This window comes from Oncorhynchus clarkii, chromosome 5 (genome assembly GCF_045791955.1).
Source record: "Oncorhynchus clarkii lewisi isolate Uvic-CL-2024 chromosome 5, UVic_Ocla_1.0, whole genome shotgun sequence".
NCBI classification, from domain to species: Eukaryota; Metazoa; Chordata; class Actinopteri; order Salmoniformes; family Salmonidae; genus Oncorhynchus; species Oncorhynchus clarkii.
The window spans coordinates 20,374,372-20,446,460 of NC_092151.1; the positions used below are offsets into that span (position 1 = coordinate 20,374,372).

Here is a 72,089-nt window from a genome sequence, read left to right on the forward strand (position 1 = left end):
GTGTTCCCTTTATTTTTTTGAGCAGTGTATAATAAACACCATCAAAGAGTAAATAAAATATTTAATAATTGCATTTGATTTGCACAGCAGCATGTCCCAGTGGAAGGAGTTGACAGTTGATATTTTGCCAGTCCTACTCTGGTGGCATGTGTTTGATTAAATTCCACACTAACATTCGTACTGCCCTTATGCGTTTCCCCACACACCACCTGGAATTATTTGACATCTTTTGCAACACATCAACTGTGTGTGATCCATAAAGTATGGAACAATGCCCTCCAAGTCAAGCTTCCACAACAACAACAAAAAGGATGTAAAAAAGGAAGTACTCTGGAGAACCACGTCTGATCATGTGACTGGCACTGTGTGTGTGTGTGTGTGTGTGTGTGTGTGTGTCAAAACCGGTATTATGCTTATCAGCGTTTGGTCAGGAAGGAAGGCATGTGACAGAGGGAGCCATGCCAGCACTTGATCACCCCGCCAGACAGCGTAAGCCTGTTTTTGATGCTTAAATGCAGGACAGGGGCAGGCCGGATCACAGATTTCACAGGCCAGTCAGATGAGGGCTTGTGGTGGGCTACTAAGCCTTGTGCCATTTAACTCTCTTCATCACCCTAGATGTCCCATGTCCATGGATAAAGATGGGGTGAGGCTGTGAATATCAACAGTGAAGTATGGTTTGATTCATTAGTGATGGTTAGCTAAGGGGAGTAGGCCTACAATGGCCTAGTATGTTGCTGTTAGCAACATCAAGCTGACTGAATAAATGTCTGATGAGGTAACTACAGTGTCAATTTGTCAGAGCTTTAATGTGATCACATGAGAACCGTATTCATCACAGCCTTGATAAGCCTATACATTTCCCTGTTTGGCCTTGGGTTTGTTGGACCTCTAAAACTGACATTCAAATGTGTGGGTCTCTACATGCGCGTGTTTTATATGCCAAAAAAGTATGACATGAAACAGGAGTCAAGACAGGAATGTACTGAGTGTGGGAACCACTTGATCAACCATCTTCCCACCAAGGGTACACAGGGGTTCACATGTCCCTTCAGAGTCTCTGGCCATTGCAAAAACAAAACCATTCCTCAATACCCTAGGACAGTGGTTCCCAAACTGTGGGGTCCCCCCCAAATTTGTTGGATGTATTTATTTGGTGTTTGTTTTGGTTGTGTTTCAGATGATTTTGTGCCCAATAGAAATGAATGGTAAATAATGTAGTGTCATTTTGGAGTCATTTTTATTGTAAACAATAATATTAACTGTTTCTGAATACTTTACTTTAATGTGGATGTACCATGATTATGGATAATACTGATTGAATAGTGAATAATGATGAGTGAGAAAGTTAGACACACATATCATACCCCCACAACCAAAACAAACAGTCATAAGCTTGATGTAGTCATTGCATGCTAGGAATATGGGACCAAATACTTACTTCTTTTACTACTTTAATACACATTTATGTGAATTTGTCTCAATACTTGTGCTCCCCTAAAATGGGGGAACTATGTACAAAAAAGTGCTCTAATTTCTAAACTGTTCACCGAAGATGGATGAAAATAGTTACATTTTCACGTACACTATGATGATGCTGAAGATGAATATGAACTTGAAAATGTTAGAAATTTCACTTGAAGTTAATACAGTCTTAAGTTGCATGGACGCCCTGGAGCGAATGCCCAGTTAGTCATACCTGCAACATGCAGAAGCAGTCCATGTAGCTGAGTTAGAGAAAACGGTAGTCTCTTCCCACAATATCTCCAATGTGGATGACCATATATACATCCCAAATGGCACTCTATTCTCTATTTAGTGCACTACTTTTGACACAGGGCTCAGAAGTAATGCACTAAGTAGGGAATACGGTGCCATTTGGGACGTAGACTGGATATGGCAGGGTGAGACTTATGGAAGTGGTGGATGAAGAAGACCGGGGGATGAGATAAAGGAGGAAGAGAATACCTCTCTACTCTAGTCAAGCTTGATGTTAGTTATCTTATCTACCTCTGCCATAAATCCCTTACACTGTGGTGATTGTAACTATTACCAAAACAATGCCTGTCAGGTGTTTATACTATTAACACCTGCTAACAGGTAAACTGGTTTTGAAGGATGTGGACATTAGGAAGGACAAATTCCTTTTTGTTATCTTAAGGTGTTAATATGTTGACAGAATTTTTTAAATTATATATAAAATGTGTTAAATATGGGAAGGTCAAACAAGTTCCTTGTTAGATTCATTAGGAAGTGGTAATGGCCTCCTCCCAGGTTAGGAGGCTGTAACCTTTTTAAATGACGGAAATCTCGAACATTCAGAGGAAACTGAAAGCATCTTTACCTGTGAGGAAAGTTTGGTAGAGGTAGAAGGAGTTTTTAACAGTTCCCCAAATCCCAAAACCATTTGAACATCTTATTTGACCCTATTGGAAAAAATGTTTCTGCATAAATTGGAGTCTACTGCAATGAGGGTGTAATTAAATAGAGCAGATATAACACAGAAATGTTTCAAAACATCCAAATGACTGATGATTTGTATGACAAAAGACAACCCACCCTCTGAGACAAAGGGATGGTGCAAGTGATCTGTCTTGTGTCAGGAGGGATGTAGACACTGACGCCTGGTGACATGCAGGATGTTTAGGAAGTCCACACGTGGTTAAGCCTGGTCCACTCTCTCTGTCATCAGATAGACACATGAGTTCAGATACGTTGAAATTCAGACTGACAGGAGGTCATCATGAGATTAATTAAGAGGCCCAAAATCAGTTCAGGTCTGAGGTCAAGATCTTTAAAAACCAGTCAGTTCAAGCCAGGAGCTTTAGAAACTCAAATTATGGAAATTATTATATTAAAAATGGCATTCAGATGATATTATTCTCACCCACTAACAGGTGAGTTCTTTTCAAACCGTGTTGACATTGGGAAAGGATCTGTTAGCATCTGTTGAAGGTGTTTGAGTGCCTTTGTGATTAGGAGGGTTTACCTTTTTTATTGGTCATTTCTAGTATAGGCCACTATGCCTACCTTCCACCTTGGGTGAGAATAAATGAACAAACAAAAAAGTTTATAGACCAGTATGAACTTTCTTTTGTCATGCTCTACAGACGGAGAATATGAGTTTAGGTTGGTTAAAACTGTTGAAATGTCAGATGTTGCTGTGAATCATATTACCTGGAGATGGGTATAAAACTGGGTTTGAAGCTTAGAGCCTACATGCTGTTGCACACACTCAATCACATTCTGGCTATGTTTATACAGACAGCCCAATTCTGAGCTTTTTCCATTTATTGTTTTTTTGAACAATCAGATCAGCTCTTTCTACAAATTTGGGCAAAATATCAGAATTGGGATGCCTGTGTAGATGCAGTCTCTGTAATGTATCACCTGACTGGGAATACAGATATGCATCTGTTGGTCACAGATACCTTTAAAAAAAAGGTAGGAGCGTGGATCAGAAAACCAGTCAGTATCTGGTATGCCCACCATTTGCCTCACATTGTCCGACTCCTCTTCAATGGTTGTGGTTGTGTGGATATTGGCAGGAACTGGAAATGACTGTCATATATGTTGATCCAGGGCCTCCCAAACATGCACAATGGGTGTCATGTCTGGTGAGTGTGCAGGCCATGGAAGAACTGGGACATTTTCATTTCAGCTTCCAGGAATTGTGTACAGATCCTTGCGACATGGGGCCGTGCATTATCATGCTGAAACACAAGGTGATGGCGGTGGATGAATGTCACGACAATGGGCCTCAGGATCTCGTCACGGTATCTCTGTGCATTCAAATTGCCATTGCTAGAATGCAATTGTGTTCATTGGCCATAGCTTATGCCCGCCCATACCATAACCCATACCATGCTAAATTCTCTAAAATGAGATTGGAGGCAGCTTATGGTAGAGAAATGAACATTAAATTATCTGGCAACAGCTGGACATTACTGCAGTCAGCATACCAATTGCACGCTCCCTTCAAAACTTCAGACATCTGTGGCATTGTGTTGTGTGACAAAACTGCACATTTTAGAGGGGCCTTTTATTGTCCCCAGCACAAGGTGCACCTGTATAATGATCATGTTTATGCAGCTTCTTGTCAGTTGGATGGATTATCTTGGCAAAGGAGAAATGCTCACTAACAGGGATGTAAACAAATGTACAGTATGCAGACAATTTGAGAAATAAGCTTTTGTGCATATGTGTTTCTCACCAATTCCACCCCTGCCACACAGAAAGAGTCCTAAACTTCTAAATAATTCCTTTTTATAATTTAAAATGTGGTGTGTAGGTCAAATAAGTTGTCTTGAGGGTCCATTTGAATCAATTTAGGGAAAGTAGTAGTCAGTTGTACAACTGAAATGTGTGTTCTGCATTTTGCCTTAATCGACGGCACAGGGGAACAGTGGGTTAAATGCCTTGCTCAGGGGAAGAACGATATAATTTTACTTTGTCAGGTCAGGGATTCAATCCAATAACCACTGGCCCAACACCCTAACAACTAGGCTACCTGCTGCCCCAATAAGATAACCTTCACAGATTTACACCCTTCCACTGGTCTCTTTTGGTCCAGAGCATTTCACAACAATTTACACGTGTTGTTGTCCTTGTTCTTCTGTCTGTCCTCTGCCAGTCTTTGTCAGTCTGACTCAGAATTCACAACTGCAACAGAAAAGGTGACAGATTCATATGTTGGGCTTCATCTTCATTTTCTGACCTGGGACCTCATTTGCTAAATTTGCTTAGTTCTTATACAATTAGGTCTGAAAATGTGATTTTGCGTTAAATGTTGTGATTTACACACACACACACACACACCATCCCCAGCGTGTCGGGAGGCGTGGCTTGAACGATATAAACACAGCGGTTCCACTCTGAGAGCCCTCACTTAACTTCAAGACCGGCATTATCTAAATTTCTTTGGACTTTCAAATCATATTCTGGCGAGTGTCAAGGACCTTCAACACTTTCCATTCAGTTAAGGTGTAGGTGTATATTGGTTGACACTACATATTCTTGAATCTTGTCTAGAGCTGCAATAAACCAGACAGCGTTCCAAACAAAAGCCACTGAATGACTTGGCTATAGCCGACAGCCTACATGCATTGTTTTTATCTAGCTATAGCTTGATTTAGTACATTTTTATTGGTGCCCAGTTAAACTGTGTCTATAGCTATGAATAAATCTAAGCTAGCAATCGGACTTTTAGTCGTTGGCACTCTGACGGTAGTTTTTGGAACAGTTATAGTTTTCGTTGGACCAATCATTATCGACAACCAAATAGTCAAGGTAAGTGGAAATTCAATTAAAATATTGTTTTTACCTATAGGTTTTTAATAATTTAAAAACCTCTAACGCAACGCCATTAATATTTCTCCTGGTCAGTCAAGACTAACGTATAGCGAAGTGCCTATAATGAACCTGACGTACACATTGGTGATTGATTTAATTAATTAGTTATTAAAATGAGGTTGATCCAGCCGGAGACATTACATACATGTAACAAAACAAAAAAAGTCGAGCAAGACAGACTGATACATCACAAACTCAATGCAATTAAAAACAGTAGCCATTTACAGCAATTTACAACGATATCAATTAACAATTTTACTACAAGTTGAGTTTAATTGTTCATTTGGTTTTGAGGGAGATTTAAAAATATGTATTCACATTTTATTATTGAGCTGGAACAAAATTTAGCATTCCTTGATTTGATATTTTAATGATTAAAATGAAATATGTGCACGTTCGTGTCAAATAGGTTATATCTTCTCTTAGTTTTAACAAGCAGAAACGTAAAGCAAAATAGTATGCACAATATTGTAAGAAGGTATATAATCACGAAGGAACTAGCCAAACATCTCATTCCAAAATCATGGGCACTATATAGGGTTGGTGCCTCCTTTTGCTGCTATAACAGCCTCCACTCTTCTGGGAAGACTTTCAACTAAATGTTGGAGCATTGCTGTGGGGACTTGCTTCCATTCAGCCACGCGCATTAGTGAGGTCGGCCACTGATGTTTGGGGATTAGGTTTAGCTCGCAGTTGGCGTTCCAATGCGGTTGAGGTCAGGGCTCTGCAGGCCAGTCAAGTTCTTCCACACCAATCTCGACAAACCATTTCTATATGACTTTGCTTTGTGCACTGGGGCATTTTCATGCTGAAACAGGAAAAGACCTTCCCCAAACTGAACAGAATTGTCTAGAATGTCATTGTATGCTGTAGCTTTAAGTTTTCCTTTCACTGGACCTAAAGGGCCTAGCCTGAACCATGCCTATCCATGAGGCAGGTAGCATTCTCCTGGCATCCGCCTAACCCAAATTCGTCCGTCGTACTGCCAGATGGTGAAGCGTGATTAGTCACTCGAGAGAACGAGTTTCCACTGCTCCAGAGTCCAATGGCGTAGAGCTTTACATCACTCTAGCCGATGCTTGCCATTGCGCATGGTGATCTTCGGCTTGTGTGCGACTGCTTGGCCATGGAAACCCATTTCATTAAGCTCCTGATGAACAGTTCATGTGCTGACGTTGCTTCAAGAGGCAGTTTCTAACTCTGTAGTGAGTGTTGCAACCGAGGACAGACAATGTTTAAGCGCAACAGCACTCGGCAGTCCCGTTCTGTGAGCTTGTTTGGCCTACTGCTTCACGGCTGAGCCGTTGTTGCTCATAGACTTTTCCACTTGATAATAACACTTACATTTGACCTGGGCAGCTCTAGCAGAGCAGATATTTGACGAACTGACTTGTTGGAAAGGTGGCTTCCTATGACAGTCCCACATTGAAAGTCATTGAGCTCTTCAGTAAAGCCATTCTATTGCCAATGTTTGTCTATGCAGATTGCATGGCAGTGTGCTCTATTTTATATACCTGTCAGCAACTGGTGTGGCTGAAATATCCGAATCCACTAATTTGAAGGTGTTTGATTCCCACATGGGTCACACACTGAATATGGGCTTCTGTCAGTGAGCCCCTCCCACAGAGTATAGAATGAGCTGTCGTACTGCACGCTATGTATATTCATGTGTACATATGTTGTTTTGTATGGTAGTTAAATCATTGTCTTCTCCTCAGAACTTAGTGATAGACCCTAAGAATGAGATGTCCTACACCATGTGGAAGGATGTCCCTGTCCCCTTCTTCATGACTGTCTATTTCTTCAATGTCCTGAACCCTACTGAAGTCCTGGCTGGAGAGAAACCCATGGTGGAGCAGAGAGGACCTTATGTATACAGGTAGGCCTTCACACCTGACATCTTACCCCAGCTCTCTAACCCTTAACACTGACCTATTGCAGAACAGAGGGCCCTTCACCCCTGACCTCTAATCTCTTACCCTTAGGCCTACCTGTATCCCATGGTGGATTAGAATGTAAAGAAATAAGTTGATCAACATCTTAATCTGAACGATCTGTTGCATGAGCCTCATTGCTTTTAAACTTTTTGGGGGATGTAGCCTAAGCCTACTGGTTATATGAATTTTGGAGGATTCATTCCACAACTGTCCCAGAGTGTGTTGGGATAGGCTATTTCTTTCTCGCACAGAACACCAAGCTGACCAATAAAATAGGTGATCCTTTGTGCTATGGGGGATAGTAGATCGACGTAGGCTATTGATTTTTCTTTTTATTACTACTCCTGTTGGCTGAGGAAAAGTAAATGTTGACAGTTATTCTAACAGGCTGTGTGTGGGTTTCAAGTTCGGGGAAGTTAATTCTCACCACCTTTATAATAAAGCATTCCATGCATCCTTGCATTTACAGACTTCTGTAAGATGGCCTACTATCCCTCATTTTTATTTTTTTCCCCACCTTTATTTAACCATGTAGGCAAGTTGAGAACAAGTTCTTATTTACAACTGCGACCTGGCCAAGATAAAGCACAGCATTTCGACACATACAACAACAGAGTTACACATGGAATAAACAAACATACAGTAGAAAAAAGAAGCTAATCTATATACAGTGAGTGCAAATGAGGTAAGATAAGGGAGGTAAGGCAATAAATAGGTCATGGTGGCGAAGTAATTACAATATAGCAATTAAACACTTGTATGGTAGATGTGCAGAAGATGAATGTGCAAGTAGAGATACTGTGGTGCAAAGGTGCAAGATGCATAAATAAATACAGAATGGAGATGAGGTAGTTGGATGGGCTGTTGACAGATGGGCTATGTGCAGTGATCTGTGAGCTCCTCTGACAGCTGGTGCTTAAAGCTAGTGAGGATGATATGAGTGAGGCTATTTTATAAATGACATCACCGAAGTCGAGGATCGGTAGGATGGTCAGTTTTACGAGGGTATGTTTGGCAACATATGTGAAGGATGCTTTGTTGTGAAATAGGAAGCCGATTCTAGATTTACTTTTGGATTGGTGATGCTTAATGTCAGTCTGGAAGGAGGTTTACAGTCTAGCCAGAAACCTAGGTATTTGTAGTTGTCCACATATTCTAAGTCAGAACTGCCCAGAGTAATGATGCTGGCAGGTGGGGGCAGTGATCGGTTGAAGAGCATGCATTTAGTTTTACTTGCATTTAAGAGAAGTTGGAGGCCACGGGAAGAAAGTTGTGTAGCATTGAAGCTCGACTGGAGGTTAGTTAAGTATCCAGAGAAGGGCCAGAAGTATACAGAATGGTGTCGTCTGCTTAGAGGTGGATCAGAGAATCGCCAGCTGCAAGAGCCACATCATTGATGTATACAGAGAAGAGTCGGCCTGAGAATTGAACCCTGTGGCACCCCCTTAGACTGCCAGAGGTCCGCACAACAGGCCCTCCGATTTGACACACTGAACTCTATCAGAGAAGTAGTTGGTGAACCAGGCGAGGCAATCATTTGAGAAACCAAGGCTGTTGCGTCTGCCAATAAGAATGTGGTGAGTGACAGTCGAAAGCCTTGGCGATGAATACGGCTGCACAGTAATGTCTCTTATCGATGGCGGTTATGATATTGTTTAGAACCTTGAGTGTGGCTGAGGTGCACCCATGACCAGCTCTGAAACCAGATTGCATAGCGGAGAAGGTACGGTTGGATTCGAAATGGTCGGTAATCTGTTAACTTGGCTTTCAAAGATCTTAGAAAGGCAGGGTAGGATAGATATAGGTCTGTAACAGTTTGGGTCTAGAGTGTCCCCCTTCTGAAGAGGGGCATGACCGCGGCAGCTTTCCAATCTTTGGCGATCTCAGACGATACGAAAGAGATTGAACGGGCTACTGATAGGGGTTGCAACAATTTCGGCAGATCATTTTAGAAAGAAAGGATCCAGATTGTCTACCCCGGCTGATTTGTGGGGTCCAGATTTTGCAGCTCTTTCAGAACATCAGCTATCTGGATTTGGGTGAAGGAGAAATGGGGAGGCTTGGGGAGTTGCTCTGGGGAGTGCAGGGCTGTTGACCGGGGTAAGGGTAGCCAGGTGAAAAGCATGACCAGCTGTAGAGAAGTGCTTATTGGAATTGTCAATTATAGTGGATTTATTGGTTGTGACAGTGTTTCCTAGCCTCAGAGCAGTGGGCAGCGTTTAGTGTCCCAGAACTTTTTTGAGTTTGTGCTACAGAATGCAAATTTCTGCTTGGAAAAAAATAGCCTTAGCTTTCCTAACTGCCTGTGTATATTGGTTCCTAACTTCCCTGAAAAGTTGCATATCACGGGGGCTATTCGATACTAAGAACGCCACAGGATGTTTTTGTGCTGGTCAAGGGCAGTCAGGTCTGGAGAGAACCAAGGGCTATATCTGTTCCTGGTTATTTTTTGAATGGGGCATACTTATTTAAGATGGTGAGGAAGGCACTTTTAAAGAATGACCAGGCATCCTCCACTGACGGGATGAGGTCAATATCCTTCCAGGATACCTGGGCCAGGTCGATTAGAAAGGCCTGCTAATGTGATTGGATATTTAGGCTAACAATATACCTCAATTACTGTTCATGCAAAATACTGTTCAATGCAGTGAGGAGTGGCTTAGAGTAGGTAGGCTATAGGGGTTATCACAGGAAAATATAGTTTACTTAATTATGACTGAAGACATTATTACAGTTTTTAACAGGCAAGGGAAACCACACTGGCACAAGGCGATCAAAAATGATAAAGAACAGCTCTGGCAGCTTTACTGTAAGTTCTGCACACAGTCATTTTCTGATCCAACAAAAGCATCTGCAATATACATGTGACCCATGACACAACCAAAACAACTTACTGTATTTCTGTCAGGATGCAGTGTCCTGTCGATGGAATTCGAGCCTTGCTCTCTATATGTGATTACTGCATGGTTAAAACATTTTGCTGACTGCTCTGTGCAACGTATCCACCTCTATATCCAAGATACGGGGCGCACCTAGGAGGGTTGTTTTTCTTGGCTGAAGTATTGACATCAGTCAAATGCTTCTTCTGTTTTTGCTTACTGACGACATGCCCTCTGCTTGACAATTTCTTCCTGTTACCGGTCACGGCATTTAACATGTGTCCTTCTCGCAGAGAGAAGAACATACAAGTATAGAGGAAGGGATGAGCGGAGGGGTAGAGTGGGTGATGGCCTTGTCCCCTTTTTTAGGAGGGGGAACATTAGTGCTCCTGACACTGGGAGGGTCTTGATTGGTTTTACTCGCCTCTTGCCGACTCGCCTGCTTTTCTAAAATGTTAAAAGTAATCGAGGCAAGGAAATGTGGAAACATGCGTTTTGTATGAAATTAGACTCTACTTCTCAATCACGTGTTATGAGGCAAAGTATTCAGATGTAGCGAAAACAGTTCAGAAATTAACACTAACTTTATAAAGATTAATTTTACATAATAATTCTGACCTTTTGCTATGAGACTCAAATTGAGCTCAGGCGATATCCTATTTCCAATGATCATCCTTGGTCCTTCTACAACTTGATTGGAGTCCACCTGGGGTAAATTTAAATTGATTGGATATGATTTGTAAAGGCACATTCCTGTCTTTGAGGTCCCACAGTTGACCATGCATGTCAGAACAAAAACCAAGCCATGAGGTTGAAGGAATTGTCCGTAGAGCTCTGAGAAAGGATTGTCGGCACAGATCTGGGGAAGGGTACCCCAAAAAATTCTGCAGCACTGAAGGTCCCCAAGAACACAGTGGCCTCCATTCTTAAATGGAAGAAATTTGGAACCACCAAGACTCTTCCTAGAGCTGGCCGCTCGGCCAAACTGAGCAACGGTGAAAAGGGCCTTGGTCAGGGAGGTGACTCTGACAGAGCTTCAGAATTTCTCTATGGAGATGGGAGAACCTTTCAGAAGGACAATCATCTCTGCACCACTCCACCAATCAGGCCTTTATGGTAGTGGCCAGACGGAAGCCACTCCTCAGTAAAAGCCACACGAGAGCCCGCTTGGAGTTTGCCAAAAGGCACCTAAAGGACTCTCAGACCATGAAACAAGATTCTCTGGTCTGATGAAACCAAGATTGAACTCTTTGGCCTGAATGCCAAGCGTCATGTCTGGAGGAAACAACATGGTACCATCCCTGCGGTGAAGCATGGTGGTGGCAGCATCATGCTATGGGGATGTTTTTCAGCGGCTGGGACTGGGAGACTAGTCAGGATAAAGGGAAAGATGAATGGAGCAAAGTACAGAGGTCCTTGATGAAACCCTGCTCCAGAGTGCTCAGGACCTCAGACTGGGGTGAAGATTCACCTTCTAACAGGACCACAACATTAAGCACACAGCCAAAACCATGCAGGAGTGGCTTCGGGATAAGTCTCTGAATGCCCTTGTGTGGCCCAGCCAGAGCCCGGACCCCAATCGAATGTCTCTGGCAAGACCTGAAGATAGCTGTGCAGCGACACTCCCCATCCAACATGACAGAGCATAAGAGAATCTGCAGAGAAGAATTTGAGAAACTCCCCAAATACAGGTGTGCCATGCTTGTAGCGTCATACCGAAGAAGACTCTATCTGTGATCGCTGACAAAGGTTCTTCAACATAGTACTGAGTAAAGGATCTGAATATGTTTGTAGATATTTCTTGTTTTTGTATACATTTGCAAAAATGTCAACCTGTTTTTGCTTTGTCATGTGTTATTGTGTGCAGATTGAAGTGGAAAAAATATTTTAGAATAAGGCTGTAACAAAATGTGGAAAGTCGAGGGTTCTGAATACTTTCAGAATGCGCTGTACATGGGTGGAATCCCAAAATAACTAAAGTTATAAACAAAATTAGCTAGTTGTGCAATACATTTTATAAGTAAAAGGATAAGGAGCATATTGTTTTCAAATGTGTGCGTGCTCTTCTCCAAGAAAGCACCACACCCCTTTTTTGAATCGGCTGTTATCTGCCGGGAGGATAGTCTTGTGCTTCCTCTGCTGAAGGGCCATTTTATGCATCTGGAATTTGTTATTTTATTAGTATCCCCATTAGCTGTTGCAAAAGCAGCAGCTACTCTTCCTGGGGTCCACACAAAATATGAAACATAATACAGAACATTAATAGTCAAGAACAGCTCATGGACAGAACTACATCCATTTTCTTTAAAGGCACATGTATCCTACATATCAATACATACACACAAACTAGGTCAAATAGAGGAGAGGCGTTGTGCTGTGATGTGTTGCTGTATAGTTTTTCTTTTAAACCAGGTTTGTTTATTTGAGCAATATGAGATGCAACGGAGTTCCATGCAGTAATGGCGCTATATAATACCTTACGCCTTCTTGAATTTGTTCTGGATTTGGGGACTGTGAAAATACCCCTGGCGGCATGTGTGGTGGGGTAAGTGTGTCAGAGCTGTGTGTAAGTTGACTATGCAAACAATTTGGGATTTTCAACACGTTCATGTTTCTTTCAAAAAGTGATGCTGTCAGTCTCAACTCATAGCCAAGAGATTGGCATGCATAGTATTTATATCAGCCCTCTGATTACAATGAAGAGCAAGAACATTTCTTCCCCTGTCACTCAATTGAAGGTTCATGGCTGTAGTTTAGTGTCAGCTGTGTGACTCGGAGCCCTGTGGGGCCAAATGCATAGCATTCTTCTCATCCTTTCACCCTAGGAGCGAGGGATGAGGAGGAGGGCACTCGCTTTTCCTAGTGTAAGGGGATGATGGTGTAGACTCGACCCCTATTTTATGGTCTCCCTCTTCCCACTCTCCTGCCTCTCCTCCCTCTTGCTTTTTCTCACTGTCTCTTGCAGTTTTTTGTTGTCATGAATCTTGCTCTGGAGGCAGCTCTGCAGAATGGTCACTAGCGGGCACAGCCACAAAGTCATATAATCGTATTTTAACCTGAACTACACTGCTAACCCTAATGCCTAACCTTTACATTTTTACAATATGGCCTATTTTGACTTTGCAGCTGGCCCATCTAGTGGCAATTGCTCAGTTCTGCCTCAAGGACAAGACTCATCCCAATAAAAGCAGATTTAAAAAAAAATAAAAAAAGAGAATTAAAAAATAATATGGTCAATCTGGTCTCTGTATTGGCAATACAGCATTTACTGCGATGTGGCCTTCGCAGAAGTCAAGGGCATTCATACCTCTTGTGCTTCGCAGAGCTGTTGTCAAGGTAGTGAGTTTGTTTGTACAGGATGTACCGCCCTCACCTACCGTCAACCAATCATGTCAATACGGAGCTATACAGAGCCTTCCGCATTGTTACAAAACTTCGGAGGTGCAAAGCGATGTGGTATAGAGCTTGATTTGGCCCCCGCGAGCCTTCCGACGGCGCCACAATTGAGTCACCCTCCATACGGAGCCTCCACCCACATTTCCTGATCAAGCATACATGGTCTTTAATAAATGTCAACCAGCCTTTCTCTGTCTCTTAGCTTCTCAGTCACCCCTGTCTATCGTATGCTCTGAACCCCTTTCCTTATTGATCTGGCCTCTTTCACCCAATAACAGAGACTGTAGATGGTTACGTTTTCAAACGTAAGTCTTCTTTCTCTCTACCGTTCCTCCCCTTCTCTTTATACTCTAACAACTTCTCTCAAGTCCTCTCCTGTTTTTGTCTCTGTAAGCTAATTGGAGCCAGTCTCAGTGGAATCCCCTCGGTAGTTAATAAGCCAAACAGTAATGAACCAGTACTGTTGTGCTGATGTGAAAGTATTTGCCCCCTTTCTAATTTTCTTTACTTTAGCCACATTTTGGATACTGAATTATCAGATCTTCAACCAAACCCTAATATTAGATAAAAGGAACCAAAGTTAAGAAATAACACAATAATTACATATTTCATAAACAAAGTTATGCAACACCAATGCCCCTGTGTGTAAAAAGTAATTGCTCCCTTACACTCAACTAACTGGTTGTGCCACCTTAAGTTGCAATGAATCCAACAACTCTTCCTGTAGTCGTTAGTTGTAGTAGTTGATCAGTCTCATGTTGCTGTGGAGGAATTTTGGCCCACTCTTCCATGTAGAACTGCTCGAACTCAGCCACATTTGTGTGTTTTCAAACATGAACTGCTCGTTTCAAGTCCTGCCACAACAGCTTCATTGGGATTAGGTCTGGACTTCAAATTTGTTGCTTTTCAGCAATGCTTGCATAATGGGACCCATGTCGTCCAAAAAGTTAGACTTTTGACTGTCCATAGAACATTCTGTCCGTAGTACATTCTCCCAAGAGTCTTGATGATCTTCCAGGTGCTTTCTGGCAAACTTAAGTAAACTTTTTTGAATGAAATGTGTCCCATTTATGTTTGGTGAAAACAAAATGCTGCATTCCACAGTAAGAACCTCATACCAACAGTCAAGCATGGTGGTTGTAGTGTGACGGTTTGGGGATGTTTTGCTGCCTCAGGACCTGGTTGCTTTTATTAAGGTAATTCGTCCATGAATTCTGCTCTGTATCAGAGACTTCTATAGCAGGATGTCAGGCCACCCGTCTGTGAGCTGAAGTGCAGCTGGGTCATGCAGCAAGACAATGATCCAAAACACCCAATCAAGTCTTCATCAAAATGGTTAAAAATCAACAGATTTGAAGTTTTGGAATGTCCAGACCTAATCCCAATTGCGATGTGGCAGGTCTTGAAATGAGCAGTTCATTCTTGAAAACCCACAAATGTAATTGGGCAATTACTTTTTCACACAGGGGAGTTGGGTGTTGCATAACTGTTAGTTAAATAAGTTAAAGTATACTTTTTGTTATTTGTAAACTTATCTAATGTTTTGGTTGAACATCCGATAACATTCGGTATCATAAATATGCAAAAATAGAGAATCAGAAAGGGGGCAAATACTTGGTTAATGCAATCCTGTGTGCTGGAAGAACAGTATGTAACGACTGGCAGTGGGAGTCCTCCAGGAACGAGAACTCCTGGTCCAGCCTCGGTCCCTGGAACCTTAACCATCTGAGGGAGCGGTCGTTAGCTGAAACCTATGTAATCACTTCTAAAGTGCTAACCTAAAGACAATGTACACTCTGGCTTCTCTGGGTCCAACAGTCAAACTGTGGCTCTTAGCCTGTACATAGAACACTATCTATCTATATATATATATATAAAAAATCTATGTCAATTGGCAACTCCCAATGAGGAGTTGGGGGAAGTGTGTGTATGGGGGGGGTCATTTTTGGGTTAGATGGCTAGTGCTTAGCCTGTGTGTGTGTGTTCTGGAGGTTGACTTCGGGGCAAATGGTTTCCAGTTTTTGTGGTTCAACATTCTGTGGCTCTGAGCCTGTACATGTGGACCATTGTTTAACAATTAGGTCAGTTGGGGAAAAATGGTCTCTGTGGGCTCTGTGGGGGAGTGGGCTGTGTGGGGGAGTGTATAGTCATGGTTTTTATGCTCCAAATCAGCAAGTGGGGAAGTATTGACAGGCTTTCCCCTGCAAGCTTACTCTCCTCTCTAATTTCCCCATGCTTCCTCTCTCATTTCCCCATGCTTCCTCTCTCATTTCCCCATGCTTCCTCTCATTTCCCCATGCTTCCTCTCTCATCCCGATCAGCTATTCATTCAGAGCTTCAGTCAACTAACGTACTATTCAACAATCTATAAAGTAATCATAAATGCCTTATACTAGCTGTAAAGTTTCTGTCCATTTACATCTATGGTCAGTTAGAGGTTGACCTGGGTTGTGTTTGTATGTATTTTCAGGAAGCATATTCAGAAGCAGAACATCACGTTCCATCCAAACCACACTGTGTCGTATCTTGAATACAGGAGCTACTTCTTTGAGCCCAGCATGTCAGTGGGCAATGAGTCGGATGTGGTCACCATCCCCAACATGCTGGTGTTGGTAAGACTGCACTGCAGAGTACACACACACACACACACACTCATTTATAAGAACTGGACTTCTATGTCTTTGCTCTCATCTCCCCCTCACCACCACCTCTGTCTCCCAGGGTGCAGCAGTGATGATGGAGAACTTGCCGTTCGCAGTGCGTCTGATGATCAGCGCCACCTTCAAGACCTTTAAGGAGGGTCCTTTCCTCACCAAGTCTGTAGGAAAGCTGATGTGGGGCTACGACAGCAAGCTGGTGGACTTCCTCAATAAATGGCTCCCTGGGATGCTGCCCTCCACTGGCAAGTTTGGCCTTTTTGCTGAGGTGAGTGGGTGAGCGAGAGGGTGGAGGAGAGCAAGCCATTTTAGACGGGAGGGAGGCGCGTGGGTGGGTCTTCCTATTATGTCATTCACTGACAGACCTTAAAGAGCTATTGAAAACCTGTTAGACATTTCCAGTTGTACAACAAGCCAACGTTAGCCAGGTAGGTAAGTTAGGCTAACCAGTTATCATGGCCAGAGTATGTGCCCCCACTTTTTTTTATTGTTATGATATGGGTGCTAATTTAGGGTTGCCACGTGGATGGACACTACATTACCACTTCAACACTCCATTCTAGAGGTCGACCGATTATTTTTAACGCCGATACCGATTTATTGGAGGACCAAAAAGCCGATAACGATTAATCGGACGTTTTTTAATTTTTTAATTATTATTATTATTATTATTATTATTATTATTATTTATATATACAGTGCCTTGCGAAAGTATTCGGCCCCCTTGAACTTTGCGACCTTTTGCCACATTTCAGGCTTCAAACATAAAGATATAAAACTGTATTTTTTTGTGAAGAATCAACAACAAGTGGGACACAATCATGAAGTGGAACGACATTTATTGGATATTTCAAACTTTTTTAACAAATCAAAAACTGAAAAATTGGGTGTGCAAAATTATTCAGCCCCCTTAAGTTAATACTTTGTAGCGCCACCTTTTGCTGCGATTATAGCTGTAAGTCGCTTGGGGTATGTCTATCAGTTTTGCACATCGAGAGACTGACATTTTTTCCCATTCCTCCTTGCAAAACAGCTCGAGCTCAGTGAGGTTGGATGGAGAGCATTTGTGAACAGCAGTTTTCAGTTCTTTCCACAGATTCTCGATTGGATTCAGGTCTGGACTTTGACTTGGCCATTCTAACACCTGGATATGTTTATTTTTGAACCATTCCATTGTAGATTTTGCTTTATGTTTTGGATCATTGTCTTGTTGGAAGACAAATCTCTGTCCCAGTCTCAGGTCTTTTGCAGACTCCATCAGGTTTTCTTCCAGAATGGTCCTGTATTTGGCTCCATCCATCTTCCCATCAATTTTAACCATCTTCCCTGTCCCTGCTGAAGAAAAGCAGGCCCAAACAAAGATGCTGCCACCACCATGTTTGACAGTGGGGATGGTGTGTTCAGGCTGTTGAGCTGTGTTGCTTTTACGCCAAACATAACGTTTTGCATTGTTGCCAAAAAGTTCAATTTTGGTTTCATCTGACCAGAGCACCTTCTTCCACATGTTTGGTGTGTCTCCCAGGTGGCTTGTGGCAAACTTTAAACAACACTTTTTATGGATAACTTTAAGAAATGGCTTTCTTCTTGCCACTCTTCCATAAAGGCCAGATTTGTGCAATATACGACTGATTGTTGTCCTATGGACAGAGTCTCCCACCTCAGCTGTAGATATCTGCAGTTCATCCAGAGTGATCATGGGCCTCTTGGCTGCATCTCTGATCAGTCTAGATCAGTTTAGAGGGACGGCAGGTCTTGGTAGATTTGCAGTGGTCTGATACTCCTTCCATTTCAATATTATCGCTTGCACAGTGCTCCTTGGGATGTTTAAAGCTTGGGAAATCTTTTTGTATCCAAATCCGGCTTTAAACTTCTTCACAACAGTATCTCGGACCTGCCTGGTGTGTTCCTTGTTCTTCATGATGCTCTCTGCGCTTTTAACGGACCTCTGAGACTATCACAGTGCAGGTGCATTTATACGGAGACTTGATTACACACAGGTGGATTGTATTTATCATCATTAGTCATTTAGGTCAACATTGGATCATTCAGAGATCCTCACTGAACTTCTGGAGAGAGTTTGCTGCACTGAAAGTAAAGGGGCTGAATAATTTTGCACGCCCAATTTTTCAGTTTTTGATTTGTTAAAAAAGTTTGAAATATCCAATAAATGTCGTTCCACTTCATGATTGTGTCCCACTTGTTGTTGATTCTTCACAAAAAAATACAGTTTTATATCTTTATGTTTGAAGCCTGAAATGTGGCAAAAGGTCGCAAAGTTCAAGGGGGCCGAATACTTTCGCAAGGCACTGTGTGTGTGTGTGATATATATATTTTTTTTAAATTAAATTTGTTTTTTTATTTGTAAAATTGACAATTACAACTACTGAATGAACACTTATTTTAACTTAATATAATACATCAATAAAATCAATTTAGCCTCAAATAAATTATGAAAATGTTCAATTTGGTTTAAATAATGCAGAAACAAAGTGTTGGAGAAGAAAGTAAAAATGCAATATGTGCCATGTAAGAAAGCTAATGTTTAAGTTCCTTGCTCATAACATGAGAACATATGAAAGCTGGTGGTTCCTTTTAACATGAGTCTTCAATATTTCCAGGTAAGAAGTTTTAGGTTGTAGTTATAGGACTATTTCTCTCTATACCATTTGTATTTCACATACCTTTGACTATTGGATGTTCTTATAGGCACTTTCGTATTGCCAGTGTAACAGTATAGCTTCCGTCCCTCTCCTCGCTCCTACCTGGGCTCGAACCAGGAACGCATCGACAACAGCCACCCTCGAAGCAGCGTTACCTATGCAGAGCAAGGGGAACAACCACTCCAAGTCTCAGAGCGAGTGACATTTGAAACGCTATTTTTCCGCACCCGCTAACTAGCTAGCCATTTCACATCGTTACATCAGCCTAATCTCGGGAGTTGATAGGCTTGAAGTCAAACAGCAGAGCTGCTGGCAAAACACACGAAAGTGCTGTGAATGAATGCTTACGAGCCTGCTGCTGCCTACCACCGCTCAGTGAGACTGGTCTATCAAATCATAGACTTAATTATAACAACATAACACACAGAAATGCGAGCCTTAGGTCATTAATAGTTTCCAGATTTGACCATATCATCTTGAAAACAAGACGTTTATTTCAGTGAATTACGGAATGGTTCCGTATTTTATCTAACGGGTGGCATCCATCAGTCTAAATATTCCTGTTACATTGCACAACCTTCAATGTTATGTCATAATTACGTAAAATTCTGGCAAATTAGTTTGCAATGAGCCAGGCAGCCCAAACTGTTGCATATACCCTGACTCTGCGTGCAATAAACGCAAGAGATGGGACACAATTTCACCTGGTTAATATTGCCTGGTAACCTGGATTTCTTTTAGCTAAATATGCAGGTTTTAAAATATATACTTCTGTATATTGATTTTAGAAAGGCATTGGTGTTTATGGTTAGGTACACGTTGGAGCAAAGACAGTCCTTTTTCGCGAATGCGCACTGCATCGATTATATTCAACGCAGGACACACTAGATAAACTAGTAATATCATCAACCATGTGTAGTTACAGCTATTGATTATGATTAAGTTTAATGCTAGCTAGCAACTTACCTTGGCTTCTTACTGCATTCGCGTAACAGGCGGGTTCCTCGTGAGGCAGGTGGTTAGAGCGTTGGACTAGTTTAACCGTAAGGTTGCAAGATTGAATCCCTGAGCTGACAAGGTAAAAACCTGTCGTTCTGCCCCTGAACAAGGCAGTTAACCACCGTTCCTAGGCCGTCATTGAAAATAAGAGTGTGTTCTTAACTGACTTGCCTAGTTAAATAAAGATTAAATAAAGGTGTAAAAAAACACAAAAAAAAACAGCAAAATCGGCGTTCAAAATTACTGATTTCCAATTATGAAACCTTGAAATCAGCCCTAATTAATCGGCCATTCCGATTAATCGGTCGAACCTCTACTCCATTCCCAGGGGGCAGCAGTAACCGGGGCAGGTGGTCTGCCAGGAAGTGTGGTGAAGCCTTGATAAGCACACAGGTGCGGGGTAATCAAGGTGATCGGCAATCAGTGAGAGGGATGGCCAGAAGCCTCTTGGCCTGCCAGTGGTCATTTTGTGACAATGTTACCTCTTTTTAGTTTAGGCATGCGTGTTTTTTGTTTTCTGTTGTATACATTTATTTTTTGGCATCAACTGAACAAACAATAATTGCTTGGGCTGACTGACCCAGGAGTTGAGACTGAGCTGGCCCTGGACCCAGGTAAGGTTGCTATGTCCTGGGGCACCCATTCACTGTTCTCATATTCGGACTTCTCACCTAATTGCACCATTAAGTCTGATTACAGACCACTTAGCTATGCCTAGGACAACTAGAAATAACGAGTGTAGCAAAACCAGTAGGCTGGCTAATCAGATTCATAACAATAAGAACACAAGACATGAGAATTACATTAAATTTGGTTTAACTGCAAAGTTCTCTCTCCGCCATATGGCAATGTGTAGAATTGCAGGAAATTAGCTTTTAAAAATGCTCAATTTTCTCTCAACCAACATGAGGGCTGTGAACAGTTTAGGATGGGTAGTGAGGTGGGGCTTTGTTACTACAGTGATTAATGACAATATCCATCTGGACCTTTGCCACCTAGGACTTTATTGGTGACAGAACCTCAAATGGTATTTGCGTACTCTATCTACAACCTGTTTAGGTTGGTTGTCTGGTTTTAGTGAAGGGTGAAATATCAATCTGTGTCTTTCTTCCATCAGTTCAACAACTCAAACACTGGTTTGTTCACAATCCACACTGGCAAAGATGACATCAGGCTGATTCACAAAGTGGACTCATGGAATGGCCTGACCAAGGTGAGGTCACACAGCCATGTGCCTTCACCTTTACAGATTGGGCTGAGGGGCTGTTAGAAAAAGCATGGAGGAAAACTGATTTGGGCCTCTTGTAGAAGGACTCCATGGAAATCAATGGCAACTGTTATGGAGTGGACTATCCCTGCTAAATAATTAAATGAATCCAAAGTAATAAAGTTTGACTGCAGTGAAATCCTGAATAATTTCCTGCTCTAGGAAGAGCGCTCAATGGATGATAACACTCAGTCTCTCGCTTTCTCTAGTTGACCAATTGGAAGACTCCTCAGTGTAACATGATCAATGGTACAGCAGGACAAATGTGGCCTCCCTTCATGACTAAAGAATCTACACTGCCCTTCTACAGTCCTGACGCCTGCAGGTACACACACACACACACACATATACACACACACATACATACACACATACACACATATGTGTATGTATCTCAGCAAAAAAAGAAATGACCCTGTCTTTCAAAGATAATTAGTAAATATCCAAATAACTTCACAGATCTTCATTGTAAAGGGTTTAAACACTGTTTCGCATGCTTGTTCAATGAACCATAAACAATTAATGAACATGCACCTGTGGAACGGTCGTTAAGACACTAACAGCTTACAGACGCTAGGCAATTAAGGTCACAGTTAGGCCTCTTTAGTGTCCTACGTTTTCATTTCTACTGACTCTGAAAAACACCAAAAGATGCCCAGGGTCCCTGCTCATCTGCGTGGACGTGCCTTAGGCATGCTGCAAGAAGGCATGAGTACTGCAGATGTGGCCAGGGCAATAAATTGCAATCTCCGTACCGTGAGACACCTAAGACAGCGCTACAGGGTGGACAGCTGTGTAATACGTGTAACAACACCTGCACAGGATTGGTACATTCAAACATCACACCAGGTACAGGATGGCAACAACAACTGTTACACCAGGAAGACACAATCCCTCCATCAGTGCTCAGACTGTCCGCAATAGGCTGAGAGAGGCTAGACTGAGGGCTTGTAGGCCTGTTGTAAAGGCAGGTCCACACCAGACATCACCGGCAATGTCGCCTATGAGCACAAACCCACCGTCACTGGACCAGACAGGACTGGCAAAAAGTGCTCTTCACTGCCGCAGTTTTGTCTCACCAGGGGTGATGGTCGGATTCGCGTTTATCGTCAAAGGAATGAGCGTTCCACTGATGCCGGTACTCTGGAGCGGGATTGATTTGGAGGTCAATCATTCTCTGCGGCGGTGTCACAGCATCATCGGACTGAGCTTACTGTCGTTGCAGGCAAACTCAACGCTGTGCGTTACAGGGAAGACATCCTCCTCCCTCATGTGGTACCCTTCCTGCAGGCTCATCCTGACATGACCCTCCAGCATGACAATGCCACCACACACAGAACGAGCAGTATGGCTGAAGACAGGAATGTCAGTGTTCTGCCATGGCCAGCGACGAGCCCGGATCTCAAACCATTGAGCACGCCTGGGACCTGTTGGATGAGGGCTAGGGCCGTTCCTCCCAGGAATTTTCTGGAACTTGCAGGTGCCTTGGTGGAAGAGTGGGGGTAACATCTCACAGCAAGAACTGACAAATTTGGTGCAGTCCGTGAGGAGATTCACTGCAGTACTTAATGCATCTTGTGGCCACACCAGATACTGCCTGTTACTTTTGATTTTGACCCCCCCTTTGTTCAGGGACACATTATTCCATTTCTGTTAGTCACATGTCTGTGGTACTTGTTCAGTTTGTATGTTGAATCTTATGTTCATACAAATATTTACGCATGTTAAGTTTGCTGAAAATAAGCACAGTTGACAGTGAGAGGACGTATCTTTTTTTGCTGAGTTTATATATAGTGTGTCTCTCTCTCTCTCTCTCTCTAAAGATCTTTGGAGATGGTGTACCAGCGTGAGGGGATAATGGAGGGGATTCCTCTGTATCGTTACGTGGCACCTAAGACTCTGTTCGCTAATGGCTCAGACTACGCTCCCAACGAGGGATTCTGTCCCTGCAGACAGTCTGGCCTCCTCAACGTCAGCAGCTGCAGATCCAGTCAGTGCACACACGAGCGCACGCACACCCGGACGCATGCACATGATTTGTTAGGGCTGCAGGTAGCCTAGCGGTTAGCGTGTTGGTCCATTAAACAAAAGGTTGCTGGTTCGAATACCCGAGCTGCCAAGGTCAAATCTGTCTTTGAGAAAAGCACTAACCCGAATTTCCTTCAGGTGTGCTGTACTACTATGACTGTAAACCCATTTCCCTGCACCTATTTTTTCAAACACACAAGATACAGGCACACCTCCTGGGTGACGGTTATTATAATCCTTTTAATCATGACCCAGATACCTTGTCTGATAAACAGACTAGTGGAGGAGGTATGGCAAACGCACACAGAGGAGCCATGCTGCTGTGTGAACAGATGGAGAAGCACTTTGTAATGAAACATAATGCTGTCTCATGCCTCTTATGGTCCTAATCTAGCACCCCATAGAACATGCATCAATATATCATATACACTTGGGGCTGAATTGTAGCTTGAGAAATGCCCACATACTGTATAACCATTTTTTGTATAAATCATGCATTGATGTCGAGGGGAGATTTGAACAAAAGTTCAAATTCAGGAATCAACCGCTTGTCTCATAAGTACTTCTTACATAGGATATTAATTGTATTAATATTGTTTTCTAGACTCCCCAGTGTTTATCTCCCACCCGCACTTCTACAATGCTGACCCTGTCCTGCTGGACTATGTACAGGGACTTCAGCCTACTGAGGACCAACATGGACTCTTCATAGACATCCACCCTGTGAGTAATATTTGTGTATGTTTATTTGTGTGAGTACCAGTCAAAAGTAAGGACACACTCATTCCAGGGTTTTTCTTTATTTTATTATTTTCTACGTTGTGGACTAATAGTGAAGACATCAAAACTATGAAATAATACGTGGATGCATGTAGGAACCCCAAAAAGTGTTAAACAAATCAATATATATTTGAGGATCTTCAAAGTAGCCACTCTTTGCCTTGATGACAGCTTTGCACACTATTGGCATTCTCACAACCAGCTTCATGAGGTAGTCACCTGGAATGCATTTAAATTAACAGGTGTGCCTTGTATTGTGGATTTCTTTCTTTCCTTGATATGTTTGAGCCAATCAGTTGTTGTGACAAGTTATGGGTGGTATACAGAAGGATAGCCCAATTTGGTAAAATATTATGGCAAGAACAGCTGAAATAAGCAAAGAGAAATTACAGTCCATCATTCCTTTAAGACATGAAGGTCAGTCAATCCGGAAAGCTTCTTCAAGTGCAGTCGCAAAAACTATCAAGCGCTATGATGAAACTGTCTCTCATGAGGACCGCCACAGGAAAGGAAGACCCAGAGTTACCTCTGCTGCAGAGTATAAGTTCATTAGTTACCAGTCTCAGAAATTGCAGCCCAAATAAATGCTTCAGAGTTCAAGTAACAGACACATCTCAACATCGACTGTTTAGAGGAGACTGTGAATCAGACCTTCATGGTCGAATTGCTGCAAATAAAATGCTACTAAAGGACACCAATAAGAAGACTTGCTTGGGCAAAGAAACACGAGCAATGGACATTAGACCGTTGGAATTCTGTCTTTTGGTCTGAGATTAAAGATTTTTTGGTTCCAACCCCCATATCTTTGAGATGCAGAGTAGGTGAACGGATCGTCTCTGCATGTGTAGTACCCACCGTGAAGCATGGAGGATTAGGTGTGGGGGTGCTTAGCTGGTGACACTCTGGTTTATTTAGAATTCAAGGCACACTTAACCAGAATGGCTACCACAGCATTCTGCAGAGATACGCCATCCCATCTGGTTTGCGCTTAGTGGGAATATAATTTGTTTTTCAATAGGACAATGACCCAACACACCTCCAGGTTGTGTAAGGGCTATTTGACCAAGGAGCTTGATGGAGTGCTGCATCAGATAACCTGGCCCCCCGACCTCAACCCAATTGAGATGGTTTGGGATGAGTTGGACCGCAGAGTGAAGGAAAAGCAGCCAACAAGTGCTCAGTTTGTGGGAACTCCTTGAAGACTGTTGGAAAAGCATTCCAGGAGAAGCTGGTTGAGAGAATGTCAAGAGTGTGCAAAACTGTCAAGGCAAAGAGTGGCTACTTTGAAGAATCTCAAATATAAAATATTTTGATTTAACACTTTGTTTACCAAATGATTCTATATGTGTTCATAGTTTTGATGTCTTCACTACTACAATGTAAAAAAAATTAAAAAGCCCTTGAAAGAGTTGGTGTCCAAGCTTTCGACTGGTACTGTGTGTGTGTGTGTGTGAGTGAGAATCTGGAAATTATTCAGATGCCTTGACACACGTCTTGTTACAGCCTCTTTCAAAAATTTATAAAATGTTCCCCTCAATCTACACACAATACCCCAAAATAACAAAGAAATGTAAAAAAAAAAAAAAAAACTGTAATTAGCACATTTACATAAGTATTCAGAACCTTTACTCAGTACTTTGATGAAGTACCTTTGGGAGCGACTACAGCCATGAGTCTTCTTGGGTATGACGCTGCATGCTTGGCACAACTGTATTTTGGGGGTTTCTCCCATGTCTCTGCAGATCCTTTCTAGCTCTATCAGGTTGGATGGGGAGCATCGCTGCACAGCTATTTTCAGGTGTCTTCAGTGATGCTCTGGCTGGGCCACTATTCAGAGACTTGTCCCCGTAGCCACTCCTGCGTTGTCTTGGCTATGTGCTTCGGGTTGTTGTCCTGTTTGAAGGTGAACATTCACCCCCGTCTGGTGGCCTGGAGCAGGTATTCATCAAGGATCTCTGTACTTTGTTCATTCATCTTTCCCTTGATCCTGACTAGTCTCCCAGTCCTTGCCGCTGAAAAACATCCCCACAGCATGATGCTGCCACCACCATGTCTCACCATAGGGATGGTACCATGTTTCTTCCAGACGTGACACTTGCATTGTTTTTCATGGTCAGAGTCCTTTAGGTCCATTTTCTCAAACTCCAAGCGGGCTATCATGTGCCTTTTTTACTGAGGAGTGGCTTCCATCTGGCCACTCTACCATGAAGGCCTGATTGGTGGAGTGCTGCAGAGATGGTTGTCCTGGAAGGTTCTCTCATCTCCACAGAGGAGCTCTGTTGCTGACCAAGGCCCTTCTCCCCCGAATGTTCAGTTTGACCGGTCGGCCAGCTCTAGGAAGAGTCTTGGTGTTTCCAAACTTCTTCCATTTAAGTTGTATTTTTTTTTGTAATTGATTTAATTAGGCAGGTCAGTTAAGAACAAATTATTGGTTACAATGATGGCCTACCTCGACCAAACCCTAACCCGGACGACCCTGGGCAAATTGTGTGGCTGTTTATGATACAGCCTGGAATCTAACCATGGTCTGTACTGACGCCTCTAACACTGAGATGCAGTACCTTAGTCCGCTGCACCTCTTGGGAGCCCATGATGGAGGCCACTGTGTTCTTGGGGACCTTCAATGCTGCATAATTTTTTTGGTACCCTTCCCGAGATCTGTGCCTCCACAATCCTGTCTTGGAGCTCTACGGACAGTTCCTTTGACCTCATGGCTTGGTTTTTGCTCTGACATGCACTGTCTTCTCCCGGGTGGCGCAGTGGTCTAGGGCACTGCATTGCGCATCGCGCACCAGCGACTCCTGTGGCGGACTGGGCGCAGTGCACGCTAACCAAGGTCGCTAGGTGCACGGTGTTTCCTCCGACACATTGGTATGGCTGGCTTCCGGGTTGGATGCGCGCTGTGTTAAAAAGCAGTGCGGCTTGGCTGGGTTGTGTTTCGGAGGACTCATGGCTTTCGACCTTCGTCTCTCCTGAGCCCGTACGGGAGTTGTAGCGATGAGACAAGATGGTAATTACTAACAATTGGATACCATGAAATTGGGGAGAAAAAGGGGGTAAAAAAATAACTTTTTTTATATCAACTGTGGGGCCTGATATAGACAGGTGTGTACCTTTACAAATCATGTCCAATCAATTCAATTTACCGCAGGTGAACTCCAATCAAGTTGTAGAAACATCTCAAGGATGTTCAGTGGAAACAGGATTAACCTGAGCTCAATTTGAGTGTCATAGCAAAGGGTCTGAATCCTTATGTAGATAAGGTATTTGTTTTTTTTTCTATAAACTTGTTTTCGCTTTGTCATTGTGTGGGGTAATGTGCGTAGATTGAGTTTTTTTTTTTCTTTAATCCATTTTAGAACAATGCTGTAACCTAACACAGTGGAAAAAGTCAAGGGGTCTGAATACTTTTTGACTGCACTGTACATCTCTATAATGGGGCAATAATGTTTCAGGCTGCTTGGAAGCGCCCTGCCTGTCGGGCATAAGTAGCCTTGTCAATTAACATTTTATTTGACCTTTTTGACACTAAATGGGAACTGGAGCAAAGAATTAGCCGTTTTGAAACCTGTGTGGGTGTGTGTGACAATATGAGCACATCCGTTAACTCCAGTCATTAATACGTTAAAGGTCTGATTCTGCCAAAACTTTGTTTTCATCTTATCATTAGAAGTAGTGTCATGGTCAAAAACATACCCATCATAAACTATGGTATGTACAGAACATAAATTTACCCAGTACCTCGGTTTGCCCAATATGTCATTATCTATATTTATCTGGTAGAAACTGGTATTGCCGACCAACTTTTTCTCTCTGTTTATATCACCCAGAGAGGCAGTAAAAGTGATGCCGCTTCGTCCTTAACACAATCAATATAGATAACACATCTAATCTGACAGCTGTAGGGCCGTATGGAATGTCAAGCATGCATACATGCTGTCCTAGTGGCCATCACCTAACCCATAAAAACAGAGTGCTTAGCCTTAACAGTTTCTTACAATTATCTGTCCTCTGGACTGGGGGAAATTGGTCTTAGACATTCACATGAAGACTCAGGACTGAGTCAGGAAGACGTTTGTATCCGCTCTCACTGTTTGCTGCAAACCATAGAGATGATCTTGTTCAGCTGTAATCACAGAAAGCTTGTTTTAAAAGACACTTGGAGATGCTAACGCAGGGGTAGACTAGATTCAGCCGCTGGCTGTTTTTATTGGAGAGAGAGGATAATCTGGAGGCCGGAACATAATTATTTGTACACTGTAAATTGACCACAACTAAGCCCCTAAAGAGATTGTATTTGAAAATACAATCAGTTCATACCTTGATTTATATTGAGACGCCCCCATGTAGGTCTTTATTTTATTTGTGGGAGTAATTGGAAAATATTTTCTAAATTAAACTAATTTTTAGTCTAATTCCTTTTACCAAGCCTGTTGCTGACCTCTGAGCTAACGGATGTGAGAGCAGATATCTTTAAAAAAAAAAGATGAAATTGTCCAGCTCCTGTGCCAAGTTGTCTGTACTGTATGTGAACTCTGAACTGTACACTTTTCATAGTACAGTCAGAGGAGGAGTTGGAATTGGTATGAAGCTAATAAGGCCTTGCTGTAAAACTTTAACAACATGAGTTGGTCTGTCGGACTAAGGGTGAAAACCGTTAGTGACCAGGGTAGCTGGGGTCCTAGATTATACAGAGGGCTTTGCTGTGGCAGCGGTGTGTAAATGTCATATATAGATGGCAGCTCTGTCCTCCTTTGCGGTCTTCACTAGGCTTTGTATTGTGGTCACACACAGGTTTTGGGGTGATTTAACGAAGTGTCTGACTGTACCCAACTACCTCCGATATTAGCAGCCAAAAGTCTAGTCCGTGTAATCTGGGCACCCAGAACCAAAACATGCATGCTGATGGTAGTCTTTCGAGTCTTCACCTCCCATCTCCTTGCTTCATTCTGAGCCATATTAGAGAAGGTCTAAGACCACCTTCTCCAATGTGTTTTGAGGAGCTAAGGAGAGAGGATGTGTGGAATTGCAGAAAGATGAAGTGACAAACAGCCTATGCCATTGTGACCTATAGCGTTAAGCTAATTATAATTGCAGTAGTGATTATTATTTTGATATGGGTATGAATGTTATGATACTGGTGGTATGATGCCTGTATGGTACCACTAAAATGGATTATGTAAGCTAAGATGTGAGGGTATTGGTGTGACTGGTGCGTTTGGCTGTCCTGTACTGTTTGTCAATACCATATAACAATATTGGTACAATTTTATAATGTGGCTACAGGTGATGCGATGTGGCTACAGATAAGGCCATGTGTGCCTGAGCTGCTAGTATTTTGACCCTTTATTTGACCCAATAGATGTGGGGTAATGGTACATAGTGGGATAAGATTAGCTTATTGCGGTCTAAGAAAGAACCACACTTGTTTTAGGTAACGCTCTCACCCACACCCATTCTAAAGGCATGGTAGACACACAGATTGCTATAAGCCTTTCCCAGAAATTGGTTAATTGACCAGTCTTGGTGTAGCAGTAAGGGGGAAAAACCAGAACAGGGCTTGTACCAGTGACGTTTTGGATCTAGGGCTGTTGAGATGAACTTACCACCACACCAGCAGTTATGAGTCATTACTGCAGTAAAATTCTATATGACCTGAGTCATCATGATCTCCTTTTACGCACTCTGGACATGCCTTAGTAGTAGCCTACCCAACCTGCTAACAATCATCAGGTTGCTAATGGCCTGGTACTCCGGGCTCTATTTAAACAATATGGCACGAGGGGGTGTGATATATGGCCAATATACCATGGCTAAGGGCTGTTCTTATGCACAATGCAGCACAGAGAGCCTGAATACAGCACTTAGCTGTTGTATATTGGTCATATACCACAAACCCCTGAGGTGCCTTATTGCTATTATAAACTGGTTACCAACGTAATCAGAACAGTAAAAATAAATGTCCCATCAAACACTTATCGAAACGGTATGTGTTTATTAAACTCACCTCACTGTGATTGATCCATTTGAAGAAAGAAGTTCAACGATAGGTTGAAACTGAGTGGACATGGTCGTTGCGGATGTTGTGTCAAAGCTTAACACAACAAAATGGACAGTGCTTTCTAAGGTGATTCATTCAAAACACCCATATGCATATTTAATGCTTGTGCATAAGCATAGGCTTATATGAGCCCAAGCCTGATCTATTAAAACATTTAAATGATTGTGCCATTATACAATACATAGCCAACCATTATACACATGGCAGAAAAACCTAAATCAGTATTTTTGTAACATTTTTGGTACATAATTGGTCTAACATAGGCTAAACCCGAATTTGTTTAACTTATAGGTGAATTTGTTTTAGATTTTGAATAGCCTAATAATAGGGCTTTTTTTTCCATAAGTAGGACTGACACATTAACTTTAGCTATAGAATATCTCACTACTGTTTCCTTCTCCTCTCCTTAATTCCTTTCTCCACTGTGCAGAGAGGGGCTGTCAACAGTTTAAATATGTTTTGTTGTGAAAACATGTTACTATTGGTGTTCCTGAACAGATTTAACTTGGTTTCCCAAATGAAGTACTGGGTAGTTTGGGTGGAATATCACCTGTGGCACAGCGACATTACCAGAGTAGCCTACCCAACATGAGTGGAAAACGAAAGTGGCCTCCAGTCGCTATTCCAGTGCACACGGATGTCGTCTTTTTTGTCTTGCCCATTTGATAATGGCCATTTGAAATCTGAACTAAAGACTAGATTAAGTTGAGGGTAGTCTGATGGGTGAAAATATGATGACTTGATGAGAGCGCAGTGTGTGCAGCCTGTGGAAAGGAACGGAGCCTATAGTGCTTCATGTTGCCCATGCTGCCTTTTTGATTTCTAAGGCATTTGAAGTTTTGTATCATTGTCAACTAAAGTTGTCAAAACGCAATCTAGCGTGTGACCCTTTTTAACATGGGCACTTCATATGGGGAAAAATCTTAATATTATTCAGCTAAGTTCAATTTTATAGTCTTCTTACTATAAAATAATGGCATATTTTACGCATATCTTGTCTGCTAAATGAACAAGCCTATGGCATTGCTCATAGCCACATACAGTAGGCTAACTCCTATTCAGTTCTTCTGAAATACATTTTATTCATACCACTTTCTTTAGACCGGCTTAATAAAAAGCATGAGCTTGTGCACATCCAGATCATTATTTAGTGTAGAGGTGCTGACTTATGGCGAGTACTATAAAAACAAAGTTGCAAATGAACTCCCAGTAATTTCTTGGGTAGCCAATAAATGACTGAGTTAATACATATGGAGTGTGCCACTCTCTTTAGACCTGCCTGAAATAAGGAGTTTATTGTAATGGTGTATTTAAAAAAAAAAAAATAATAATTTAACCTTTATTTAACTAGGCAAGTCGGTTAAGAACAAATTCTTATTTTCAATGACGGCCTAGGAACAGCGGGTTAACTGCCTGTTCAGGGGCAGAACGACAAATTTGTACCTTGTCAGCTCTGGGATTTTGACTTGCAACCTTTCAGTTACTAGTCCAACGCTCTAACCACTAGGCTACCCTGCCGCCCCGTATATTCAAACAATTTTAGACCTTTTAAAAATGTAATGTTCCATAGGTGTGCATCAGAGGCTTTTATGATGCTTGTATGAGTGAAGCATGGTGATGCTAAACATGTATGTTAATTTCACGGTCAATTACCGTGAGACCAGCAGGCTTTTGCATAACAATAACCACCTGGTAAAATGTCATGACTGCCACAGCCCTATCCAGGGATAGTGCAGTGGTGCACAACCTCCTGTGCCATTAACTCTGTCCTCTTGGTATCTTTAATAGAGGATGTGGAAGTTTCCTTTCACACAGGTAGGCTTCTTTAGTCAATAAAGTGAAGACATGACTCATAACTGCTGCTGTAACAATTGGCAGGCAGTGGTAGCAGACTGGGACAGTTGAGCCCTGCAGAGCTCAAGGAGGAAGGATCCCCGATGTGGGATTAACCATCTGGGGTTAGATCCCAGCATGAGTCCTTGCGGTCCCCAAGGTCCATCCAGCTCTCCTAGAACTGTTTCCTAGCCAGAACTGTCTGAACAGAACCAGATCAGAATAGTAGAACTCTATCGGGGCGGCAGGGTAGCCTAGTGGTTAGAGCGTTGGACTAGTAACCGGAAGTGTTTGACAAGGTACAAATCTGTCGTTCTGCCCCTGAACAGGCAGTTAACCCACTGTTCCCAGGCCGTCATTGAAAATAAGAATTTGTTCTTAACTGACTTGCCTGGTTAAATAAAGGTAAAATAAATAAATAAAATAAAAAATCCTCAAATGAGCCAAGTGTTTCTCTCTGTGTCTAGGAACGGTTGTGTTAGTGTGTTTGTGGAATACGTGTGTGTGCAGGAGGAAGGGTGTATGACTGAGTGTGTGCATGGCATTTGCATGTAACTTCAAGGAGTAGACAGATTAAGCCTATTTCTGGATTAAAAAAAAAATGGAAAGGATATTTTAAGCATGCTGTTTAGTCCAGGACTAGGTTCAATCTGTCTGGCAAACCGTCCCCAACAGCCTCTACGCAGAGTCATGAGCTTGCACCCCCACCCCACCCTTTTTTTGTTTCTCGCTAACGGAATTCGAAACGTTAAGGTAATATTTTGACAACTTGTATGAACAGAGTTGCTGATCTGTCAAAAACATATTGTCTGTGGTTTAACTGTGTAGTCTAGTTTAACACTTCAGTCTTTGACCTCACCTGACAGACCCCGACTATCTAATCTCCAGTTTTGATAATGACAGTCGGTTTTCACTCATCTATTGATGAATGTAACCTACAGATCTGTACTGAAATGTTCGCTAATGGACCCAGTAGATAATGTTGATTTGTCAGTCTTATGAATCTAGGCAGTAAAATGTTATTGTGACAAAGGTTGGGAGATCAATCTTATTGACAAGTCCCATGTTATCCAGTAACTTGGTGTGATATGGCACAGGCAGGTATTGATGTTTCAGATGGGGTGAAAAACAACTCTCATGGCTTGTGACCGTATGCACGGTGTCTGCTTGGGCAGCTAATACTTTCACCTCAAGTGAAGTCACTAACGATCTGCCATGACACTGATGTGCCTCTTAATAACAATGGTTGTTTCTCAAACCTATGTGTTGGGATGCACATGAATCATTTCAAATGCACTTTTCACACAATAAATCAATAACACCAGCTAGTGTTTCTAGCTAGGACCCCATCTTTAGCGGTCTTTGACGCTGAGCAGGGTTGGTCCTTGTCAGTCCCTGGATAGTAGGATAGATGTTGCTGGAAATGGTGTTGGAGGGTCAGTTCTCTGGTTTAATATTATTTTTTTTATTTTATTTTGAATTTTTACCCCTTTTTCTCCCCAATTTCGTGGTATCCAATTGTTGTAGTAGCTACTATCTTGTCTCATCGCTACAACTCCCGTACGGGCTCGGGAGAGACGAAGGTTGAATGTCATGCGTCCTCCGATACACAACCCAACCAGCCGCACTGCTTCTTAACACAGCGCGCATCCAACCCGGAAGCCAGCCGCACCAATGTGTTGGAGGCTACACCGTGCACCCGGCAACCTTGGTTAGCGCGCACTGCGCCCGGCCCGCCACAGGAGTCGCTGGTGCGCGATGAGACAAGGACATCCCTACCGACCAAGCCCTCCCTAACCCGGACGACGCTAGGCCAATTGTGCGTCGCCCCACGGACCTCCCGGTCGCGGCCGGTTACGACAGAGCCTGGGCGCGAACCCAGGGACTCTGATGGCACAGCCACCCGGGAGGCCCTTGGTTAAAAAAATAAATAAATATCCAAATGCCCCAGGACAGTGATTGGGGACATTGTCCTGTGTAGGGTGCCATCTTTCGGCTGGGACATTAAATGGGTGTCCTGACTCTGTGGTCACTAAAGATCCCATGGTACTTATCGTAAGAGTAGGGGTGTTAACCCTGGTGTCCTGACTAAATTCCCAATCTGGCCCTCATGCAATCATGGACACCTAATCATCCCCAACTTCCAATTGGATCATTCATCCCCTGTAACTATTCTCCTGGTCATTGCTGTAAAATGAGATTGTGTTCTCAGTAAACTTACTTGGTAAAAGGAGGGATAAATAAGCAAGTTCCCCTCTATTTTGGAATTCCTTCCTTTAGAAGCATATAAACAGCTGTCTGTCTGACTGCGTCTCTATCCTGTGTATGTTTTTATGTGTTCTGCTTACACACAAACTTGTAACTTATGTACTGTAGATTGTGGGGAAATATTTACTGCGTGAAGAGGAATGCAACACTGACATTTCCACGGGGGGGGGGAGACTCTCACTCTGTATGCAGGCCTATACAGTATGTTTATTCCTCCGTTTGAAACTAGGGAACTCCACACACATTGCTGTAAGACTGGGGACAAAAAGCGTTTTTGTTAGGCAAATGTTTTCATTGTTTCTCAGTATATTTTATAACGACTAAGCCCGCTAACAGACAAGTCCTAGTTGATTGTGTGTGGGACCGATGCTCAGACTGTTCAGGGGGTATTTTTGAGCTGTGTGTGTAAGTCCCTTGAGTATTAATTTAGCTAGGTGTGATCCTGTTTTTGACAAAGTACAGACTTTAAGCGGCTTGGCTTGGAAAGCAAAGCGATTGTCAAGTAGATTTAGTTGTTTTGTGCCACAAACTGTGTGTTTGGACAACAAGGGAGTGGAATGACATTACCCTGAGAAGAGAAACGAGTAAGACAAGATGTTTGGTTCGAGCTCTCTCACTAAGCTTAACGACTGGTTCTTCAACTGAGGCCAAAGAGCCCTTGTCCAAATGTTTAATCTATTTCAATTAGTCTCCGTATTTAGTGCACTCAGTACAGACCACTTGTTTGTCATTAGATGTCTAGGGAACATATTTCATGCTCTTCCGCCAACAACCCAACATTGTTTACTTGCTTGCTGTGGCAAGTATTTCCCCATTTGACTTATTAAAGCTGTAAATAAGCAGTTTATTCATTTCTCTCTCTGCAGGAGACTGGTGTACCTCTGAATGTGTCTATTCGTCTGCAGCTCAACTTGTATATGAAGAAAGTGTCTGGGATCACGTAAGGATAACCCCTATCCAGGGCCACTAACTTTTGTCCACCAGCCACTGGCAGTTAGATGCGAATCTACCAGCCTCTCAGATTTAAAAAAAAAATATTGTAGTTGCCCTTTAATTTTTAATTGCACACCTTGCAATGGACTGTTGATTGGGAAGGGGGATACCTGGTCAGTTACACAACTGAATGCATTCAACTGAAATGTGTCTTCCAGAGAGGTAGGGGGGTGCCTTAATCCATGTCCGGGGGGGTGCCTTAATCCATGTCCGGGGGGGTGCCTTAATCCATGTCCGGGGGGGGTGCCTTAATCCATGTCCGGGGGGGGGCCTTAATCCATATCCGGGGGGGGGGGTGCCTTAATCCATGTCCGGGGGGGGGGGGGTGCCTTAATCCATGTCCGGGGGGGGGGGGCCTTAATCCATGTCCGGGGGGGGGGGTGCCTTAATCCATGTCCGGGGGGGGGGGGGGGGGTGCCTTAATCCATGTCCGGGGGGGGGGGGGGGTGCCTTAATCCATGTCCGGGGGGGGGGGGTGCCTTAATCCATGTCCGGGGGGGGGGGGGGGTGCCTTAATCCATGTCCGGGGGGGGGGGTGCCTTAATCCATGTCCGGGGGGGGTGCCTTAATCCATGTCCGGGGGGGGGGTGCCTTAATCCATGTCCGGGGGGGGGGGGGGGGGGTGCCTTAATCCATGTCCAGGGTGCCCGGGAGCAGTTGCTGGGGTGTTAACGCTTTTGTTCAAGGGCAGAACGGCAGATTTATCCACCTTGCCCACTCGGGATTCGAACCAACGCCCTTTCAGTTACTGGCCCAATGCCCTTAACCGCTAGGCTCCCTGCCACCCTAGTATGCTAGGCGCCATGCGATGGCAGAGTTTGCAAAACAAATGCCCAGCCAATTGATACATCATGATTAATTCAGAAGGTTTTAGAAATGACTGTTTCGGCATTGCTAACTGGCTACAGAGACACTTAACCAGGTAGTAACGTTACACAGGCGTTCTCATGCCGTAATGTCTTCAGAAAGTTGTAAGAAATGGCCTACCAATCACTGCATTATTTACTATTCTTTACATGTGGGTTTTGGATTTCCCAAGTGCTCTGTGTGACAACTGCTAGACATTCTGCCTGCCAATGCTAAAATCTACCTGCATTTGGTCGGGTGGAGGGTGTTCATTTTAGGACCTACCCCTCAACCTCTCTGATCTATAACCCCTATCTGACGCCCAACCCATCACTCCACATTTCAACGTGTACATGTCATATAAGGACATTCCCTGACCTTTAACCTCAAAGGCATTAAGGTGGAGGGTCCCGTTCAATCTGGTAGTTTCTGATGGGAGAAGAACTGTCTTCCTCTGCTGTGACCGTTGCATGCATTTGTGTGTATAACTGACGGTTTGTGTTCGTCTGGAGCAGGGAAACGGGGAAGATCTCTGAGGTGATGATGCCCATGATGTGGTTTGAGGAGGTGACTGATTAGACACTTACTGGGTTCTTACCCCCTAACCTGCTGTATACCCCATACCATCTCTCCTCCCATAACACTTTCCACCCCTAACCTCCGGGCTCAGACATTACTCATCCTAATGTTTCTGTATTACTTAATTCCATTATTTTACTTTTAGATTTGTGTGAATTGTTAGATACTACTGCACTAGGAACACAAGCTTTTCGCTACACTCTCTGCCCCAACCTGCTGTATACCCCATACCCATCTCTCCACCATAACATTCTATATTCCTCACCCATAACCCTAGCATATATACGTATCCCTAACTCTTTCTACACCCCCATAAATCTGTCCACTCATATTCTCTCCCCCTGTGGTAGAATGGTTATATCGACGGTGAAATCCTGACGACGTTCCACACTAACCTGGTGCTATTGCCAATGGTGATGGTGTACATGCAGTACTGTTTCATAGTCCTGGGCCTGGCCACCGTACTGGGGGTTGTACTACTATACTACAGGAACAAGGTAAGGCCTCTACACTGCATGTGCATGGAGGGATGGATGGGAGAGTGTGTTTGTTCACAAACTGGATGTGGTACAAGTGGTTGTGAGAGAGGAGAGAAATAACATGCTCATTCTTTGGTTTGCATGGCATGCGTACTAACCAATGTGACCCTCTGACAATCCTGAGCAGCTCTCCACTACCCATCAGAGAACAGAGACTCTTCCCACAGCCTCCCATAACAAACCAACACACTGGTGCTCCCCCCTCTCCACCAGTAGGGGTGCACATCACAGCAAACAGAGTTCATATGAAGTTTGTAGTTCACTGACTGAGTAGCTCAGTAGATTGTGTTCAGTGATCTATACTGTACAGAGCAGAGGTGCCACTTTGGGACGAGGTCACACCCCCACTGCCTGTCTCTCGTTAAAATAATCAGAGATTTCCCCTAATATAGCTGACACTACATTAGCCAGTTAATTTGATAAACACGTGGACATAACTCTTAATGGTCCAGTTTATTCAATGAGGTATAATGCCCATTTCAAGTTTATTTTCCTTTTGGAAATGTGGTTCTTGTTTTGGAGAATTTAAGCAAAAATGAGTTGTGTACACACTCACTGCACTAGTGAGATCACGTCATGTGGTTTGTATGCGGCCTTACAGTAGCTGAGCACACTTCTACTGGCTGGACTAGCTGCGTAGGCTTTAGATGCATCACACCTGAATCACACCTGTGTATGGACAGTCTAGATGCTGAAACACAATGTTCCCTAAGGACAGTGGACTGTACTGATAAGTTTGTGACGAGCGTTATGACTGTTGTGAATGTTGCAGGGAATCAGTTGGCCTGTTTGTTTTCCCACAGGCGTCGTTGAAAAAATATCAGCCTACAGTGATCCAGAACCATGGGGTTGGTCCACATGTTAAACTGTTCCCAATCACTCCTGAAAACATGCCTCTATCATATCAAGCAGAAGAATGTGATGGCAATATGAATATAAAATAATAAAATCATGATTTACCCTGACAGATTCTGATCTGCCTTGATTTGATTATAACAGTCCATTAGGAAGGGTGGCCAATTCTGGTCCTGGGGGACTGATGTGCAGGCTTCTGTTACAACCCAGCTCTAAAACGCATGTTAAACTATAGGGGTCATGATCTTTAATCTGGACCAGAATGATTTATAGTCTCTAGAACTAGACTAAAGATATATTGGTCAGATTGAAGAATGACTGTAGTATTAGCTGAACCAGCTGTGTGGAAGCTGGTTTGGAGTAAAAGCCTGCACACACTGGCCTTCTGGGACCAGAGTTCTCCTGATCAGTAAGAGAAAGATGTCTATAGATCACGTCCAGCCTGTTTGTTACTGTATGAAGCTGATCAATCAGGTCGATCAGAGGGACAATCCAAATGTTACGATTGATTGGTCAAGATTGTCTGTATGAGGTGTCATTAACCAATTGCATTAACACTGGATGTCTTGCATGCCACGCCCACAGTCATCTGTTTTCAAACTGCATGAACACACTCATAAAAACGCACACACACTGCATGAACACACACTGACTCAACACAAATTACCCAATGGCTGAGAAACTAAATACTGGGCCATGTTCAGTACAAAAACAATGTGGAATGTTGCAGATAGAAAAGCCATGACTAGAGCTGAATGGATTACGTATTCTATATACCAGTGAGGTATGTATATTCTACATTGTACATTTCTATCTGAACGTTGGCCAACGTTTTCCTGCTGAACATGGCCCTGCGCTTTTTGTCTGTCACGTTATAATCGACCACCTGACAGCAAATAAGGTTGCTCAGTAGCTGCTCTGATTGGCTGATTTAGTGAAGGGCTGGTTATCTTTTAGGCATCTGTTAAAGACACCGTAAACAGCGCAGATGCCCTCAAACAACAGACGGACAAATGTATCGTGAATGACACAGGTTGGTTTCAGGCCCACACACACACACAGCCGCTTATGTCCAAGGTGTACACATGCTCAGCCTCTTATGTCCTAAGTTTACACACACACACACACACATCATTGAGGACTTACACAATAGGCATCACACTCACCTATATTATTTTACCAACATCTCTATCATTTTAAAACACCATTTTCTCATCCACTGCTCTTGTGCCATGTTTCATAAGACCAAGTTATCGCTGCCTGTGGTTTGAGTGTGGGTTTTGGAAGTGTCAAGTTGAAAGATCTAAGCATGGTTGAGCAAGAACTCCCAACAGCCCAAAGTTAACACGCAGCAGACTGCTATTGCTGGATGAACAATGTTTTAGGTGATCTGTTGACAGGATGTTGTGATTTTCATGTGACCCTTTTTAAGCACTGTCACTGACAGGTGAAATTGACTGCATCTGACATGAGACTGTTTGTCTGTTTAGTTGCATGTCTGACGAGTAGTGGTGCAACAGATCACAAAACTCACGGATCGGATCACGGTTTTGAGTCACGGATCGAATCACGGTTTTGAGTCACGGATCGGATCATTTTTCGGATCATCAAAAAATAAGGGAGATAATATAACTTTGCTTTCCATTTATGACTTAAAGCAAGGAACTTTTACATGTTTTAAATCAAATATTCAATACTCAATTGTTAAATGAAAGTGCAATATGAGGCATTATACCTTCTTCCTTTGAACAATAGTGAATGAAAAAATTGCCTGTGTCCACATCAAAAAAAGAAAGCAAAGTAGACCTGAGCTTAACTTTTAAAATCATTTTTCAAAAAGATGAGGATGTCTACATTGTCTGGGAGAGGGTAGACTTCTTTGCAGTTACTATGTCCCCTGCTGTGGAGAACACCCCTCTCGCTAGGAATTGAAGTGCCAGGTAGCATCTTGCCATCATGGCAATGTGAGGGTATTTACACTCATTCCTTTCCACTATGTCAGTGGATCACCATCCAGTGGAATGCCGCTTGCTGCCTTGTAGGATTCCACATCCTCTTTGATGGTGTTGGCAAACGTCTTGCCTGTGTCCTTGCTCGCAAAGGTCTTCCCAAAAAGCTCCTTCATGGTCAAATTATTTTGTGGAGGAGATGCCTCCTGAGTCTGCTCCTGTCGGCTCTGTGGCTTGACCCTGCAGAAAAAATGACTTATTTTCATTTTTCTTTGAACTATAATTGTGGCAATAACATTTAATAAAAGCCACAATTATTCCAAATCAAATGGATGATTCTAATAGACTAAGATTAGACTACAGTATATTTATTATTTAAGTAATTCACTCTTACATTTAAACAAAAATGTGATCTCACCACTGAGGTACTTTATGTCCTCCGGTGCAGGGCAGGGTCTAGGTGAGACAGGGACTTGAACCAGTAGATCTATGAAGGTAGTCCTGTACATTAGGGGGTATCTGGGGTTCAGGTCCTCTTTTTTTTATTTTTTTTTATTTCACCTTTTATTTAACCAGGTAGGCAAGTTGAGAACAAGTTCTCATTTACAATTGAGACCTGGCCAAGATAAAGCAAAGCAGTTCGACACATACAACAACAGAGTTACACATGGAGGAAATCAAACACAGTCAATAATACTGTAGAAAAAATAAGTCTATATACAATGTGAGCAAATGAGGTGAGAAGGGAGGTAAAGGCAAAAAAAAGGCCATGGTGGCAAAGTAAATACAATTTAGCTAGTAAAACACTGGAATGGTAGATTTGCAATGGAAGAATGGGCAAAGTAGAAATAAAAATAATGGGGTGCAAAGGAGCAAAATAAAGAAAATAAAATAAATACAGTAGGGAAAGAGGTAGTTGTTTGGGCTAAATTATAGGTGGGCTATGTACAGGGGCAGTAATCTGTGAGCTGATCTGACAGCTGGTGCTTAAAGCTAGTGAGGGAGATAAGTGTTTCCAGTTTCAGAGATTTTTGTAGTTCGTTCCAGTCATTGGCAGCAGAGAACTGGAAGGAGAGGCGGCCAAGAAATAATTGGTTTTGGGGGTGACCAGAGAGATATACCTGCTGGAGCGTGTGCTACAGGTGGGTGATGCTATGGTGACCAGTGAGCTGAGATAAGGAGGGACTTTACCTAGCAGGATCTTGTAGATGACTTGGAGCCAGTGAGTTTGGCGACGAGTATGAAGCGAGGGCCAGCCAACGAGAGCGTACAGGTCGCAATGGTGGGTAGTGTATGGGGCTTTGGTGACAAAACGGATGGCACTGTGATAGACTGCATCCAATTTGTTGAGTAGGGTTTTGGAGGCTATTTTGTAAATGACGTCGAGGATTGGTAGAATGGTCAGTTTTGTTTGTTTGGCAGCATGAATGAAGGATGCTTTGTTGTGAAATAGGATGCCAATTCTAGATTTAACTTTGGATTGGAGATGTTTGATGTGGGTCTGGAAGGAGAGTTTACAGTCTAACCCACATATGTCAGAGTCAAGGCCCGCGGGCCACATCCGGCCCGCAAGAAGGTTTTTTACGGCCCCTGGGATGATCTTGATTTATTATTAGAACCGGCCCGCAGCAAGCCGGCAGCCCGCAGATCTTTTACACGCACCAATACTACATTTCCCACAATGCAAAGGTGACGCACCGAGCAGTAGGCTGCTTCATTTCAATATTTATTGGCACAGCAGTCGTCAGCATCACAGTAAAATTAACTTTCAGATACCCATCAAAAATGGCAAAACGGAAGGTGGATACTGAGAACCGGGGGTTTCAAACAAGGTGGGAGTCGGAGTATATGTTCACGAAGGTAGCTGGAAAACCTGTGTGTCTTCTGTGTGGAGAAAGTGTGGCGGTACTGAAAGAGTATAATCTGAGACGACATTATAAAACGAAACACGCGGACACACACGCGGACGCAACTGTCAAGGCCAGTTTTATTTTGGCAGAAGAGATCGCTAAATCAGCCCGGCCATTTACGGAGGGGGATTTCATCAAAAACTGCATGATTAAAGTTTGTGACGAAGTTTGCCCAGAAAAAAGGCAACTCTTTTTAAATGTGAGTCTGAGCAGAAACACCATTGCCGAGAGAGTAGACCAGTTGTCCATCAATCTAAAAGAGCAGCTTGTGAAAAAGGGAAAAGATTTTATTGCATATTCCTTGGCTGTGGATGAGAGCACCGACATTTCTGACATTGCCCAGTTGTCAATTTTCATCCGCGGAGTGGACTCCAACCTAAGCGTGACAGAGGAGTTTTTGGCTTTACGTCCTATGCATGGCACAACTACGGGGCATGATTTGTATGAAGAGGTGTCAAGATGTGTAAATGAGATGGAGCTGCCTTGGGAAAAACTCGTGGGTTTGACAACCGACGGAGCACCTGCGATGTGTGGACACAGGAGCGGACTGGTGGCAAAGATACGGGAAAAGATGCAAGAGGAAAACGCGACAGGTGAGCTGACAGCTTATCATTGTATCATACACCAGGAAGCGTTGTGCGGTAAAGCCTTGAAAATGGAGCATGTAATGAGCATCATCACGCGCACAGTTAACTTTATCAGAGCCAAAGGTTTGAATCACCGCCAGTTCAAGGCATTTCTGACGGAGTTAGAAACGGAGCATGGTGATTTGCCTTATCACACAGAGGTGCGATGGCTAAGCCAGGGAAAGGTGCTTCAAAGATGTTTCGAGCTTCGTGAGGAGATTTGTCTGTTCTTGGACAGCAAAGGGAAAGACACAACACAACTCCGAGACGAAATGTTTCTGTGTGAAATGGCTTTTCTGTGTGACATTACGAGTCATCTGAATGCAATAAACTTGCAGCTGCAGGGTCGGGATCGTGTCATCTCTGATATGTACAGTACAGTGAAGGCATTTAAAACCAAACTGACTCTGTGGGAGACGCAGATGCGGAAAGAAAATTTGAGCCACTTTCCCAGCTGCCAGACCATGAAAGAGAAGCTCTCTACCAGTGCGTTCCCGAGCACACAGTTGGCTGATAAAATAGGTATGCTTGCCGCTGACTTTCGACGCCGATTTGCTGACTTTGAAGCACAAAAAAGCAGGTTGGAACTGCTCGGTAACCCATTTGCTGTTGACGTGGAAAGCTCACCACCAAACCTCCAAACGGAGTTGATTGACCTCCAATGCAATGATGCACTGAGGGCAAAATATGCGGCAGTGGGTGCTGCGGAGTTCGCCCGTTTCCTCCCCGGCACAATGCCCCAGCTGCGCATCCAGGCTGCTCAAACGTTGTCTATGTTTGGCAGCACATACCTGTGTGAACAACTGTTTTCTTTGATGAACCTGAACAAAACATCACACAGAAGTCGACTTACTGCTGAACACCTCCACTCAATTCTGAGGATTTCTTCAGCTCAGAGCCTTACCCCGAACATTGATGAACTTGTGGAAAAGATGGGACACCACCAAGTATCACCCTCAACCTCAAACAAGTGAACATTACTGTGCAATCACATATTTAGAGTTTTTACTCAGTTCAAGTTTAAAAGTTAAAATTTAATATTTGTTTTCACTGCATGTTACTTCTCCTTAAACAAAGTGTTGTTTTTGATTAATAGATTTTTGCACTTTATTTTTTTGTATTTCAATCCAATTATATTTTAAAAATATTTCAGTTGAGTGGATGATAGAAAATTGCTATTATTGTTTTTTCTTTGAAGTAAATTTAGCCCACTTTTGCTAAAATAGAAAATATAGTCTACTGATGGTGCCTTGAATACCGGTTTCTTTCATTTAATGTTCATGTTATGGGGATATTTATATAAAGGAAATTTGTCTTTTGTGTCTGTTGAAAATTAAAGATTACTGACAGAGCCATAAGAAAATATTGCTTTATTTATCTGATCATATTGTAATATATTTGTTAGGTTTTCAGTAGGTTCAATTAGGTTCACTAGACTATATGCGTCATTTAAAAATGTTTCAATGAACATTCGAACAGTCCGGCCCTCGTCTTGTAGCTGATTTTTTTATTTGGCCCTCCGTCCATTTGACTTTGACACCCCTGGTCTAACCAGACACCTAGGTATTTGTAGTTGTCCACGTATTCTAAGTCAGAGCCGTCCAGAGTAGTGATGTTGGACAGGCGGGCAGGTGCAGGCAGCGATCGGTTGAAGAGCATGCATTTAGTTTTACTTGTATTTAAGAGCAATTGGAGGCCATGGAAGGAGAGTCGTATGGCATTGAAGCTTGCCTGGAGGGTTGTTAATAAGGTGGCCAGAAGTATACAGAATGGTGTCGTCTGCGTAGAGGTGGATCAGAGACTCACCAGCAGCAAGAGCGACATCATTGATGTATACAGAGAAGAGTCGGTCCAAGAATTGAAACCTGTGGCACCCCCATAGAGACTGCCAGAGGTCCGGACAACAGACCCTCCGATTTGACACACTGAACTCTATCAGAGAAGTAGTTGGTGAACCAGGCGAGGCAATCATTTGAGAAACCAAGGCTGTCGAGTCTGCCGATGTGGTGATTGACAGAGTCGAAAGCCTTGGCCAGATCAATGAATACGGCTGCACAGTAATGTTTCTTATCGATGGTGGTTAAGATATAGTTTAGGACCTTTAGGTGCACCCATGACCAGCTCTGAAACCAGATTGCAGAGCATGGTGAGATTCGAAATGGTCGGTAATCTGTTTGTTGACTTGGCTTTCGAAGACCTTTAGAAAGGCAGGGTAGGATAAATATAGGTCTGTAGCAGTTTGGGTCAAGAGTGTCCCCCCCTTTGAAGAGGGGGATGACTGCAGCTGCTTTCCAATCTTTGGGAATCTCAGACGACACGAAAGAGAGGTTGAACAGGCTAGTAATAGGGGTGGCAACAATTTCGGCAGGTAATTTTAGAAAGAAAGGGTCCAGATTTTGCAGCTCTTTCAGAATATCAGCTGACTGGATTTGGGAGAAGGAGAAATGGGGAAGGCTTGGGCGAGTTGCTGTGGGGGGTGCAGTGCTGTTGACCGGGGTAGAGGTAGCCAGGTGGAAAGCATGGCCAGACGTAGAAAAATGCTTATTGAAATTCTCAATTATAGTGGATTTATCAGTGGTGAGTGTTTCCTATCTTCAGTGCAGTGGGCAGCTGGGAGGAGGTGTTCTTATTCTCCATGGACTTTACACTGTCCCAAAACTTTTTGAGTTAGTGTTGCAGTAAGCAAATTTCTGCTTGAAAAAGCTAGCCTTGGCTTTTCTAACTGCCTGTGTATATTGGTTTCTAGCTTCCCTGAAAAGCTGCATTTCACGGGGGCTGTTCGATGCTAATGCAGAATGCCATAGGATGTTTTTGTGTTGGTTAAGGGCAGTCGGGTCTGGGGAGAACCAAGGGCTATATCTGTTCCTGGTTCTAAATTTCTTGAATTGGGCATGCTTATTTAAGATGGTTAGGAAGGCATTTTTTTAAATAACCAGGCATCCTCTACTGACCCGATCAGATCAATGGCAGCCTCTAATGGCAGCCTTGACATCTCTAGTGATGGTGCTGTCTTCCTCACTTGGGGCCATGGATTGTAGAATCCTTGTTTTCAGAGGTAGGATCATGGACACATTAGGTTCTCAATGTTTATACCCCAATTTAATGACTGTCTGCAACAAGGATTTGTAAGATACTGGTTGGAATGAAAACAGACAGAGGCCCAGTCCACAATAGTCAAATGTTTATTCACGGGAACGTTCTGGCGTGCACAGTACAAAGACCTTAATTTTATAGTGACACACATACTTCCACACAAAACATTAGTTATCATACGCCCACACTGTCCTGCTACCCAGCCGACATAGAGAAAGACCCTGGGAAGTTCTCAGTGCCCCAGCTAAGGTCGGCACTGAATCTTGCACAGTTAGTCAAGACACTAGATATATTGTCACCAAAACATTAATTCTGACTACGAACTACACTCTCAGATATAATTCTGACTAAATCACACACAGCATTAAAATAGTCTAATGATTCTAATCAGTGCTCAATAGGGTTGTAACTGTTTTGAGGTTTGATCACCCAGAGGACCTCAGCCACCTTTACCACCTTCACATCATCAGACAAGGTGAAGATGTTTGTTTTTCCAGGGTCTTGTCTGTCAGTGCAGAGTATACAGTTGCCTGCTGCTCAAGATAGAGCTCCAACATGTCATAAGTGGAGTTCCATCTTGTTGTGACATGGTGTATGAGCTTGTGGGTTGTTAGCTGTAGCATTTCCTGCTTGGTCTTAAGAACATCCAGCGGCCGTTGTGCTTCGGTGGAAAAAGGAAACCACCTTCCTGATCCTCCCACGGAGGCGGTCAATCTGGTTCACTGAGATTCCCTTTTGAGATGCTAAATTGATCAAGTGCAAAGCAAGCTATCTGTGGCCCCAGTCCAGCCTCTATCACTGCATTTACTTGGTTATGGCATTATCTGTGGTGGTTGGGATATTGCTATTGGGCCTCTCTAGCTTCCACTCTGCTACTGCTCCTAGCACTACCTGCACCAGATTTGTGCCTGTGTGACTCTCATAGAGGGGGTGGGTCTGTAGCCCTGGACTTCACATCTCCCCCTCTGTGGTGTTGTGAGCAGTCAGTCACGTAGCTTTCCGTTGCCCTGGAGGTCCACTCCTCTGTGGTGTTGTGAGCAGTCAGTCACATAGCTTTCCGTTGCCCTGGAGGTCCACTCCTCTGGTGTAGTGAGCAGTCACAGTCACGTAGCTTTCCGTTGCCCTGGAGGTCCACTCCTCTGTGGTGTTGTGAGCAGTCACAGTCACGTAGCTTTCCGTTGCCCTGGAGGTCCACTCGTCCGTGGTGTAGTGAGCAGTCAGTCACGTAGCTTTCCGTTGCCCTGGAGGTCCACTCCTCTGGTGTTGTGAGCAGTCAGTCACGTAGCTTTCCGTTGCCCTGGAGGTCCACTCCTCTGTGGTGTTGTGAGCAGTCAGTCTCGTAGCTTTCTGTTACCCTGGAGGTCCACTCCTCTGTGGTGTTGTGAGCAGTCAGTCACGTAGCTTTCTGTTACCCTGGAGGTCCACTCCTCTGTGGTGTTGTGAGCAGTCAGTCACGTAGCTTTCTGTTACCCTGGAGGTCCACTCCTCTGTGGTGTTGTGAACAGTCAGTCACGTAGCTTTCTGTTGCCCTGGAGGTCCACTCCTCTGTGGTGTTGTGAGCAGTCACAGTCATGTAGTTTTCCGTTACCCTGGAGGTCCACTCCTCTGTGGTGTTGTGAGCAGTCAGTCACATAGCTTTCTGTTACCCTGGAGGTCCACTCCTCTGTGGTGTTGTGAGCAGTCAGTCACGTAGCTTTCTGTTACCCTGGAGGTCCACTCCTCTGTGGTGTAGTGAACAGTCAGTCACGTAGCTTTCCGTTGCCCTGGAGGTCCACTCCTCTGTGGTGTTGTGAGCAGTCAGTCTCGTAGCTTTCTGTTACCCTGGAGGTCCACTCCTCTGTGGTGTTGTGAGCAGTCAGTCACATAGCTTTCTGTTACCCTGGAGGTCCACTCCTCTGTGGTGTTGTGAGCAGTCAGTCACGTAGCTTTCTGTTACCCTGGAGGTCCACTCCTCTGTGGTGTTGTGAACAGTCAGTCACGTAGCTTTCTGTTACCCTGGAGGTCCACTCCTCTGTGGTGTTGTGAGCAGTCACAGTCATGTAGTTTTCCGTTACCCTGGAGGTCCACTCCTCTGTGGTGTTGTGAGCAGTCAGTCACATAGCTTTCTGTTACCCTGGAGGTCCACTCCTCTGTGGTGTAGTGAGCAGTCAGTCACAGCTTTCCGTTACCCTGGAGGTCCAGCCGTCTGTGGTGTAGTGAGCAGTCAGTCACAGCTTTCTGTTACCCTGGAGGTCCACTCCTCTGTGGTGTAGTGAGCAGTCAGTCACAGCTTTCCGTTACCCTGGAGGTCCAGCCGTCTGTGGTGTAGTGAGCAGTCAGTCACAGCTTTCTGTTACCCTGGAGGTCCACTCCTCTGTGGTGTAGTGAGCAGTCAGTCACAGCTTTCCGTTACCCTGGAGGTCCAGCCGTCTGTGGTGTAGTGAGCAGTCAGTCACAGCTTTCCGTTACCCTGGAGGTCCAGCCGTTTGTGGTGTAGTGAGCAGTCAGTCACAGCTTTCTGTTACCCTGGAGGTCCACTCCTCTGTGGTGTAGTGAGGAGTCAGTCACAGCTTTCTGTTACCCTGGAGGTCCACTCCTCTGTGGTGTTGTGAACAGTCAGTCACGTAGCTTTCTGTTACCCTGGAGGTCCACTCCTCTGTGGTGTAGTGAGCAGTCAGTCACAGCTTTCCGTTACCCTGGAGGTCTAGCCCTCTGTGGTGTAGTGAGCAGTCAGTCACAGCTTTCCGTTACCCTGGAGGTCCAGCCGTCTGTGGTGTAGTGAGCAGTCAGTCACAGTTTTCCGTTACCCTGGAGGTCCAGCCGTCTGTGGTGAGGGCAACAGAGGACGTCTTGGATAATACTTTAGATATTTTCCTCTTCATAAAGATCTGGCTCGATCTTCATACTGAAGTGGGTGCGTGAGGGATTTCGTAGCTTGGCTCAACCACCGTCACCATATTTTGAAACCCTTTGTTTTCCACAACAGAATATGGTCTCATGTCTGCAGAGATAAACATCCCAATAGATTTGGTGTTGGCTTTAGTCTGGTCTGATTCTGCAGCAAAGGGCTGCTTAAATGCCGCGGTGTGAAGTTGTCTCTTGGCTGAGTTGGCTCCTGTCACTGACACACCAGGGTGATGATGCTTTAAATGTGTGGCCATGCTCGCTGTATTTCCATGATCATACGGCTTTCTTGTGGCTCAATGCCTACACACCGTAATGGTGTTGTCCACCACCCTTCTAGCGTCATCATATTTGACAGGGAAGCCAAAATGCTCCCATACAAGAGACTTAAATGAAGCGGGCGGCGTTTCCAGTTCTTCAGCTCCTCTGCCAGCCATGGCTGTCACTGGTCTTTTTCTTTGCATTTTGCAACGCGAGGATCCAGGATTGATTCGTTAGGATTCAACATGCCCGTTTCACGTGAACAGTACACACAACTGCTTTTTAAAATGTTTATAATCAAAACAACCTTCAGGCTTCAGAGTAAAACGCAGGACGCACCTCTTGTCTTTCTTTTCACTGCAACTCTGCATGGAGATTTAGGGAATTATTACTTTAACAAGTAACAGCGGCAGAACTGTGTTTCACATTATGATGGTTCAACTTTGCAATTGATCCTCGGTTCACATGCGTGCCGAACCGTGGGGGGGGGGGGGTCCATACGGATCACGGATCGACTACGGTCTGTTACACCACTACTGACGAGACATTGGTTTTTTGTAGTGAAAAGGCCAAATAAAAGTTCTCTATGAACAGATTCACAGACTGAAATGAGAGCATACTTGATCCTAACTATGTTGTGTTTTTAACATTATTTCTCACATTCTCTATCTCCTCTTTTCCTAACAGATAAGATGTGAGAGGACTGTCATACAGGACACCAACGGGAGCGAACAAACCCCTCTACTACAGCCCAGTGCTGCAGGGCTCTGTGTTTGAGACTGAAACCCTATAGCCACTGACTGACAATTCTCTTTCTCTCTATATATATATTGCTCAAAAAAATAAAGGGACCACTAAAATAACACATCCTAGATCTGAATGAAATATTCTTATTAAATACTTTTTTCTTTACATAGTTGAATGTGCTGACAACAAAATCACACAAATTATCAATGGAAATCAAATTTAGCAACCCATGGAGGTCTGGATTTGGAGTCACACTCTAAATTAAAGTGGAAAACCACACTACAGGCTGATCCAACTTTGTTGTAATGTCCTTAAAACAACTCAAAATGAGGCTCAGCAGTGAGTGTGGCCTCCACGTGCCTGTATGACCTCCCTACAACGCCTGGGCATGCTCCTGATGAGGTGGCGGATGGTCTCCTGAGGGATCTCCTCCCAGACCTGGACTAAAGCATCCGCCAACTCCTGGACAGTCTGTGGAGCGAGACATGATGTCCCAGATGTGCTCAATTGGATTCAGGTCTGGGGAACGGGCGGGCCAGTCCATAGCATCAATGCCTTCCTCTTGCAGGAACTGCTGACACACTCTAGCCACATGAGGTCTAGCATTGTCTTGCATTAGGAGGAACCCAGGGCCAACCGCACCAGCATATGGTCTCACAAGGGGTCTGAGGATCTCATCTCGGTACCTAATGGCAGTCGGGCTACCTCTGGCGAGCACATGGAGGGCTGTGCGGCCCCCCAAAGAAATGCCACCTCACACCATGACTGACCCACCGCCAAACCGGTCATGCTGGAGGATGTTGCAGGCAGCAGAACGTTCTCCACAGCGTCTCCAGACTCTGTCACGTCTGTCATGTGCTCAGTGTGAACCTGCTTTCATCTGTGAAGAGCACAGGGGGCCAGTGGCGAATTTGCCAATCTTGGTGTTCTCTGGCAAACGTCCTGCACGGTGTTGGGCTGTAAGCACAACCCCCACCTGTTGACGTCGGGCCCTCATACCACCCTCATGGAGTCTGTTTCTGACCGTTTGAGCAGACACATATGCACATTTGTGGCCTGCTGGAGGTCATTTTGCAGGGCTCTGGCAGTGCTCTTCCTTGCACAAATGCGGAGGTAGCGGTCCTGCTGCTGGGTTGTTGCCCTCCTATGGCCTCCTCCACGTCTCCTGATGTACTGGCCTGTCTCCTGGTAGCGCCTCCATGCTCTGGACACTACGCTGACAGACACAGCAAACCTTCTTGCCACAGCTCGCATTGATGTGCCATCCTGGATGAGCTGCAGTACCTGAGCCACTTGTGTGGGTTGTAGACTCCGTCTTATGCTACCACTAGAGTGAAAGCACCGCCAGCATTCAAAAGTGACCAAAACATCAGCCAGGAAGCATAGGAACTGAGAAGTGGTCTGTGGTCACCACCTGCAGAACCACTCCTTTATTGGAGGTGTCTTGCTAATTGCCTATAATTTCCACCTGTTGTCTTCCATTTTCACAACAGCATGTGGAATTTGTCAATCAGTGTTGCTTCCTAAGTGGACAGTTTGATTTCACAGAAGTGTGATTGACTTGGAGTTACATTGTGTTGTTTAAGTGCTCCCTTTATTTTTTTGAGCTGTGTGTGTGTGTGTGTGTGTGTGTAGAATCACACTACCGGTCAAAGGTTTGGCTTCACTTAAAAATGTCCTTGTTTTATGAAAGAACACTTTTTTTTTCATTTAAAATAACATCAAATTAGTCAAATACAATGTAGACATTGTTAATGTTGTAAATGACTATTGTTGCTGGAAATTGATGATTTTTAATGGAATATCTACATAGGCCCATTATCAGCAACCATCACTCCTGTGTTCCAATGGCACGTTGTGTTAGCTAATCCAAGTTTATCATTATAAAAGGCTAATTGATCATTAGAAAACCCTTTTTTGCAATGGTTAGCACAGCTGAAAACTTCTGATTTAAAGAAGCAATAAAACTGGCCTGTAGACTAGTTGAGTATTTGGAGCATCAGTATTTGTGGATTCGATTACAGGCTCAAAATGGCCAGAAACAACAACCTTTCTTCGGAATCTCGTCCGTCTTTTCTTGTTCTGAGAAGTGAAGGCTATTCCATGCGAGAAATTGCCAAGAAACTGAAGATCTCTTACAACGCTGTGTTCGAACCCACTGATGCTGATGCTCCAGATACTCAACTAGTCTAAAGAAGGACAGTTTTATTGCTTCTTTAATCAGAACAGTTTTCAGCTGTGCTAATGTAATTGCAAAATGTGTTATCTAATGATCAATTAGCCTTTTATAATGATAAACTTGGAACACAGGAGTGATGGTTGCTGATAATAGGCCTATGTAGATATTCCATTAAAAATCATCAATTTCCAGCGACAATAGTCATTTACAACATTAACAATGTCTACAATGTATTTCTGATCAATTTGATATTTTAGTAGACAAATTTGTTTTTCTTTCTAAAGAAACAAGGACATTTCTAAGTGACCCCAACCTTTTGAACAGGTGCGTGTGGGTGAGCCATGAACTCCCTCAGGCCTGGGCTGGTGTCTGCCTGCCTACACCTCAATTGGTCCGGTTCTCACCTGGTACGATTCTCAGCAGGTCCTGCGTCTGCTCCTGTAGAGGCTCTGGACTTAGGTTCTGTTTACGACTTACGAGTCGAAAGGGAAAGGCAGGACCACTCCGGTGTCCCACCCAACCCTCCAATGAGGATCGTCATGGGACATCACTGCATCCAGTTTTTGTTTTGTTGTGAATCGCTCGTCTCTCTTATCCTTGCATTTCCTCGCAGTATCATGTGTCCTGAAATGCTGTAGGAATCCACTGAGCAAAAATATAAATGCAACAATTTCAAAGAATTTCACGAGTTACAGTTCATATATAAGAAATACATTAATTAGGCCCTAATCTATTAATTTCATATGATGAGAGTACAGACATGCGTCTGTTGGTCACAAATACCCCCAACATTTTTTTATTTTAAAGTAGGAGCGTGGGTCAGAAAACCACTCATTATCTGGTGTGACCACCATTTGCCTCGTGAAGCATGACATCTTCTTCACATAGAGTTGATCAGGCTTTTGCTTGTGGAATGTTGTCCCACTCATGAATGGCTGTTTGAAGTTGCTGGATATTGGCGGGGTATGGAACACGCTGTCGATCCAGAGCATCCCAAACATGCTCAGTGGGTGACATGTCTGAGTATGCAGACATTGGAAGAACCGGGACTTTTTCAGCTTCCTGGAGTTTTGTACAGATCCTTGCGACATGGTGCTGTGCATTATGCTAAAACATGAGGTGATGGCGGCAGATGAATGACACGACAATGGGCCTCAGGATCTCATCACTGTATCTCTTCAAATTGTATCTATTCAAATTGCCATCGATAAAATACAATTGTGTTCGTTGTCTGTAGCTTCTGCCTGCATATACCATAGCCCCACCGCCACCATGGAGCACTCTGTTCACAACGTTGACGTCAGCAACGCACTCGCCAACACGAAGCTGAACACGCTTTCTGCCTTCTTCCTGGTACAGTCAACTGGGATTCATATGTGAAGAGCACACCTCTCTAGTGGCCATTGAAGGTGAACTTTTTCCTACTGAAGTCTGTTATGATGCCAAACTGCAGTCAGATCAAGACCCTAGTAAGGATGACGAACATGCAGATGAGCTTCCCTGAGACAATTTCTGACAGTTTGTGCAGAAATGTTTCAGTTGTGCAAACCAATGAAGGCTCATAATGTCTGGAACGGAGCTAATGGAATGGCATCAAACACATGGAAACCATGTGTTTGATATATTTGATTCCATTCCACTAATTCCGCTCCAGCCACTACCATGAGCCCGTCCTCCCCAATTAAGGTGCCACCAACCTCCTGTGGCGCCAACCTACAGTTTCATCAGCTGGGTGGCTGGTCTCCGATGATCCTGCAGGTGAAGAAGGCGGGTGCGGAGGTCCTGGACTGACATGGTTACATGTGGTCTGCGGTTGTAAGGCCGATTGGACGTACTGCCAAATTCTCTAAAATGATGTTTGAGTCAGCTTATGGTAGAGAAATTAAGATTCAATTATCTGTCAATAGCTCTGGTGGACATACCTAATGTCAGCATGTCAATTGCATGCTCCTTCAACCTGGGACATCTGTGGCGTTGTGTGACAACTGCACATTTCGGTGGCCTTTTATTGTCCCCAGCACAAGGTGCACCTGTTTTAATGATCATGCTGTTTAATCAGCCTTTTGATACGCCACACCTGTCAGATGGATGGATGATCTTGGCAAAGGATAAATGCTCACTAACAGGGATGTAAATGAATTTGTGCACAAAATTAGAGAAATACATTTTTTTTGTGTGTATGGAACATTTCCGGGATCTATTATTTCAGCTCATGAAACATGGGATCAACATTTTACATGTTGTGTTTATATTTTTGATAAGTGTAGATATGTATTCTTCTGCTTTCCTCTCTTACTTTACTCCTGGTAGCAGCTGCCTACATGCACAGATCTAAGATCGGCAAACCTTAGCCATTACGGGGAGAAATGCAAAACTGACCCTAAATCAGCATCTAGAGGCAACTTCATTCTACAATAGCTCACCAGACAAAATAACCAAAGTCTACTGTTATTTGAGATAACTGAGATGCAATTATATTTTTTGCCAGAGTTGTGGTCAATTGTATTTTAATTTCAGTCAATTCAGGAAGTACACTGAAATTCCCATGCTTTTCAATGAGGAAAATGTGGAAATGGAATTTGGTGTACTTTCTGAATTGACCTAACCCTGTTTTTTTGCATGTGGTGAATAACACCTAATTCAGATCAAATTAGGTATGTCTTAGGCACCAATAATGACTATTGAGGTTACAATTACAATTGAGCCATTTAAATAAGGAACTCTAGCTCTCTCTAATGAAGATGACTCATGAAAAAAATTGTCAAGGTTCTTTTCTGTGTAAGTGGGCGTTCCCTCTTTCGCATGGGCATGCTTTCCAACTTGAGCACGTGCAAAAATGGTCTTGAGAGGGTACGCCCACTTACACAGACCGGAAACTGCCCCATAACAGCCATCTCTGGCCTACCTATCCCCGGAAATTACTCTGTCTGGGGTTTTACTACACCTTACCTCTGCCTTTTTAATTGGAGATGTTTCCTTGGCCCAATCCGAAATTGACCTCTAACCCCTTGGCACTCCGTGCAGATGTAGATTTGAGAGGATTGGATAGCTGTGATAGCTCCATATTGTTCTCTGGATTTTTACCATACAGAAAATGCTCCAGGTTAGGGGCTAGCCAGCCTCTGTCACAGGCTTTCACTTCTTAATGTGAGTGATGCCGAGGCATCCAATGCTAGGTGCCAGGGGTCCATTTGGAATTGGGCTGTTTCTGTCCTCTGCATTTCACTGTGTGCTTTCTCAGCACACAGGACCTTTGAATGAGATTGATAATGTGAAATGTGGATTTGCTGCCTCATACTCCTTGTAGACTCCTTTAGTGGTGAAAATTATGAATAACTCTTTCTTAAATAATAAATAAATGTGCCTGGAATAGGTATACAGTACTTCTACTACTGGTTTGGTCTCCTGTGGTATTTTACATCAGAAGGTGGCCTCTTCTGTTCAGGGAAATGACAAACATCTCTCTGTGATGACTTTTTGAAATGGTTTGGGCTGGAAGTGAAAGACGATATGCAGTGTTCTATGAAAGATGCAGCAGAGGTACACTGGTACAAGTCTAAAACTGATAAGCCCCCAACATTAACACTAATGAATAAACCAATCAGCGTTTACACTCGTCATGAAACATATAGTGATCTTGTTTAATGTTGCTGGGGGGAGGGGGGGAACAGGAGCTTGTCCATGAGTATTCAACCAGGCTTGATATGATTGACATTTCCCTCTGCCTGTGGTCATGAAGCTAGAAGCTGTGAGAGAGGTGGCCCTAGCACATTTGAATCTATGCATCTCCCACAAGGTTCTGAGGGAAATGAATAACAAAACTGTTCAAGTGGTGAGAAAGTGGCTCTGCTTCAACACACAACACGGGATGTCTTCCTGAGCCAAAGAGAGTGGGGTTTAGGTGTCATGACTATTGAGTGGATTTACGCTGCTACCAGACTGACTCACCTGTTGAACATACTCAACAGTGACCATGTGGCAGTCAACCTGAGCCTCCCTCCTCCTGGACCTACGGAGGAGGAAGGTTCCACTGGCCAGTGACACTGAGGACAACTTCCTGGGCTTCAGGAGGAAGGCCAGTGTCAAATTGGACAATCATGCTGCGGGCTTTGGAGTGTGGTCAGACTGTCCGGTCCTGTTCAACTGGAGTAGAGTTCAGGTGGACACAGGCTGATATGCAAACTGATCCAGTTGTGGCAGATTGTGGTGGTGTTGTGGAGGCTTCTGTAACCCGTGATTGAACATCTCATCCTACATCCAGGACAACACTTCTTGGTATCAGATGGATGCAGGTACCGCAACTCTGGACTGTGTTGACCACTGTCTCCCATTCCATATACCAGAATGCTGCCGTTGGTGAGGGCATTCTCACCTTTACTGTTAAGGCGAGGCTGCAACAAAATATAATCTATCACTCTGGTACCCTGCAAACAATTACCCACTTTGTATTCTACATGAGTCAAATGTAATGGAGTTCATTGCCCATGTTGTGAATGGCTGCTGTTCAAACAAGGATTTGTACATTTCTAGCAATAAATCAAATGTATTTATAAAGCCCTTTTACATCAGCCGATGTCACAAAATGATATACAGAAACCCAGCCTAAAACCCCAAACAGCAAGTGATGTAGAGGCACAGTTGCTAGGAAAAACTCCCTAGAAAGGCAGAAACCAAGGAAGAAACCAGGCTCTGAGGGGTGGCCAGTCCTCTTCTGGCTGTGCCGGGTGGAGATTATAACAGTACATGGCCAAAATGTTCAAACGTTCATAGATGACCAGCAGGGTCAAATAATAATAATCACAGTGGTTGTAGAGGGTGCATCAGGTCAGCACCTCAGAAGTAAATGTCAGTTGACTTTTCATAGCCAAGCATTCAGTGTTCCAGACAGCAGGTGCGATAGAGAGAGTCGAACACAGCAGGTCCGGGACAGGATAGCACGTCCGGTAAACAGGTCAGGGTTCCATAGCCGCAGGCAGAACAGTTGAAACTGTAGCAGCAGCACAGCCAGGTGGACTGGGGACAGCAAGGAGTCATCATGCCAGGTCGTCCTGAGGCATGGTCCTAGGGCTCAGGTCCTCCGGGAGAGAGAATTACAGGGAGAATACTTAAATTCACTCAGGACACCAGATAAGACAGGAGAATTACACCAGATATAACAGATTGACCCTAGCCCCCCGACACAAATTATTGCAGCATAGATACTGGAGGCTGAGACCGGAGGGGTCGGGAGACACTATGCCCCCGTCCGACGATACCCCCGGACAGGGCCAACCAGGCAGGATGTAACCTCACCCACTTTGCCAAAGCACAGCCCCCACACCGCTAGATGGATATCAACAGACCACCAACTTACTACCCTGAGAAAAGGCTGAGTACAGCCCACGAAGATCTCCCCCACTGCACGACATGGCCTCTTTGTTGGCCGCTTTGTTGACCTGTTGAGTCGTCTCACCAACAGCACACATGCATAAACATTCTTGTGTAAAAGGAAGCTGGTTTGATGTTGTGTTTTCCTGTGTACACCAGATATATTTGTGGGGGAGGTCCGGGGGAGGTGCTGATTGGACGGCTACATGGAGCAGGCCTTTTGTGACACGCTGCTTCAGTACCAGCCCCTCGTGGTGCTGAGACAGCCTGGGTGGAGGTACAAGCTGGTGGTGCTGATATTTGGCAGTCTCGGCCACATACACAGGCTTGCAGTGCGTGGCCTCCAGATTGCAGGCCTGACAAAAACTAGGGCAAACCAATTGGCTAGGTACTGCTCTGTTTCAGCTGTCATGGGCAGCCTAGCTGTTTGGAGAAGGAGGTGCTTTCTGTACCCTTGAGTGCCACGCATACAGGGACCTTTGAAATGTTTGGATCCTTTTTTGTGTGTGTGTGTGCACAGAAATCTTCACTCTGGTAACTGGTAACTGTAAAAGTATTGAGTAAAACGTACAAAGACTTTGCAAGAGATAAAGTACAATATAAGCCATGAGGCTTTAGATGTGTTTGTGTGCATGCGAGTGTGTTTGCTTAATATGTAGGCTACGTGTGTGAAGTGTGTTCTTTTATTGATTTCTAACACACAGGAAGAGTTGCATCACAGATACAGTGAGAATCTCAGGGTGGTATGGTTGGTGTTATTTCATCGGGATGACTCCAGTGGTCAGCAGAACGACGATGACCATGGCAATGATAACGATCACCGCGGTCACTATGCCAACGATCAGCTTGATGTTCTTCCTGCGGTAGGAACGAGCCACCGATTCACACTTCCTCTCAAAGAGCTTTGACTGTAAACACACACCAGAGAGAAAGAGATGGGGGAGAAAAGAGAGAGATGTACAGCAGTCTATGGCAGGTGCTGAACTCAGAGCAGCAACTGCTACCAGGTGGGGGTGAGGAGGGTGAGATGGAGGGATGGAAATCTACTAACCGAGTCCTGGAGGTTTTCTGCTATGGAGGTGATGTGATCCCGTCTCTCTCCTCTGCAACATGTTCTCTGTGTTCTGTTTCAAGTTAAATTTAGTTGATTTTACTTCACACTGTTCTTATTTGCATGTTCAAAATACAGTCTTATCTGCAAACAGTTGTGTAGTTGCAGGCTTTTGCTCCAGCTAAAGCAGTATCACCTGATCCAACTATCACCTAATCATAGTCTTCAAAAAATAAGATCTATAAGGGCTCTATTCAATTCGTAGCACTGAAGAGCTGCTTTATAGCCGATTGACAATTAAACGGAAATGTTCCTGAGGTTGCGGACACTGCATTCAGGTAAACGCTGCATATGTCAGCTCAATTGGAAATGACCTTTAATTTGTTCGCTGCTCTTCCGGGGATACTTCGGTGATGCTGATTGAATAGTGCCCCTCGTTGAATCAGCTGTGTAACTGTCTTGGCTAATGTGAAAGTCTACACCTTCTCTGGTCCTCCCTCTTCACAGGGTAAAACACATTCAGGGTTGTATAAGAGAACACATGTTGAATACCATACACTATTCACACTCACCAGCTCATCTTCCATGACCAAAATGTCCAAACTCTCAGCGATCACCTAGAAAAATTCAAATTTGGTAGGAGTGATAGGATACGCTGTTGTTATAAATTGGTTTGGGATATTTAGTCAATATCTTCCTAATTATTCAGTCATCTCTTACAGTCTACAGTGTGTGTGTGTGTGTGTGTGTGTGTTTCCGGGATGTGATGTGTGTTGGTTCAGCACCTGTTGTGTGAGTAAGAGAGAGAAAGACTAGACAGTTTTAGTTTGGTCCACTAGATGGAATCAGAGTGAAACAGATGCTTGTTGTTGAAGAACAAAATCAGTCCTCATTCTCCTCTTCTTCCTCTCAAATGGATGTGACACCGAGGGCAGAGATGGCCTTAAACAAACTGATAATGGTCTGATTTCTTCCAATGAGAGAGAGAGAGGGGTAGGGAGAAAGAGAGATGGAGAGAGAGGGCCTGGGTCTGGAAGAGTATATAACAATGAACAAAATATGAGCCAGCCTGAGAGGACAGGACAGAAGGGGACAAAAGATGAGCCAGCCTGAGAGGACCGGACAGAAGGGGATAAAAGATGAGCCAGCCTGAGAGGACAGGACAGAAGGGGACAAAAGATGAGCCAGCCTGAGAGGACAGGACAGAAGGGGACAAAAGATGAGCCAGCCTGAAAGGACAGGACAGAAGGGGACAAAAGATGAGCCAGCCTGAGAGGACAGGACAGAAGGGGACAAAAGATGAGCCAGCCTGAGAGGACAGGACAGAAGGGGACAAAAGATGAGCCAGCCTGAGAGGACAGGACAGAAGGGGATAAAAGATGAGCCAGCCTGAGAGGACAGGACAGAAGGGGACAAAAGATGAGCCAGCTTGAGAGGACAGGACAGAAGGGGACAAAAGATGAGCCAGCCTGAGAGGACAGGACAGAAGGGGACAAAAGAAAGAGGGATGTGGGAAAGAGAGCAAAACTTAAGCGTTACAGATTCAGATATAGAAATATAAAATTAACTTCCGATTGAGCCGACATATGCAGCATTTACCATAAATGCAGTCTCCGTTAACGTGGAAACATTGTCTAAAAGAGAGGAATGAAACAGGACAGCAGTCAGCTAAACAAGTGAGGAAGGAATCTATTAAAGCTGAGAGATCAGAAGAGAGAGAGCGGGAGGGAGAGAAAAATAATGTGGAAGAAAGAGGGGAGGAGTGAGTCATCTGGTAGCATTCAGAGCTGCTAAACCTTTGGCTAATCTGAGTGTCTGTCTGTCTGTCCCCTCTGTGTGCATGCAGGTGCATGTTTATGTGTATACTTGCAGGTGTGTCTCTATGCAGGTGTGTGTTATTTTAACTTGCCCGCTTTCTGAACCCATTCTCCATCCCTTCATCCCTCCCTCCATATCACCCAGCTCTGCCACAGGCTTTAGAAGTGTGAACATCAGTTCAGAATAAACAGACACCTGCACCTGCACTCTTGAAGTGCAGGTGCGTGGGTGATACAGTAACAGTCTGAAAAAAACTAGAAAAGAAACTCTTGCGAAGATATGTTTGTGTTTGCATCACACAGATGCCACAATCCCTGGTTTTCAGGTTATGCTATAAAATGCACTTGTAATTCACTAGCAACGCACATATCAACATGACGCATTGGACAGAGCGATAACAGAACAACTAATTTAGTGGACGTTTTCTCCAATGATCAAGTATGGTGTCAACCAATGACGGACAGTATTTGCTTTGACGTATTCGTGTGTGCATGTGTATGTGTTGCTGTTATATGTGGCACGTTGATATGAGAGCTGCAGTTTATTAGGTACACCCATTTCGTTCCGTGTCGGACCCCCCATTGCCTCCTCCTACTGTATTCTTCGGGGCATAGAAACGTAGCTAATTTGGTATCAAGGGACCAAAAGTGTGCTATTCCCTACACCATTACACCACCACCACCAGCTTGTACCTTTGACACCAGGCAGGATGGGGCCTTGGACTCAAGCTGTTTGGCCAAATCCTGACTGGATTTGTCGAACCCGGCAATGTTTTTCTACTCTTCAATTATCTAGTGTTGGTGATGGCGTGCCCACTGCAGCCGCTTCTGATCGGAGTGGAACCTGGTGTGGTCATCTGCTGCAATAGCCCATCCGTGACAAAGACAGATGAGTTGTGTGTTCCGAGATGCCGCTCTGCAGACCACTGTTGTACTGCGCCGTTATTTGCCTGTTTATGGCCCGCCTGTAAGCTTGCTTAACCCAGAACTGTCGTGCGTGAAAAGCCCAGGACGCCAACTGCTTCGGAGCTACTGGAATCGACACGCCTGGCACAGACGATCATACCACACTCAAAGTTGCTTATGTCACTCATCTTGCCCATTCTAACGTTTAGATGAACAGTAACTGAATGCCTCGATGCCTATCTGCCTGCTTTATATAGCAAGCCACAACCACGTGACTCAGTGTCTGTAGGAGCGAACCATTGTGAACAGAGTGGTGTACCTAATAAACTGCCCGCTGAGTATATTCAGCTATTGGCAGCTTCCTGTCTCTCTTCTCCTTCAACTCTGGATGTCTATAGGAAATGACCTGCAATTTATACACAAGTACGTGTTCACACACTAAAGCAGATGGGTTCACATAGAGTAGCTGTAACCATAACAACCTGGCCTAGCCAAACAGAAGACCCCCACCCGTCCTCAATACCAGCTCTGTCACACCGTCTGGTCTGAACACAGAGGAGCACTAAAAGGATCTGTCATTATTGAATAATAACACAGGAGTAATGTCATATCTGTAGAAACAACCAGCCTGGTCTCCTCTTCATTTACACAACATAACAGCTCCCAATCACTATCAGCTCCCAATCACTATTGTAACTCACACGAACGGACACACTCATCATGGCAGAACATGCAGTCCCAGATGGTGTACATTAGCCTCATTTCATTTACAATCAATTGAAATGAAAATGTGTGCTCACTTAGACTGCCATAAAATCAGTGGGACGGTTTAGATTTAATAGCAACTGACTGAATTTTGGCAGACCTAAAATGAGACTGGAGTTGTTGTTCCTGTGGAGTTCTCGTCTCAGAGACCACCTGACAGACAGGCAGATGGGCAGGCAGACAAGACAGACAGAAACAGACAGACAGATGGGCAGGCAGACAAGACGGACACAGACAGACAGATGGGCAGGCAGACAAGACAGACACAGACAGACAGATGGGCAGGCAGACAAGACCAACACAGATAGACAGATGGACAGGCAGACAAGACAGACACTGACAGACAGATGGACAGGCAGACAAGACAGACACAGACAGACAGAGACTTGAATGGATTTACTGATCAGACGAATCGATGGGCTGTTCACAGCATCTCTCCATACAGACAGCCTGTCCTCCTGTGGAATGGATTGTCTGGGACTCACAGACAGTTAACTTTCCTCATGTTGTTGTCGTCAGGTCCCTTCCCCATATACTGCACTACTTTCCAAGTTTTCTGATCAGACTGATGGATATGCTGAACACAGACAGTCTGTCCTCCTGTGGAATGGATTGTCCTAAAGGCTAGGATGTCTGTCAAGACAGCCATTTAGAGAACGTCAACTTTCCAAGTTAACGTTCCTCATTTTATCTTGATATAATCTACTACTTTAGAAAGTTTTCTGTATCATAAATATGTTTATTTGTGGTGTATCAGCAGGATTCTTCAGATAATTCACAACTTTTACTATTTTGTCAGAATGATGTCTAGCTACTGTTTGATATGGTAAATAATATGTAATCATACTTCAGTCAGGTAGAAAACTATAATGGTCTGTCACGACTTCCGCTGAAGTTGGTGCCTCTCCTTGTTCGGGCGGCGTTCGGCGGTCGTCGTCACCGGCTTTCTAGCTGCCACCGGCTCCCATTACCTCTTTGCTGAAGGGGGGACCGGTGCGACTGCAGTGGACAGCTGGGGCGAACAGAGCTTTTGTCAACTGAAGGCTCTGTTTACCTCGGCTCCTGTGTTGGCTCATCCTGATCCCTCCTTAGCGTTCATAGTTGGGCTCACATGTCACCCTCCTCTGGTCATCCTGGCATCGGTCGGACACTGCTCTGTCTTAGTGGGAAGTACTGGTGGCCCACTTTAGCTAAGGACGTGAGGGTGTATGTTTCCTCCTGCTCGGTGTGCTCTCAGTGCAAGGCACCTAGACACCTAACCCGAGGGAAATTACAACCCCTACCCGTTCCACAACGGCCGTGGTCCCACCTATCGGTGGATTTTGTGACGGATCTTCCTCCGTCACAAGGGAACCACGATCCTGGTCGTTGTGGATCGGTTTTCTAAGTCCTGCCGTCTCCTTCTTTTGCCCGGTCTCCCTACGGCCCTACAGACTGCGGAGGCCCTGTTTACACATGTCTTCCGGTACTACGGGGTGCCTGAGGATATAGTGTCTGATCGGGGCCCCAGTTCACATCAATGGTCTTGAGGGCGTTCATGGAACGTCTGGGGGTCTCGGTCAGTCTTACCTCAGGGTTTCACCCCGAAAGTAATGGGCAGGTGGAGAGAGTTACCGCAGTAAGGCCCTGGTGTATGCACCGGGAGACCGGGTCTGGCTCTCTACCCGAAATCTGCCCCTTCGCCTGCCCTGCCGGAAGCTGGGTCCGCGGTTTGTGGGGCCATTTAAAGTCCTGAGGAGACTGAATGAGGTATGTTATAGGTTACAACTACCCCCTGATTATCGTATTAACCCCTCGTTCCATGTGTCTCTCCTCAGGCCGGTGGTGGCTGGTCCACTCCAGTAGTCCGAGGTGCGGGAGGTTCCTCCGCCCCTTCTGGACATCGAGGGGGCCCCGGCGTATACCGTACGAGCCATCATGGAGTCTAGGCGTCGGGCGAGGGGCCTTCAGTACCTCGTGGAGTGGGAGGGGTATGGTCCGGAGGAGAGATGCTGGGTGCCGGTGGAGGAGAGATGCTGGGTGCCGGTGGAGGAGAGCTGCTGGGTGCCGGTGGAGGAGAGATGCTGGGTGCCGGTGGAGGACATCCTGGACCCTTCCTTACTACAGGAATATCACCGTCTCCACCCGGATCGCCCTGCGTCTCGTCCTCCGGGTCGTCCCCGAGGCCGGTGTCGGCGCGCTGCTGGAGCCGCGCATCAAGGTGGGGGTACTGTCACGACTTCCGCCGAAGTTGGTGCCTCTCCTTGTTCGGGCAGCGTTCGACAGTCGTTGTCACCAGCTTTCTAGCTGCCACCGATCCACATCTCTTTTTCCATGATGTTTTGTGCGTGACTGTTCCTGTTTTGTGTTAGTCTTGTGTGTTAGGGTTTGTTATCAATACGTGGATTTATTGTACTGTTTATTTTCCCGAGTAAAGTACGTTATTTTTACTCAGTTCTGTTTCCTGCGCTTGAGTCCGTCCTCACCTATACACCACTGACGCTGACATGGTTACAATGTCATTCAATACAACACGAACATGAAGACTGTAAAACTCTGGGCAACATATTTTGATGCACAACAAAACCGTAGATAGATACACCTGTATATTCAGTACAGAGTCACCATTCCATAACACATTAAATTGTTTCACTTTTCATGTTAATTTATGTAAACACAGGACACACTCAATAAGAAGAAATAAAAATGACTATACTTTATAAAACATTGTGTGCCATGACAATCATGGAGGAAATAATATTCTCAGTTCAGGTAAATCAGTTGAAATAGTTTGTTTACCTTCTAAATTAAACGGTCACAGATATGTCCAGTTTTTTTGTGACAATCATGCATCAATCACACTGGCGCTTATCCTCATGCACAGATAGCTGAAACAAAGCATGACAATCAGGTGTGTGTGTGTGTGTGTGTGTGTGTGTGTGTGTGTGTGTGTGTGTGTGTGTGTGTGTGTGTGTGTGTGTGCGCGCATGCATCATTGTTCAGACATACACACACACATTGTAGGAAAGGAGCAGTTGGTGGACGCTCAGTCAGGTGTTCAAAGCAAGACACACACACACACACACACACACCTGGGCATTGAGTGACACTTGGCATGTCATACCTGGCTGTGATACGTCAGCCACCAGCTGTGGCAGAGATTTTAAGTACCAGTGTTTGTGTGAACCAAGCATGTATATAGAGAACATACGTACATTATACATACACATTAAATCCTAGACACATACTAAGTAACATACTAAGTAACATTCTAAATAACATACTAAGTAACATACTAAATAACATACTAAGTAACATTCTAAATAACATACTAAGTAACATACTAAGTAACATACTAAGTAACATTCTAAATAACATACTAAGTAACATACTAAGTAACATTCTAAATACCATACTAAGTAACATTCTAAATAACATACTAAGTAACATACTAAATACAATACTAAGTAACAGACCAAATAAAATACTAAGTAACATACTAAGTAACATATCGGCACACACACACACACACACACACACACACACACACACACACACACACACACACACACACACACACACACACACACACACACACACACACACACACACACACACACACACACACAGCCCCCCATGGCCCTGCTCCATACTCTGTGTGTGAACAGATGAGGTAATACAGATAACTACATAAATATTAATATAATATAATACAGATGGGGCTTAGAGAGGCAGAAGAGTATACTGTTTTTCCTCTACCTCTCCTCTCTTCCTACTGACACCTCTCACTCTGATCCCTCCTCTCTTCCTACTGACCACTCTCACTCTGATCCCTCCTCTCTTTTCTCACTGACCCCTCTCACTCTGATCCCTCCTCTCTTCCTACTGACACCTCTCACTCTGATCCCTCCTCTCTTTTCTCACTGACCCCTCTCAGTCGGATCCCTCCTCTCTTCCTACTGACCACTCTCACTCTGATCCCTCCTCTCTTTTCTCACTGACCCCTCTCAGTCTGATCCCTCCTCTCTTCCTACTGACCACTCTCACTCTGATCCCTCCTCTCTTTTCTCACTGACCCCTCTGTCTGATCCCTCCTCTCTTCCTACTGACCACTCTCACTCTGATCCCTCCTCTCCTTTCTCACTGACCCCTCTCACTCTGATCCCCCCCTCTCTTCCTACTGACCACTCTCACTCTGATCCCTCCTCTCTTTTCTCACTGACCCCTCTCAGTCTGATCCCTCGTCTCTTCCTACTGACCACTCTCACTCTGATCCCTTCTCTCTTTTGAATGACCACTCTCACTCTGATCCCTCCTCTCTTTTGAATGACCACTCACGCAGATCCCTCCTCTCTTCCTACTTACCACTATCACACTGATCCCTCCTCTCTTTCAACTGACCCCTCTCACTCTGATCCCTCGTCTCTTCCTACTGACCACTCTCACTCTGATCCCTTCTCTCTTTTGAATGACCACTCTCACTCTGATCCCTCCTCTCTTCCTACTGACCCCTCTCACTCTGATCCCTCCTGTCTTCCTACTGACCCCTCTCACTCTGATCCCTCCTCTCTTTCTACTGACCCCTCTCACTCTGATCCCTCCTCTCTTTCTACTGACCCCTCTCACTCTGATCCCTCCTCTCTTCCTACTGACCCCTCTCACTCTGATCCTCCTCTCTTTCAACTGACCCGTCTCACTGTTTTCCCTCCTTTCTTCCTCTACTCTCCTCCCCCCTCTTCTAGACTCTATTTGTGTCCCCCTCTTTCCTCTCCTGTCTATATATATCTGACCTTTGCTCTGACCAGGCAGACAGAGTACTGCTCCTCAAATTGTCGTCTCTGAGCAGTAATCCCTGACAACAGGTGCTGAACCAACACACATCACCTCCCGGAAAAAAACACACACACACACACACACACACACACACACACACACACACACACACTTGTATGAAGAAATTAACACACTGCCTGACTCTCACACAAAAACACTCACACAAAAAGCAAGGGAAGCATTGGAGTCAACATGGGCCAGCATCCCTGTGGAATGTTTTCGACACCTTGTAGAGTCCATCCCCCAACGAATTGAGGCAGCCCTAGCCAATATGTCGGCATTAGAATGTGTGAGAATAGAGCACTAGCCCAGGCTATAGTGCACTAAACCACGTATAATCTCAGGACAGTACCTACAGTAAACATAACTGGTACAGTACACCTGTCGGCATAATATGGGATACGAGCAGCATTAGTTCTGGGGTTTGGGTTTTCATCACTGTTTATTTGGACATATCAGGATTGGGTGAAGGCGGTGCTTAAACTGCTTTACTTCGGCGGATGATAACCACCGGTGAAAATATCAGAAGGGGGTGGGAGGGATTGACTGAGATTTTCCTTTTGTGAGAGTGGAGACAAAACGGAAATCTCCATTTCTAACACACTTCCCACTAGAACCTAATCGAGCAGCTGACCAAATGACGTAACATTTTAGTTCTGGGTTAAGTGACATTAAACGACAACTAATTCAGTTAGGCGTTTGTTAGGCCACTAGTCCATGTTATGTCTGCCGTAGTAAGCAGGGCTGTCGGGGGGGTTGATGGCTGATCGTGAGGCTGAGCCGTTGGAGGTGGAGGTGAGCTCCATGGTTGTCTGGATGATAGGGGGGCTGGCTGGCTGCTCTGCCCCACAGCGCTCCTCCTCAGTGGGCTGCAGAACTGTTGACATACTGGTCTCCATCCGGCTGGCCCGGTACACACTCACCTGGAAACAGAGATAATTGGGACAGAACTTAAAAATACACACTCATACTAGTAACTGAAAGGTTGCAAGATCGAATCCCAGAGCTGACAAGGTAAAACATCTGTCGTTCTGTCCCTGAACAAGGCAGTTAAACCACTGTTCCTAGGCCGTCATTGAAAATAATAATTTGTTCTTAACTGACTTGCCTAGTTAAATAAACAATACACACACACAGAAAGAAGAGGGAATCTATACACACCTGGGTCTGTAGGTAGCGGGTGGACTTGAGTTCCAGTCCCTCGTAGGAGGCGGCAGGAACACACGGACACCAACAGAACACCTGCTGAAAGCCTGCCCTGAATCTGAACAGAGAGAGAGTTGAGAGAGAAAGAGGGAGAGAGGGGGAGTGAGAGAGAGAGAGAGAGAGAGAGAGAGAGAGATGGGGAGAGAGAGAAGGTGTGTGTGTGTGTGTGTGTGTGTGTGTGTGTGTGTGTGTGTGTGTGTGTGTGTGTGTGTGTGTGTGTGTGTGTGTGTGTGTGTGTGTGTGTGTGTGTGTGTGTGTGTACATGCCTGTTGTGTTTGCGCTTGTGTGTGTACACAGGAGGCTGGTGAGGAGAGGACATATAATATTAATGGCTGGAATGGACCGAATGGAATGGTATCAAAGACCATGTGTTTGGTACCACTCCTATCATTCCATTCTAGCCATTAGTATGAGCCCATCCTCCACAATGAAGGTGCCACCAGCCACCTGTGGTAGGTACAGTCACCAACCTGTCATTGAGACAGCAGTAGATGATAGGGTTGTACATGGTGGAGCTCATGGCCAACCACAGGACAGCCAGGTAGACCTGCTGGATGTAGCGCCACTCAAACAGCTGCATGGGGTCAGGGTGGAACTGCTGGAGCAGGAAGTAGATGTGGTAAGGCAGCCAGCACACTGCAAACGTACACACCACCACGATCATCATCTTCACGACCTAGAGAGAAGGAGGGGGGAGGGAGGGACAGTTAAAAGCAATTTAGGGATTTGCCTAAGAATATTCACTTAAGAGGTTCCCTGCTGTGTGTAAGCATGCATGAGTGTGTGTACATACAGGTATTGTGTTCTGCCTGTGAGCTTGTGTGTGTGTGTGTGTGTGTGTGTGTGTGTGTGTGTGTGTGTGTGTGTGTGTGTGTGTGTGTGTGTGTGTGTGTGTGTGTGTGTGTGTGTGTGTGTGTGTGTGTGTGTGTGTACCTTGCGTTTGGCGATTAGCTGCTCTCGGTAGCGGTGGGTGGAGTCTCCAGGGATAGTCCCCGCCCACAGGGACGAGCCCACCACCATGTAGGCACATCCCATAATGCACAGCGGCAAGAAGTAGTACAGCAACACCACAGACACAGAGTACCTACACAGACAGAGACACACACACACACACACACACACACACACACACACACTAATGAGATTGTTAGACTGGGGTCTCAGGTCTCGTCTAGTCAACCCTGTTCTGATTTGATTCCTTATCTCTGCCTCCGAACGTAGGTACACACACACAATGTCTGCTGATCCCTTATCAGTCTTGCTACAGGGAGTAGCGGCCCAGAAGATCAGCTCTCACTGAAAGATGTGAAATCAATTTACTGAGGAAGACAGAAGAGAGAGGCCTAAATCAAGCCCTCGCCCCTAACTCCTAACATCAGACGAACTACAGGGACTTAGCTGCTTATGGAAATGACTTCATTCCCCTGAACACCTGAGACTAATGGTAATACTAAATAACACACACACACACACGGGGGAGAGCATGGGTAGATGGAGAGAGAGAAACACAGAGAATGAGTGATAGAGAGAAGGAGAAAATGTCGGGACAGAGAGAGAGAACTGTGAAACGAGTGAGGCTGGGATTCAATCCGATTGAGGGCTATAGGCATTACGACTTTTAAAGGGAATTTCAGATTGTGCAGCATATGCAATGTTTTCCTGGGAATGGGATCTCCACGAACGAGGGGAAAATTGCCTTTAAAATTCGCAATGCTTATAACCTGCGATCAGATTGAATCCGGGCCTGAGAGAACTAGGAAAAAGTCAGGACCATAACGACAAATAATTAGTAGGGCTGTCAAACAATTCAAAGAATTAATCGAGTTAAAGGCATTAGTTAATTGCCCTAAATTTGTCCCTAAAGAAAAATATATATATTTAAAAAGCAGTGCATTGAGTTACAGGCATACTATGCATTGAAGGGATGGAAACACCAAATGATCTACATGAGAATGTTTTAATAGCATTTTCACCATAAACAACACGCAAGACACTAATATAGCTACAGCTATTAATGCTCCTAATGCTTCAGTAGGCCTACTCCCTCTTATTAATGTTTCAGTAGACCTACTCCTTCTTATCCATGTTTCAGTATGTCTACTCCCTCTTATTAATGTTTCAGTATGCCTACTCCCTCTTATCAATGTTATAATAGTCTACTCCCTCTTATTAATGTGTCAGTAGACCTACTCCCTCTTATCAATGTTTCAGTAGGCCTACTCCCTCTTATTAATGTTTCAGTAGACCTACTCCCTCTTATCCATGTTTCAGTATGTCTACTCCCTCTTATTAATGTTTCAGTATGCCTACTCCCTCTTATCAATGTTATAATAGTCTACTCCCTCTTATTAATGTGTCAGTAGACCTACTCCCTCTTATCAATGTTTCAGTAGGCCTACTAACTCTTATTAATGTTTCAGTAGGCCTACTCCCTCTTATCAATGTTTCAGTATGTCTACTAACTCTTATCAATGTTTCAGTATGTCTACTCCCTCTTATCAATGTTATAGTAGTCTACTCCCTCTTATTAATGTTTCAGTAGACCTACTCCCTCTTATCAATGTTTCAGCAGCCCTACTCCCTCGTATCAATGTTTCAGTAGGCCTACTCCCTCTTATCAATGTTCTTGAAATTTAACACCTGCACCATAACCTGTCATAATATGGTCATAAAACTGTCATGACCGACATACACCTGTAGTGACATATATTGCGTTATTTTATGGCTGGTTATGACACCTATATAAGAGTTTGGATAGAGCCAGTAAGAAAGGCATTTCACTGTACTAGTGCACATGCAGCGGTGTAAAGTACTACTTAGGTAGTATTTTGGGGTATGTGTACTTGACTTTACTATTTATATTTTTGACAACTTTTACTTTTACTTCACTACAGAAAAGAATGTAATTTTTACTCCATTCATTTTCCCTGACACCAAAAGTACTTGTTACATTTGGAATGCTTAGCAAGAAAGGAAAATGGTCCAAATCACACAATTATCAAGAGAACATCCCTGGTCATCTCTACTGCCTCTGATCCTCCGGACTCACTAAACACAAATGCTTGGTTTGTAAATCATGTCTGAGGGTTGGAGTGTTCCCCTGGCTATCCATAAATAAAACAAATATGAAAATGGTGCCATCTGGTTTGCTTAATATAATGAATTTGAAATTATATGTACTTTTACTTTTCATTTTGATTCTTAAGTATATTTTAGCAATTACATTTACCTTTGATACTTAAGTATATATAAAACAAAATACTTTTAGACTTTTACTAAAGTACTATTTTACTGGATGACTTTCACTTTTACTTGATTCCTTTTCTATTAAGGTATCTTTACTTTTACTCAATTGTGTACTGTTCCACCCCTGTGCACATGACAATTAAAAACTTGAAACACACATCCTCTCTCACACAATCATACACACCCCACTCTTGCAAATGCAGCCCACCTTTGAAGCATCTCATTGAGGAGTCTATTCCTGTTCAGTTCGTCCTGTGCCATCTACATTTGTGCATAGCCTAGTCAGTGGTCATGTTATCAGGTTGCTAGCTAGCTAAACAATGTTGTTTGTTATCAAACCAAAAAAATAGCGGCTCGCGAGTAGTTAAAAACGACCCGTGACATACGCACCAATCCGTGGAAGGAAAAACAGACGCAATTCACGGCGCCAAAACAAATGTACACGTTAACTTTGAAAGCCCTGAAAATGAGTAAAGTCAATTCTGAGTGAATAACTTTTTAATAGCTAAACCGTCTAGTCTGTGTTTTTTAATTGCTGCATTGTTGACTAATGATATCAAACTGTTATCATTCATAGAGAACAACTTATATTTCACAGTTTGGAACATGGCTGTCTAGGAAGTCTAGACTGTTAAAGATGGTTATTCATCTCTTTAATATATCATTGATTTGAATTGTCTTGTTTTCTGTGTGATAAATAAAATGCTATATATATATAGAGATGATCACACAGCATCAATAAACAACACAACAAAACAGAAAAACAGTAATAACAATGCAATTACTGAAAGTCCTTGAAGTCCGAGGACCTCTGTCTAACAGAGGTTATTCATAACAAATAACCCCCACAGACTGAACACCTGTTATCTGTTTGGTTCTAAATCAGTCTCCTGACTAATAGAGGTTGGATAGATTCATGAATCATTCCACTAGGACGCTACATTACAAGGAGACACACAGCAGAAAGACGCTCGGCCTATTCATCCAGAAGTTGGGAGACAGAAAAAGGATGTGAGTAGTGAATCAGATTCTACAGACAGAAAATAATTCAGTTTATTCTCTAATGTGTAGTGAACCTCCTGAAGATTACGCTTCCTTCAAACACCTTTGTGTGTGTGTGTATGTGTGTGTGTCAGTACTCACATCTTTTTGAAGTCCATGGTTGTGTCATTGGTGTATTCAGGCCATTGGATGTAACAAACAGTCCTACCAGGCAGCTGGTCAGTAGCTGAGTAGTAGTACTGGGGGAAGGCCAATAGTAGAGCTAACACCCAGATCCCTCCGATCACTACACGGGTCTCTGCTGAAGACAACCTCTGCCTCAGGGGGTGGATGATAGCCA

At 44.1% G+C, this 72,089-nt stretch overlaps 2 protein-coding genes across 2 annotated transcripts in view; one reads left to right on the forward strand and one right to left on the reverse strand.

The window, feature by feature from the left end:
* The first annotated feature begins 4,924 nt into the window (after nt 1-4,924).
* LOC139408500 (scavenger receptor class B member 1-like) lies at nt 4,925-49,402 on the forward strand. Its single transcript, XM_071152470.1, has 13 exons — nt 4,925-5,289; nt 7,071-7,231; nt 16,035-16,176; nt 16,286-16,489; nt 20,998-21,093; nt 21,357-21,472; nt 22,971-23,137; nt 23,780-23,898; nt 34,984-35,057; nt 36,472-36,523; nt 36,886-37,032; nt 38,887-38,962; nt 49,339-49,402. Exons 1-13 carry the CDS (start codon nt 5,176-5,178, stop codon nt 49,347-49,349), a joined length of 1,479 nt encoding a protein of 492 aa, XP_071008571.1. The 5' UTR covers nt 4,925-5,175; the 3' UTR covers nt 49,350-49,402.
* A 17,603-nt stretch (nt 49,403-67,005) lies between these two features.
* LOC139408502 (substance-P receptor-like) overlaps nt 67,006-72,089 on the reverse strand; it is a 7,813-nt gene continuing 2,729 nt past the window's right edge. The window contains exons 3-7 of the mRNA XM_071152471.1: nt 71,891-72,089; nt 68,435-68,585; nt 67,972-68,177; nt 67,457-67,559; nt 67,006-67,218 (exon numbers count right to left, since the gene is read on the reverse strand). The exon at nt 71,891-72,089 is cut by the window's right edge and continues 5 nt beyond it. Coding sequence (XP_071008572.1) covers nt 67,006-67,218; nt 67,457-67,559; nt 67,972-68,177; nt 68,435-68,585; nt 71,891-72,089 — 872 coding nt within the window. The remainder of the gene's footprint in view (nt 67,219-67,456; nt 67,560-67,971; nt 68,178-68,434; nt 68,586-71,890) is intronic.

Excerpts from the sequence above, each read along its gene's own strand:
- LOC139408500 (XM_071152470.1), top strand. The coding sequence starts at position 5,176 with ATGAATAAATCTAAGCTAGCAATCGGACTTTTAGTCGTTGGCACTCTG. Across the intron at positions 16,490-20,997 it reads AGTTTGGCCTTTTTGCTGAG|TTCAACAACTCAAACACTGG; the intron begins GTGAGTGGGTGA and ends TTCTTCCATCAG. Across the intron at positions 21,473-22,970 it reads TACAGTCCTGACGCCTGCAG|ATCTTTGGAGATGGTGTACC; the intron begins GTACACACACAC and ends CTCTCTCTAAAG.